Source organism: Danio rerio, chromosome 11, assembly GCF_049306965.1.
Source record: "Danio rerio strain Tuebingen ecotype United States chromosome 11, GRCz12tu, whole genome shotgun sequence".
In the NCBI taxonomy this organism is placed as follows: Eukaryota; Metazoa; Chordata; class Actinopteri; order Cypriniformes; family Danionidae; genus Danio; species Danio rerio.
In genome coordinates this window covers 20,191,479-20,252,500 of record NC_133186.1, presented here as the reverse complement: position 1 = coordinate 20,252,500, position 61,022 = coordinate 20,191,479, and the positions used below count along the sequence as shown (strand labels likewise).

At 35.8% G+C, this 61,022-nt stretch overlaps 1 protein-coding gene across 9 annotated transcripts; it reads right to left on the bottom strand.

Moving 5' to 3' along the window:
* Positions 1-22,288: 22,288 nt before the first annotated feature.
* Positions 22,289-58,041, bottom strand: LOC110440097 (uncharacterized). Of its 9 annotated transcripts, XM_073916617.1 has the most exons (13): positions 57,992-58,041; positions 56,296-56,358; positions 52,924-52,984; positions 46,515-46,560; positions 28,791-28,972; positions 26,834-26,896; positions 26,612-26,742; positions 24,729-24,856; positions 24,517-24,636; positions 23,407-23,525; positions 23,182-23,329; positions 22,975-23,093; positions 22,289-22,896 (listed from the first exon to the last, which is right to left on the bottom strand). In XM_073916617.1, exons 7-13 carry the CDS (start codon positions 26,719-26,721, stop codon positions 22,363-22,365), a joined length of 1,278 nt encoding a protein of 425 aa, XP_073772718.1. In that variant the 5' UTR covers positions 26,722-26,742; positions 26,834-26,896; positions 28,791-28,972; positions 46,515-46,560; positions 52,924-52,984; positions 56,296-56,358; positions 57,992-58,041; the 3' UTR covers positions 22,289-22,362. The 9 variants fall into 9 exon arrangements, with proteins under 9 accessions (XP_073772718.1, XP_073772716.1, XP_073772717.1 ...); XM_073916615.1 differs by lacking the exon at positions 28,791-28,972; XM_073916616.1 differs by lacking the exon at positions 46,515-46,560.
* Positions 58,042-61,022: the final 2,981 nt, after the last annotated feature.

The window sequence follows — 61,022 nt, the reverse complement described above, 5'->3', positions numbered from 1 at the left end:
CTTGAATGTGGGTTATCTGCTATATAAAGTCCTACTGTTACTTCATGAAAAATAAATGTATAGTTTACATCAAACAAAAATGTGTTTTTTTATATGCGAGTTAATTTAATGAATAATATTTCTACTACAAAACAAACAAAAGATTATAATAAATCATTCAATTCAAGGCTGAAAGCTGCAAACAGTCATCAGTAATTAAATAGAAAAAGAATATACATCTCAAAAAAAAAAAGTCTCACTTCTGCCACTCTTTGAAAGTTTTGATTTTGGTTTGTGTCATTGTAAATGCTCACACTAGTTATGAGCTGATTTACATTTTTCTGTGTTTGTGGAATAAAGCAGGCGAGTCAGCCGACCCAATAAATGAGCAGGCAGAGCAGGATTCTCGCGATGACCAACAGCGCAATGCGGTTCTTTGTTATGAGCTGCAGTTTCAGTGTAAACTTAGAAGGCCTGCTTCTTTGGCGATGATGTGTACAGTATTAGATTTGACATTTAGCGGACATTTGCGCTGAACACGCAGTGAATGCAACGCATCGAGATTCGGCCACCTTCTCCGAAAACACTCAATCTCGGTTGGTGGATCAACATTCACCACATGATAGTGGTCATCTGTGCCATTATTTGTAACTTTAGGTGGGATTTGCAAACCTGTGTACTTTTCACTCTTCAGGCGTTTGCAATTTCTGCAGTCACAAAAGCTCCCTGTCATCTGACAGCGGAAAGCCTTAAGTGATTGACGGCTCCCAAATATATTATGAGGTTGCATAGCTTAATTTTTGGGCGCATATGCAACCAGAATAGTCACAATTTCGAGCCCTGGTGTGTTGACGTTGCGGCTTTGTTGCCAAGTTACCATACCACCTCACGATATCACTCCGGTCCTACTCTCAACATTTAAATAAATCCACGCAAATTTTAGAATAAAGGCCTGCACTCAACACAAACTGAAAATGTATCTAAAAATCTAAAAATTTATCTTGAGCTCGAAAATGTAATACCTCGTCAGATGACATTAACTACTTTTTAATACTTTTTAATGCCCTTAATTTTGACTAATTTCATTTACTACCTTTCACAACCCCCGCGGACACCCTGTATATTCTGGGTATTTGACAAATCAGTAAATATATGCACTAAAAACAAATTTAAAAAGTCCATAGGCTTCCTTTACCCGTAGGCAAAACTAAAATAGGCTATTAGTAACAAATATAAACAAAAGATAAAAAACGTTTTGTGAAAGCAAGAGATAATCTTGTGAGAGTGCTGTTATAAAAGGAGTCTCAGGTGACCAACAATTGTGCATTACTGCAACACCATTTATTCCAGAACATCTGAGCCACTTTCATTTCTAAAGTTTTCATTTTTGGTTTTATTTTATTTTTTTAAGTCTATTTAAAGCTGCAGTAGGTGATCATCTTCAGAATCATGTGTTGTTGTGCTGGTTGAAAGTCTCTTCACAGTCCAAAAGTAAAGATTAAAGAAAATGATCTAAATGTGTTTATATGTATTTTTATATTCTGGGTAAGGCATAAAACTAAAACATGTTCATCCAATTAAATATTGTCGGGCTGACAATTCCCATAATTCTGATAAGCAGGTCAAACTGTCAGCAAATGTAGATTTGAACCACTGGGCATCTCTTCATGCAGATTCACCATTTGCCTGTGGATGCGTGCATGTGCGCCGCGCGTTTATGTGCAGACGAGCAGTCACAGTTGCAAATCAAATGCTGAATAAAAACCTGTTAAACTCCTGAATCAATATTGGAGTGAGTTTTGCACGCTGGAAGAAAAATAATACCATGACTGAAGTATTTCTGTTAGGCTGGTCATGTTCTGTGTTAAACTCTTTTAGTCACGCAGAGCTGATGTAGATTGTGTTGTTATGAATGGGTTATCTGCACAGAAGTGTTGTTCAGCCACTGAAATCTCCCCGTGAAAGATTGATGCGACTATTTTCAGCTTCATAAGGTCCTTTTACAGCGTTGATAAAGTAGATTTATATTTAGTTTAACAACAAAACATCAGTAAATAGAGCTATTCAGCCTAGCCTACTTGGGTCATTTCTGAACAATGACAGCCAGTGATGCGCTCTTTATATTGTTCACCACTACTCTGAATATTCATGTGAAATAGCATGCAAGTATGGTTTAGTAATAAGTGTAATTCCTGCACGCCACCGGCTAAACACTAGCTACATTTCTAAATGGTGAATGACATGATCTAGTGGGTTGTCCACTGCCATCTTTACGATGAGCATTCGTGTTTCAGAGATGTGGCTTTGGATGGCAGGGGAGGGACTGTGTTTCAAAGATATTATGCCAACCGGTTAGCATTTTGGCAGATCACCTACTGCACCTATAACTTGTTTGTTAATTAAATCCTGTTTTGTTATTTAGCCTATTATTTTTAAGTAACAGTGAAGTTGCATATTAACTTGATATGCAAAGAATGGGAAATAAATTCTTTTTGACATGCTGATTTTGGCAAAAATTGTGAATATAGGTAATACTCGCCTTGCAATTTTAAAATCATTGTATTTTTTTCCTTTGAGCAGGCAATTTTCAATTTAAATGATTGCTGCTGCAGTCTGAAAGTGTCGGTTAGGCAATGCTGACGGACACAGCTAAAGCTGGACAAATTACAGTTAATTGATTATTAATTCTGATAAGAATAACATCAACAACAAGATAATATTAATAATAAGTCTTTTATTTAAAAATGAATTTAACACATGTAATAGGTCTACATAAATGTGAAACGAACCAAACATCATCTTTAAAATAGTCAGGCCTCAGCTCTCTGTGATATCTCTCCCTATCATCGATACACAACACTAGTGTCAATCGGCACAACCCTATCTTGTAGTAAACATAACTCCAAACTGCAATATGGTCATTTAAATGTCGTTCACGCATCGACGTTCAGGGGTTCGAATCGAGATCGCCATCTTTTTACGATTAACTATGCAGTCCAACTATCACTTGCCAGTAATTAACCAATCTTTTATAGTAAAATCTGTATGTGTACTATTGGTCATACTGTATGAATTAACTCCAGAATATCTGGCATGTGAAAATACATAATTGAGCTATCCTTTCATCTTTAAATAAATTGCTTTAAGACACAATTGTATGATGTTATATAGTTAGAACAAGATTACATTTTAAATAAACCTGCCAAAGGGTCTGTCTTACCTTGTTCTGGTTACTCTGCCCTGTTCACTTAGCAGCAAATATCACTAGATAGGCTACCTGGTGCCTGAATGAAAGGGTTACCGTCTTATTCCCTGTGGCTTGCTTTGTCTGACTGTTGTGGCTCAGTTTGTTTGTGAGGATCACTCATCTTCACGTTGTCCAAAGCAGGTGAGGAGACAGAACATTATGGGACTGGATGTCAGAAAAAAAACAGAGAATATCGAAATCAGAAATATTTGTCAAGACAGAACAAGTATATTCTTCTTTTTCTATATTCAGGGTTTCTGCAGATATCATAATGTCAAATTTAAGACTTATTAAGACCTTTTTAAGACCATTAAGTATTAAATTTAGGACCTATATCGCAATATCAAAAACACGCATACACATAAAGAGATCAGAAGAAGAAGAAACCGACAGTAAAATCTGACAAATAAACAGAGAAGTAAAAAGCTTCTGGAACTAGGTCATATCATTAATATCATTCAGGATAATCGTTTTTAATTATTTTATAATTAATTATAAAGATTTTTATAACCATTCAAGATTTTTTAAATACATTTTTTATCTAAATGATGCATCACATGCTTTTCTTCATATCTCAGACAGTTCTACCCATTAAAGTTAAATATTAATGGCAACAGATCTTGGGTTGCTCTACAATTATATTTTTTATTAAGGCAGAAATAAAAACAGAAAACAAGTACACTCACTAAAAATATTGAGGTTTTTTATTTTTTATTTTGCCCACTCAACAATTCACACATCACTTTCTGGCTAGTTTAGTTATTACCAATAAAGCCTAGAAATTGGGCATCAATATACTGTAAACTGATACATATATTCATACATTCCATTCCAGTTGAAGTCAGAATTATTAGCCCCCCTGTTTATTTTTCCCCAATTCCCGTTTAATGGAGAGCAGATTTTTTTTTTCAACACATTTCAAACATAATAGTTTTAATAACTCATCTCTAATAACAGATTTATTTTCTGTTTGCCATGATGACAGTAAATAATATTTGACTAGATATTTTTGAAGACACTTCTATACACCTTAAAGTGACATTTAAAAGCCTAATTAGGTTAATTAGGTGAACTTGGCAGGTTAGGGTAATTAGGCAAAATTTTGTTACTTAATTTTAGTTTGTAACTTGTAAATTGTTTTAAATTCGAAATTGTAATATAGGTCTATACATTAGTGTAAAACCTATGCATGATGGAAAAACATTCTGTAATATTAAAACCAACTGGGTCTACACTTTTGCATGGACTCTTTTTTTAAACAAACTTATCCCTCAGGTTTTTCCAAACTTTTACAAAAACTGTCGTCCTTTCCCACTGCTGTTGCAATTTCTAGCCAAAAAGTATTGGTCATCTGGTTCTACTTCTCCCTATGATCACGCATGGACTGATCATAAAGAAGATGTGTGTATAGGGCTGGATGATATGACAAAAATTTATATCACGATATACTTCTTAATTTCGGTCGATATGATATAATTCCGATATCGATATGGACAATATTAAAAAGACATAAAAAAACTGCCAAGAACGCACACAATAGATGTCTGTACCTACAAATATCTGCAAACTGAATTTGCAAAGTCTATAATACCTCCAGGCTCTTATAACTTTTCTTTTAATAAAAAGGTTTAAAAAAATTTTACTTGTTAACTTTTTCAAATGTTCACTCTCTTTTTTGTATTTAGCCTTTACAAACAGACATATATATATATATATATATATATATATATATATATATATATATATATATATATACACACACACACACACACACACAGGGCTTTACATTAACACCCGGCAACACGCCAAATTCAGGTAGATTTCAGCTTTGTCGTGTTAGACAGTCACTCCCACAAGCCACTTTGCCTGGTTGAAAATAATTTTTTTTCAATTTTGTAGTTTTCCTAAAAGCAGGGTTCGACAATATAAGGATGACCCAATATGCATGCAAATGTGATCTTAGAATCGAGAAGTAAAATAACTGTGATCACGTGAGCAGAAGAAAGCAAGTGAATACTAAATGAGAGGATGATCATTAGCCACGACAGATTACTGTAAATATTTTTGATACATGACAATAGTTATTTTTTTAAAAGTCAATTGCTTTTCTTTCTTTTTTAAGAAATGTTTTATTAAATAAAAAGTATAGTATACAGCTATATTTTGCTTGTTTTGACACATTAAACATTTGTGTCTAAGAAATAATTATTGTTTTGTATGGTTATAGAGATAAATTTGGTAAACCGTTAATTTTGAGCTCTAAAAAAAGTCATGCTAGTCGTGCAAACACTATGAAACCATGACTCCTTTGCTCATGCTCATTGAGCAACCTCATACTCGACACACAAAAAGTGAAATGATTGAGAACACGTGGACATAACACAAAATTTAAATCAAGTAATTTTAGCATGTCAACGTCAAACTTATGCATATAAAATATATTTTTCCAACAACAAAATTGTGGATAGTGAAAATGCAGAGTGGCTAGTAAAGTTGGAAATCTACTAGCCACAGTGGCTGGTGATCAAAAAAGTTAATGTCAAGCCCTGTGCAAATATATATATATATATATATATATATATATATATATATATAGCTTGTTCATTCACATCTGTATTCAGGGCACACTTCAGGGCAAACTTTCTGCCACGGAGCTAACCAACTGCTGTGCTAAGCGATGGCAGCGTGTCTGTGATGTCACATGCGTGATGACGTACATCATGCTCTTTCTGATGGCTGAGCACTGACCGTCACTCAGTGACAAATGATGCAATCTAGGGATGTAACGGTATTGTAAATACCGTCATACCGCAATATAAATTTTTTCCGATATTAGCGTAGTCGCATGACTCGATAAAACTATAGGTCTTCTGAGAAAATTTGCTCAGGCGAATGAAGCGAACGGGAGGTAGTGGAAACTACAATTGCCATCAGCCCAGGGGTTGCCATCATTCTTTGCGGTCTGTTGTCGCTACAGATCCAGTAATGCGGAAATGAAGTGTGCTGCTAGAAGCGAGGATGAAAAAGACCTGGAAATGATCGAACATAAAGCGGGTGTTGTCGCCGCACGCGTACTGAATAGCGGTGTTGTCGCGCGCGTTCTGATTAGCTGTGTTGTCGCGCGTGTTCTGATCAGCTGTGTTGTCGCGCGCGTACTGTAAAGCGGGGAGGGGGGGTTGAGCGCGCATACTCAAGAGCGGTGTTGTCGCGCGCCTACTGAAGAGCGGCACGGAGGGTGTGTCGCGTCGCGGGGGCACTTTTGATCATTTTGGAAGGGCACTTTCTATCCAAGACTAAAAAGGGCATGTGCACTGCACAGGTTGAGCCCTATGTGTGCACGTGCCTGCAAATTGGGAATACGACTAATAGTATGGGGACTGCAGAACACAGCACACTGTTCAGATTGATGCAGACATTGACTTGTACCGCAAAGAGACCTCTATCTCACTCATGGCTTGTCCTCTCAAGTGGGGGAAAGACAATGCACAACGTTACCCACTGCTGTCAACCTGGGCCAAGTCATATCTCTGTCCCAGAAACCTCAGTCCTAAATGAGAGGGTTTTTTTCTGTTGCAGGGGACATTGTAAATACCCAGAGATACCAGCTTTTACCAGATTATAGTTATAAGATAATTTTCCTTAAAACCCATCTCTATCTAAGTGAGTGAGTGAGTGATTAAATGTTGAATGTGATGAGTTTTTAACAATACTAAATTGAAACTTTATTTTTTTACATGGTTTAATATTTTTTTGTTATTAAAATTGAAGTTCCTGTTTCAAAGCTTACAGATAGATGACTAATTTGTATGTCATTGACACTTTTGGCACTTTTTTGGAGTATTTTCATAAGTTTTGTTTTTCCTGTAAATGATTCAATAAATACTGTACCGTGACATTCATACCGAGGTATTACCGTACCGTGAAATTCTGATACCGTTACATCCCTAATGCAATCTATAAGATCTTAAAAATATAATTATTTTATATATATATATATATATATATATATATATATATATATATATATATATATGCAAATTTATATCGAAATACCGGAAATGAGTTTAAAACTCATATCACGTTACTGAAAACAATTCTATAGCGATATATATTGATATCGAATCATTGTCCAGCCCTAATGGGTGTATCAATGGGTGTATCAATGGGCATGCATCAAGTTTATATATGCGCAAGTTTCATACATGTTTTGAACATAGTATAGGTTTATATGCGAGTAATTTATATGCTCGTGTTGATAAGCAAAGTTTTATTTAGATCCTACACGGTGCCTCATAGCCATCTGTGTCGGGAAAGTGGATGGTGAGGCGACAGGTTGACTTAAACTTAAATGATGCCTCATCTTCTGTCATTGCTTCTGACTCTGAGTATGTTCTATCGGGTGGAACAGATTTGATGTGTTTCCGCTGTTAGTCGGCAGACTCGGCACCACTCTACCGCACATTTTGCAGAGCACCGAAACTAAACGTTTATCGAAACTTAAACAGCTGAATCACTTCCACACCACTGCATTCGTCTTTCCTCTCTCATCAACTAATTTGTCTGCATTCTTAGTTGTGGAAGCTTGTTCATTCACATCAGTATTCAGGGCACACATTTTGTAGCATTTTGTAGCATTCTGCGACGGAGCAGCTTAACTAACTTCTGAGCGCTGGCAGTGGCAGCGTGTCTGTGATGTACGTCATCACGCAAGTGACATCACGCTCATTCTGAGCACGAAAAGTCATTCAGTGACAAATGATACAAGGTATAAGATCTTATCTATAATAAAACAGATGTATGCAAATGTATATCGAAATACCGGAAATGGGTTTAAAAATCATCACTGTTATTGAAAAAAATCTATCGCGATATATATTGATATCGAATTATTGTCCAGCCCTATATGTGTACAGTCATACCTGTTTCAGACAAAATCTCTTCAAAGTGTTTCATATTCAATTCAAATCAAATTTGAACCGCACAAACTGAAAAAACATTTTGTGAGCTCTGCCAGCCAAAATCATGTCGCGGCTGGCAGACCTCCATAAACACAGTGATGACATCACATTTACCGCGCGCACTGAGTTCAATAACAGAAAGCTGATTGGCAATTGTCGGTATAGGGCATGTCGGTCTTATTTGTAGTTGTAATAACGCAAATTACAATTGGACTAGTGAAATAAAGAACTACAACACCCTGAAAACCTAGCAACAACAACAAAAAAAGAATTTAAATGAGTTTTAGATGTAGCGTTACATGGACATCGCAAAAATAAGACCTGTGCAAAAATATTTTAGACTTAGAACAGTGAATTTAGGACTTTTGAAGGCCTTAAATTTCGATTTTTTAATTTTAGAATTTTTAAGACCCCGTGGAAACCCTGTATATTCCTTCTGACCAGACTTTTTACTTATACATGTCAGTCAGTATTGCTATTTTGACTGTCAATATTACAGAATAAAGCATCCGTATAATTATGGTTGAATTTTATGTTTCATAATATAGACAATTGGTAAGTGAACCTACTGATTTCTGTAGACTCATACTACTGACCCCTACTCACCATAACCAGAATCTCCATAATTGTAGGTTATATCTTCTCCTGGAAGTATGTTGCACACAGCAAAGATATGATTTTCATTTTGCAGTTAGGAGCTTTGTGGTCATCATTTACAAGTCTCCCTAAAGACCCATGTTCTTTCGATGCATCCATGCTGTAAAACATAAAACAATCACTAAGCATAAAATACAAACAATTTTTAAAGTTTATACATTTAAGATGTACTATTTTTTTTTCTGTGACCATCTTCAAAGAGGTGTTAACAATAGTATCGAGAATGAATTCTATTTTAAAACTTGCTAATTATTTCACTAAAAACTACAGATTTGATTATAAGTGTTAATTTACATTTCACTTCTCAATTCCTGTAAAATATTTTTTATGTCTGTGAGGAACATTTTTTATGAAATTGCAATCAAATATGGGAACTGATTGTAATCAGAATGATCAGAATCAGAAATACTTAAATTTTGAGACGCATAATATATTATCGGCCATATCAATATCAGCCGATAAATGCTTTTTTTTAATGTTATGGTCATCAGTCTGAAATCAAAATATGGCCGATATATTTAAGCTGATAGATTACAGAATTGCCTGCCTTGCACATGCGTGGGTCGAACTTGTTCAGAGTTGTGCAGTGCTTGGACATTATTGTTGGGTGATACACAATTTTCATGTCATCCACCTTTGAGATCACCTATCATGATACAATAGCATAGGCCAGGGGTCACCAATCTTATTTCTAGAGGTCCAGTGCCCTGCAGGGTTTAGCTCCAACTTGCCTTAACACACCTGCCTGGGTGTTTCAAGTATACCTAGTAAGACCTTGTTTATCTTGTTCAGGTGTGTTTGATTTGGGTTAGAGCTAAAATCAGCAGAACACCAGACCTCCAAGAACAAGTTTGGTGATCCCTGGCATAGGGCACGGCAGTGTTATGTTTGCTTATTTGCTCATTTATTTAACCACATCTAAACATATTTAATAACCTTTCGGCTAATCATACTCACCACCCAAACTTGTACTCAAGAACAAAATCCCCTCTGAATAAAGCTTCAGTGGTGAAAACTCATCCTCCTAAACAAAAGACGTTCATTAGCTGCAGTTTGTTGAAAATTATTTATCATTGGTTCATAATTGCATTTTTTGAGTTTGCATTAAATTCTACAGACTTTTGTGTTTTTATTTGAACTAATTGTTCTACTTGTCCTGTATGCTTCTCAAGCTTTATGAGAAGTGTCATTAATGTCTTTTCAGGTGCACTCAGAGGGCAATCGCCTGTTATGTCATGTCATTCAGCTTTTAATTGTTAGCATGATGTAGGTCTTTGAAATAATATTTATACAATATAGTTATAATGACATGTATAGATGATTAAACCAGTGTGTTTAAACTAGTTTTAAATTTGTTTGTTTTTGTAGTTTGGGCCAAAACAAATGTTTGTTGCAATTTTAATAGTTTAAGTTCATTTGATTGACTATTTAAAAATCTGTGGATATTATCAATGCATTTATTGGATAAAATAAAATTGCTACCTTTTACTGTAAAAAGTCCCCATCCCCAGAAGTGATTAAGGTTACACAGTCATATATATAAATGTGTAAAAGATGAAGCACTATGAATATATATTTAAAAGAAAATATGTCAAATAAATGATCAGATCTCTGTGTGGAGCACTGGCTGTTGTCAGACTCCTTGTGCAAACAAAAAATTCTCTGAATAATTACAATATATAGCTAAATGTATTTGAAAACATAGACATACTATTGAAAATTAATACTTTAATTCATTAGAGTCGTACTTCTGTGGGTATTTTGGTTAAAGTAACCTAAAAGTAATACAAAAGTAGTGTAATGCATTTCTGAGATATTAATATTGTCATGTAACCAATTACAAAAAAAGAAATGGCAGTAACTTTTAATATATATATATATATATATATACTGTAATGCATTTCATTTTGGAAGTAACTTGCCCAACTGTGTTCGCTATTGTTTGTTAGCACAAAGATTAGATATTAACGGGGATTTGGAACAAAATTGTTTATGCACAATGGGCTCTCTGCACAGCTAGAGTTTTAAAGCCAACGATAAACTTCCGGTGATAGCTTAATGTGGATATTTTCAATTTCACAAAGTTGTTTGTACATCATCAATGTTGTAATGTAATTACAATACATTCAGTTAAACAGACTAAAGCATTCATTTAGTTGTTCAAGCGTAAAATTAGATGAACGATGGTATAACCACTAGCGCCGTCAGTATAGCAAAAGGCTAGCGCAGAAATTCCATTGAAAATACTGGGTAAAGTCTAAATCGAATACGTGGCCGGCTGGTATGTGCTATGCACATCCATATAGCAGCATTTTTATGACACTGTATAATAGGCGACGCAGTGGCACAGTAGGTAGTGCTGTCGCCTCACAACAAGAAGGTCGCTAGTTCAAGCCTGGGTCAGTTGGTGTTTCTGTGTGGAGTTTGCACGTTCTCCCTGTATTCGCGTGGGTTTCCTCGGGGTGCTCCGGTTTCCCCCACAGTCCAAAGACATGTGGTACAGGTGAACTGGGTAAGATAAAAATTGTCTGAAGTGTATGAGTGTGAATGAATGTGTGTGGGTTTCTTAGTGATGGGTTGCAGCTGGAAGGGCATCCGCCATGTAAAACATTTGCTGGAATAGTTGGCGGTTCATTCTGCTGTGGCGACCCCAGATTAATAAAAGGACTAAGCTGAAAAGAAAATGAATGAATGAATGTATAACAATAATGAATATTTTTACAGTACTGTGACGGTTGGGTTTAAGGTTGGGGTGGAGGTAGGCTTTAAAAAATAAAATGTATTGGGTATTTTAATAAATAGCAGCATAAATAATACTCAATACAACTACTGTTTTTACGTTACTGTAACAGTTGGATTTAGGGTTGGGGTGGGGATAGACGTTAATAAAATACAACAAATGTGAAATTTAAGAAATAATATAAATAGTTTTCGTTAACTTTCGGCTGCAACCATATCTGATCTAGCAACAACCAAAATACAGGGTAAAAAAACTGTCATATTTTAAAGACATGGCGGGGGGAAATGGACTTTAATGCAGTGCTTCTTGTCCGATCTGAAACCCACTTCATATCATAAATATAACAGGTAGTGAAGATTACTGAGTTTTAAAGAAATCAGATCTTAAACGTGACAATTTTGAAATGGAAAGATGTCATTGGAAGCCATTGGAGTGCCTGGCTGAAAATTAAAAGTCTGGTAATCTGTAAAATATTTTACAACATTACAGATACATTAAAAACTAATTTAAGTGTGTGTATGGTTTGCATTGGTTACTTTAACAATTATAATAGCAAAAATAATTAATGTAGTGCTTTGTTGTATATACACATGTTCAGAGTTAATAAATGTTTCAACCCAATTTAATTGCAAAAGTATGATAAAGTACAACAGGTAACACTTTAAAATAAAATTAATGGATTAAAGTCAACGGTGAGAAAAAAAGCCAGATTCATTACAGTTACTGTGCTAATATAGGATAAAATAATACAACTGAATATTATTAGTTATTATCCCCATTTAGTAAAACGACTAACTTTAGTAAAACGATTGTAATCAGATTACTATAATTTTAACACATACATCAGCATTAAGAAATGATCATCACCTAAGATTAACATTAAACTTTACCAATACTTTTAATTAACTAATGTTTACTATTGAAGCCTTCTTGCACAGAGTTAATGTACAGTACAACTGACCTATAAATGTTTTAAATTTTGGTAACAGTTTCAGTTAATATTTCAACCTGTAGTAGGCCAGATGAACTTGAAAATATTATTGAAAAACAATTAAGTCTCTTAGAATGTTGCACTGTTAACAATACCACTGCAACACGACATGGATTTTACTAAAAAGAACTGTAAAAGTTTACATAATAAATAATTATTCAATGTATTTTGAGTTCCCATGATGTCAATATTGTACATGTTCATTATCATTCTATATTGAACCACTGCATAGAGAGATATAGACAGAGAGAGAGAGTGTTTGTGAGTATAACTTACCTTTGTAATTGTTGATGAATTGCACTTGCAGGTTTGTCACTTTTACAACAAATGTAATGTTCTGCATCCTCTTGAGGTATTTTAAGCTTTCTGTTTTTTCTTACTCCCAGCATGAAGACAAAGGGCATGTTTCCTATAAAGACTTTACGAAAAAATAAATATAATAAATTATATTATGCTAATAAATAACATAATAATAATAGCATAATACATTTTATATATTGTCTATTGTTCTGCTGAACCCAAATGATTTCACATAGATCTAGTAATGTACTTCTATCTAAAAATTTAAATCAGAAATTAAATCATAATGTAATTAAAAACAGAATAGGTAGGATGTAAATCACATCCAAGATTAATTTTCCTATATTCGTTAAACAAAGCTATAAATACATTGTTATTTAGACTGAAAACAGGGCTAGACCCACATGAACCATTTTCATGTTTTTGTAACTTTACACACCTCAAAATTATATATACTTTGATATAATAAAGACGTTATATATATATATATATATATATATATATATATATATATATATATATATATATATATATATATATATATAATGTTCTGTGCGTTTGGGAAAGCTAATTAACATCATTAAAAGGCTTATTTACTTAAAGTAATTTAAAATAATCACCATATTAAACAAAAAATAAAGATTTTATTTTTGGGGCAACCACACAAGCACACGCAAACACTATTTTGATCAACAGAAATGTAGTGTGTTAAACAGTATACAGCTAACATTGCTATTAAATACATTTCAACAAATATAATCGACAAAGGAATATAAGCACTAAACATACATCTTACAAAGGCAATGTTTTGTCGTGTAAGCGGTAATTATGCATTTAAATACATAAATTGATTTACCTGCTCTCCCTGGAGAGATGAGTTCGCGGGAAAAGGCGTCTCCAATTGATTGCGTCATTAGCACGTGTTTGCAAATGCCGCGCGTTCATGAGTTGAATGAGGCGCTGTGAGGGATGTGTGCTTAACACACACACACATACACACGAACAGAGGGGTGGGGGAGGGAAACTGCAGCAGGTTCAACTTGGAGTTTGCAAAATGTATGCATCCACGTGTTGAAGTGTTCACATATTTGTTTTATGTTGAACATGCTCTTTTCATTTGACTTTTTTTTTTTTTAGAAAACCTGATTTTCTTTGATTATGGTGCACTTTAATTTAATCTCCAAATAAGTAAATAAATAAATATATATATATATATAATAAAAAATAATTATAAAATAAAAATATATATATATATTTAAAGTAAAAAAAAAGTGAGGGGAAACCTGATAGGTGTTGTAGACTTGAATTACGTTAACAAACTAATTTTATATTGTCGTCGTCATCATAGTCATAGTCTCTACCCCAGGGCAGCTCTCACGAGGCGTCTGTGAGTTGACAGTGGGGGATGGGTGCTCAAGACACACACACACACATACACGCGAACAGAGGGGTGGGGGAGGGGAGCTGCAGCAGGTAACACACTTCAACTTGGAGTTTGCTAAATGTATGCATCCACGTGTTGAAGTTTTCACATATTTGTTTCACATTAAACATGCTCTTTTCATTTGACTTTTTTTTTTAGAAAATCCGATTTCTTTGATGGTGCACTTTAATCTCCAAACAAATAAATAAATTATATATATATATAATTTATTAATTAATAAAAACAATTGATATAAAAACAGAGATTCTTAGCGTTTTAACACAATCTTAAGGCATGTTTTCAACATGCTTCCTGATCCATCAAACATGTTTTTATTACTATATATATATATTTATTTATTTTTTTAAGTAAAATAAAAGTGAGGGGAAACCTGATAGGTGTTGTAAACTTGAATTACATTTACAAACTAATTTAATATTATTGTTATAGTCGTAGTCTACCCCAGGGCAGCTCTCTTGAGGCTTCTGTGAGTTGACAGTGGGGGATGGGTGCTTAAAACACAAACACACACACACACACACACATACACACGAACAGAGGGGTGGGGGAGGGGAGCTGCAGCAGGTAACACACTTCAACTTGGAGTTTGCTAAATGTATGCATCCACGTGTTGAAGTTTTCACATATTTGTTTCACATTAAACATGCTCTTTTCATTTGACTTTTTTTTTAGAAAACCCGATTTCTTTGATAACAATGCACTTTAATTTAATCTCCAAACAAATTAATACATTTCTTTATTTATTATCTATTTATTTATTAATAATAAACAACTGATATAAAAACAGGGATTCCTGATCTATCAAGCATGTAGTTTGTATTTCTTTTTTTTTACTATATATATTCATTCATTCATTCATTCATGGGGTCGCCACAGCGGAATGAACTGCCAACTTATATAGTAAAAAAATGAAATACAAACTACATGCTTGATAGATCACATACACATTTTTATTATAGGTTTTTTAAGTAAATAAAAGTGAGGGGACAGCAGACCCTCAATTTAACCTCTAAACACATCTGATCGTACTAATTTGAGCTTCCAGAACTGGTTTGACACAGTATCACCAGTGATAAAATCAATCTCTAGTAACTCACTCACTCACTCATTCACTCACTCACTCAGTATCCTTCAGCATAGTTACTGATTTATCAGGGGTCGCCACAGCGGAATGAACTGCTAACTACTCTGGCATGTTTCCTACAGCAGGCCCATCTGCTACACCACTGCCTAATCCCTACCCCTAAACCTCACTCACTGACTCACTCACTCACTGTCCTTCAGCATAGTTACTAATTTATCAGGGGTCGCCACAGCAGAATGAACCGCTAACTACTATGACATATTTTTCCTACAGCGGGCCCATCCGCTACGCCACTGCCTAATCCCTACCCCTAAACTTCACTCATTCACTCACTCACTATCCTTCAGCATAGTTACTAATTTATCAGGGGTCGCCACAGCGAAATGAACCGCTAACTATTCTGGCACATGTTTCATACAGTTGGCCCTTCCGCTACACCACTGCCTAATCCCTACCCCTAAACCTCACTCACTCACTGTCCTTCAGCATAGCTACTGATTTATCAGGGGTCGCCACAGCGGAATAAACCACTAACTACTCTGACATGTTTTATACAGCGGGCCCATTTGCTACGCCACTGCTTAATCCCTACCCCTAAACCTCACTCACTCACTCACTCACTCACTATCCTTCAGATAAGTTACTGATTTATCAGGGGTCACCACAGCAGAATGAACCGCTAACTACTCTGGCATATGTTTCACACAGCGGGCCCATCCGCTACGTCACTGCCTAATCCCTACCCCTAAACCTCACTCACTCACTTCAGCATAGTTACTGATTTATCAGGGGTCGCCACAGCGGAATGAACCACTAACTACTCTGACATGTTTTATACAGCGGGCCCATTTGCTACGCCACTGCTTAATCCCTACCCCTAAACCTCACTCACTCACTCACTCACTCACTCACTCACTGTCCTTCAGCATAGTTACTGATTTATCAGGGGTCGCCACAGCAGAATGAACCTCTAACTACTCTGGCATATGTTTCACACAGCGGGCCCATCCGCTACGCCACTGCCTAATCCCTACCCCTAAACCTCACTCACTCACTCACTGTCCTTCAGCATAGTTACTGATTTATCAGGGGTCGCCACAGCAGAATAAACCTCTAACTACTCTGGAATGTTTCACACAGCAGGCCCATCCGCTACGCCACTGCCTAATCCCTACCCCTAAACCTAACTCACACACTCACTCACTATCCTTCAGCATAGTTACTTATTCATCAGGGGTCGCCACGGCGGAATGAACCGCTAACTACTCTGGCATGTTTCATACAGCGGGCCCATTTGCTACGCCACTGCATAATCCCTACCCCTAAACCTCACTCACTCACTCACTCACTATCCTTCAGCATAGTTACTGATTTATCAGGGGTCGCCACAGTGGAATGAACTGCTAACTACTCTGACATATGTTTCCTACAGCAGGCCCATCCGCTACGCCACTGCATAATCCCTACCCCTAAACCTCACTCACTCACTGACTCACTCACTCACTCACTGTCCTTCAGCATAGTTACTGATTTATCAGGGGTCGCCACAGTGGAATGAACCGCTAACTACTCTGGCTTGTTTCATACAGCGGGCCCATCCGCTACGCCACTGCTTAATCCCTACCCCTAAACCTCACTCACTCACTCACTCACTCACTCACTCACTCACTCACTGTCCTTCAGCATAGTTACTGATTTATCAGGGGTCGCCACAGTGGAATGAACCGCTAACTACTCTGGCTTGTTTCATACAGCGGGCCCATCCGCTACGCCACTGCTTAATCCCTACCCCTAAACCTCACTCACTCACTCACTCACTCACTCATTCACTCACTCACTATCCTTCAGCATAGTTACTGATTTATCAGGGGTCGCCACAGCAGAATGAACCTGTAACTACTCTAGCATATGTTTCATACAGTGGGCCCATCATTTTCACTCACACTAATACACTACTGCTAATGTAGTTGATCAGTACCACTATAGCGCATGGGTTTGGACTGTGAAGGAAACCTACGCCGACACGGGGAGAACATGCAAACTCCACACAGAAATGCCAACTGGCCCAGATGACACTCGAACCAGCGACCTTCTTGCTGTTAGACAATTTCTTGTCGGCATAAACCTAGCCATAACTGTAAATTATTCTCAATATCAGAGAGCATGATTAGTCGTACAACAATGATGTAGAAGCATGTGACCCTCAATGTAAATCAACCTTAACATAAAATGTGAACTTATTCATCAATCTGATTGACTAATAGAAATGTTGTTCCAGGTTCAACAGGTCAAGGGTGTCAAACTCAGTTCCTGGAGGGCCACAGCCCTGCACAGTTTAGTTCCCAGCCTGCTTCAACAAACCTTTAGGTTTCAAACCATAGACATTATAATAGAAAGCTAAACGCCTCATGGTCCGCTTCAGTCCGTTGTTCCGATAAGTCAATGAGGTTAATCCGGTTATGACTGCGCTATAAACAGAGGCAACTGAACAGAGGAGCTGCTGTTTTGCCTGATATAAAATATAAGAACAGTATATTTTCTTAACTGATTATAATTTTATGGTGTCAAAAAAAAACAACTTCCTGGCAGGTCTGTTGGAGCTAAATTCAGCAGGATTGTGGCCCTCCATAACCAAGTCTGGACACCCCTGGTTTAAAGTGATCTATTGTCTGGGTTGGTGTTGTATATCCAATTTAAACTAGCTTGTAATAAGCTGCCAGTACATTTCCTGTTATTTTACAGACGTATTTCTCTAGATATTATTTCTTATACACTTTATCATTCAAATACTGAAATGTCAATAAAAGTCACTTTGTTAAACTGTAGAGTTGAATTTTCAACATCAAAAAAGTGGACAGAGCAGAGATCAACATCCCATAATTAATTTTGTTATGAGTTTAGTTTTTTGTAATGCATATAGTGTATAAATGGCTCTAAATAGCTGTCCCACAGTAAAAACGGTAAAGTTGTTGTACCAAACAATGAATTAGTTATAATAAAGTTATACTTTTCAAGTTCATAAAAGTGATATCAAGGCTTGTTAATGGGGCATCTAGCTATCTATTATAATGTCTGTTTCAAACAAGCCTGGAGGACTCAATTAGTTTGATCAGGGGTGTTTCATTGAAGTAAAGCTGAACTGTGAGCTGTAGCCTTCCAGGAAGAGTTTCACACATGTGAGATGTTGATCCAAGAACATGTTCCACTAGGTGAAATCACAATATCTGTGTATTCAGCACTCTCATTATGCAAAAAGCACAAGTTTAATAGAAACAGTGAATGCAAAGCAAGGCAACTAAAACTTCTGTCAATGAGAGACTGACTGTCTTCATACAGAGCTCAGTCTGAGGCCTACCCTCTGACCAGGCTGATCAGGCTCTTTCATCCTCCTCATCCTCCTTCTTTTCCTTCCCTCTTTTCAGGTTGTCGCCATTGTTCATATCTAAATTTGTAACACCTGTGTCTATTCTGGCTCATATTTTGCACATGCAGCTGTGAAAAAAATAATACAGAACTGGCACATATTCATACAGCTATCGTATCTTTCCAAGTGTTTTATTTGTTTTTAACTGTCACTCTTTTTGTTTGGTGTTTTGTAACAAGAGCATCACAGTGCAAATCTGTTATAGTGGACACACATCTGTTTAGACTTTTGTGTAAAGAGTGTCTAAAACTGCCTGAACTTAAGTTATTACAGAAAGACCATGGCTTTATTCCATTAAGAATTTGGCTGAAAAATAACAAATGCATGTAGTATTAATACATTATTATTATCAGTGTTGGGTAAACGATTTAAAAAAAGTAATGAATTACTACAACATTAAAGTTGTATTTACAGCTCTTCCAGAATACTTATTAATATTTCTTGAAACTAGTAACTGAACACACAAACAAATATCCACAAATACACTACAGCAATGGACTTGTAGTTTTGTAGAATTGGTGTTAATAAGGTAAGATTGAAGAGTTTCAGTGAGTCTGTGTCAGTTTTCACGTTTAGTGTCTGAGCATTTAAAAAAGGCTGTAAATTGCTTTTCTACCATATCTAAAATGTAATTAAATTACTCAAGAAGAAATGTAATCACTTCACTCAATACTATCAGAATCTCTATAAATCTCAGTGCATAGGAAATATAAATCAAACACTTTTTATTCTTTAAATATAATTTAAACCTGGCCTTTTAGCTTTCCTAACTTAAACAAATACTTTATTATCAACATGTTATTTAGATAACAAACAGAACTCTGGAAAAAGTTAAACATATAAAAAGTTTCCAAGTGATTTAACTATATATTATACACAGAACTGGCAAATGTCTTAATTCATTGTTTACATTTGAATGAAATAAACAGGCTTGAAGTATTTCTTATTTTATTTATTTTTTTACATTTTTTAAGTTTTAGAAAAAATATATATTCACTTTGTGATTTCGTTACAGGTAGTTAACTGATTATTTTGGACTATACTCCCATCACTGATTATATTTTTCTTTATCTAAAATGTAATTAAATTACTCAATAAGAAATGTATTCACTCATAATATATGTAAATCTCAGTGCAAAGAAAATATAAATAATACACTTTTCATTCTTTAGAAAAATGATTTAAACCTGGCATTTTAGCTTTCTTAACTTAAACAAATACTTATTAACATGTTATTTAGATAAACAGAACTCTGGAAAAAAGTTAAACATGTATACAAAAAGTTTCCAAGTGATGATACCATTTATTATACACGGATATACATCAAATTATATATTATATTCCGCCTAATTTCCTCCCGGTCGCACTCGGAGCTCCTCTCCTCCTTTCGTTCCCGGGCAGCTGAGCTCTTTGTAGCCGGAGGGAGCGTAGCTGCGGGCGGGGGAGGTGCGCGGTGCGGTCGCTGACAGTGTAGGACAGACAGACAGTTCAAAGAACACACAAACCAGGAAAACGTTTGATTCTGTTGCGTGTCGCTCTCGCGGGCCGTTTCGCGCTATTATGCCACAGTATTTCTCGGATCTGCTACTGTACCGCCTAAGTTACATACTGTAACTTACTTCCGTGTTATCCATTCCCTCGGGGATACAACGCGATCTGCGCAGAAACAGTACGATTCAAACCTAGAATAAAGTACCGTGCTTAAGGACACCAAATATAAGGCTTTCTTGACGCAGTTTGGTCATTTTCATTTAAATACTAATTAAAGTGCAATTTTATTTATGCTGTCTCTTTTATTCTGTGAAGTAACCATAGTAACTTGCTGCCGCCATCTTTATTTTTACGCACTTCGCCTCTGATTCGTCAGATCAATAGGGGGCGTGACATCCTCCTTGTATCTTTCTGATTGGCCAGATCCCAAAAGTGTGTATCATTGCGTCATTGCAGTTCTCCTAGAGGGCGCTGTGTTATACACACTTTTGGGGTGGGGGGATACACACTTAGATACACAAATCATGTAAAAGTGCATTTTGAGGACAAGTGAGATTTTAAGCCAGGACACCATTTTGAAGCATGCTGAATACTGCTATATGGTCAGACAAATGAGGACCAAGAAAAAGTCCTCATTTGTCAAGGTGGTCCTCATTTTACTGGTGTGTACTCTGGCGAAAGTCCTCATTTTGGACATAAGCAAGTACACACACACACACACACACACACACACACACACACACACACACACACACACACACACACACACACACACACACACACACACACACACACACACACACACACACACACACACACACACACACACACACACACACACACACACACACACACACACACACACACACACACACACACACACACACACACACACACACACACACACACACACACACACACACACACACACACACACACACACACACACACACACACACACACACACACACACACACACACACACACACACACACACACACACACACACACACACACACACACACACACACACACACACACACACACACACACACACACACACACACACACACACACACACACACACACACACACACACACACACACACACACACACACACACACACACACACACACACACACACACACACACACACACACACACACACACACACACACACACACACACACACACACACACACACACACACACACACACACACACACACACACACACACACACACACACACACACACACACACACACACACACACACACACACACACACACACACACACACACACACACACACACACACACACACACACACACACACACACACACACACACACACACACACACACACACACACACACACACACACACACACACACACACACACACACACACACACACACACACACACACACACACACACACACACACACACACACACACACACACACACACACACACACACACACACACACACACACACACACACACACACACACACACACACACACACACACACACACACACACACACACACACACACACACACACACACACACACACACACACACACACACACACACACACACACACACACACACACACACACACACACACACACACACACACACACACACACACACACACACACACACACACACACACACACACACACACACACACACACACACACACACACACACACACACACACACACACACACACACACACACACACACACACACACACACACACACACACACACACACACACACACACACACACACACACACACACACACACACACACACACACACACACACACACACACACACACACACACACACACAATTCTCTATAATTCTAAATGCAATGTGTCAGCAAAGTTTCTACAAATGAATTCAGGAGACACACCAATTAATAACCAGTCTAAAAAAGGAAGAGCCAAGAAACAAAATTTAGTTTTAAAAGGCTTTATTAGGCTAGCATGACTCTTACTCAAGTTAAACTCACAGCAGAGTACCTCCATGTTCATCTCTTCTGTTTGCGAGCCCAGATGTTCCAAGGAGAATTAAGACTTTGAGGATTAGAGACTGACTGAGGTACCGGAGGCCAGAAGGGGTTTTTAAAACCAGTGTTCACTGGGTTAAATGGCATTGGAAAAACTGGATACTGTTGAACCTGAGGGGCAGCTGGGGTGGGTGGTGGTTGGAATTGTGCAAATTCATAAGGAGGCAACATTGGGAACCAGGATTCTTGAGACTCAGGGTACCAGTGCCGATGATGGTGCCGATGATGGTGCCTTCGGTGAGGGAAACCTCCATAGTAATAAGGGTAATACATTGGATATGGATTGTAAACAGGGGCTTTAACTGGAGCAGGAGTTGTGGGGGGTGCAGCAGGAGGAGCCTGGTTCCAAGGGTACCACCAGGGGTATCCAAATGGGAAATATGGATAGCCTTGAGGAAATGGTGTTGGGGGAACAGTCGGTGTGTCTGTTGCCTTTGGGCAGGAAAGAACCACTTCTCGGTCACCCAACAGCAAAGTCAAGTTCCAGTCGGTGTCCTGAAAACGAGGGCAACAGTCAACTGCACAGAACTTTCGGTCAATGTAACTAAAAAAAATTTAACTGCCCACGCTTACCTGACTATCCCAACAGCTTCCTGTAAATGGTGCAGTCAACACCATTGAGCCACCAAAATTATCCAGAGTAAATGAGCACATGGAGGATGTCAGAGACAGAGGCATCCATGATCCAGAAACTAAAGCAGAACAAAAAAAAAAAAAAAAAAAAAGTTGAGGGTAAGCAAATAAAACCAACTTTAAAGAAACAGAATGAAAGCAGCTTACCTTTAACAAGAACATCATCTTCTCTGACACCAAATGAGACGATCATACCGGAGGAGGTGCAGGACACCACAGGAAGGCGAGGACTCACAGGGCAGGACATTTGCACTGGAGCCCCCATTATAATGAGTGGAAGAACATAACTACCACCCTATTAGAGGTGGATGAGGTTATTCAAGGTATAAAATGATTGGAGACAAACTGGTCAGATTTAATATTCACACTAACCTGTTGTCTGACGTTACATCCAGTGTATGGAGCAACAAGAGAAACATCCCTGCGTGCCCGCTTCAGTGAGAAACCACAGCTGGCTGGCATCTCAGACAAAGACACTGGTGAACCCTCTCCTGATGCAGGGGAATTCAAGAATTCAGATTGAGGGGTGGAAACCATAGATATATACACTAGATATCGCATAGGGACCCTGAGCATGCGTCAATAGCGCCGCCACATTGGTACAGTGCTCCCAGGACAAATGTCATTCAACCGCACTAGTCAAGACAGTGTTATTACGTGAATATGCGGGACTTTAGCGATGTCTACAGGTGTAGTAGAGCAAAAAAAGCACAAAGGCAGAACATTTTATAGGTAATATCAATTTTTTTTTCTGTTTTTGTATGTTCTGAACTTTTGTGGTAATGAAGTAACGTTAATGATAAGTCACTTACTGCATTTACCATAAGGCAAAGCAGCTCCAACTCGCACTAAACACTCGGCTTATGCTAGTTTTGTTGAATAAAATCTGCTAACAATGCAAAAGAAATAGGACAACGAGATGCTGCGCTGCCAGAAACTTGTATTATTGTCGGCTAACGTTAGTAAAAGAGTCGTTCGGGGGATTCATTCACAAACAGAGAGAAAAAAAAAAAAAAAAAAAAAAAAAAAAAAAAGCTCCCTCCGTCAGTATGAGAAGTGAAAACAAGAGGTGTTTCAGGACATGATTAGATCAAATTAAACAGGCAGGGTGGATAGTACATTTCTGTAAACACAAACACAAGCTTTTTGTCAGGAATGCCCGTGCGGTCACTGATCCATCAATGTAGAAAAGTGATGTAAAATTATAATTTTCATAATTAGAAAAAAAAATAAATTACATACTAACATCCAGGAAAACTCCAGATCATAGATACATTTGTAAATGTGTATATCCCTGGCTTTGGATGGCCACAGTCCTCCACTGTACCTTGATCCCACATTCATTTCAAAGGAGCGCTACCCTGTAGCAAGATGGCGGCGCAATTGACACATTCCGTACAATAGACAACAATAGGCCAGGCGACATCTAGTGTATATATCTATGGGTGGAAACAAGCAAACAATTCCATTCACACAACTTGCCTCTCTCAACCAGAAAGTGTGGTGTTCTGTGTCCTTTAATATTCAAGGTCATTGAATCATTTCCACACAGTAGAGAAGGACCCAGTCGTTGCAGTTTAGCTCTTGCCAGCCGGAACCGTTCTAAAAACACAATTAAAGTGATGTTATTTACCAGATTTAAAAGTAGAGTAGGTCCCCATTTAAAAAAAAAAAAAAAACAAAAAAAACCTTACCATCCTCAATTGTTTGTTCAGCTGAAGCAGGTCTGGATTTATCTTTTTTATTATCAGGTTCAACACTTTGACCACCAATTAAAAGACTGCCAATATGAATTGTGCCTCCAGAGACTGCTCCATTAGCACTAGAATCAGAAAAAGCCTTTGGACCAGCAATTGAAGAACTAAATGACACCACAGCCATCACAAAAAGTAAAATGCCCTTTGGCCAAGGCATGGTGAGTCTACTGTAGCTCCCCACTGAAACCTAAAAGCTGTTTCTCTTCACACTTTCCTAATATATCTTTAACTCTAAAGATTATAAAGGTTATTGAGACACACTGGACATTTTGTAGTCACTTTTGACACTGACAGACCAATCACATCTGTTCATCAATCAGCTTGTTGTTTTCACCTGTGCCTCGTTCACCTGAGAGTTAATGCAAGGGCTGAATTTGGAAAAGCACATTCGGCTGGTAAAGATAAAATATGTGATAAAAAGATTAGATATTTATCAGATAAATCATTAGTTATATCTGTTTTAATACAGTGTGGAAATCTGGAAAGCCTCCCTCTGTTTGTATGATATGAATGTGCATGACAATTATTCCGAATGTAAAGTCTGGAAAAGCTTATTGGCAAGATACAGACCAATTGTATTAACACATAAACTGTGTGAACTAATTGCATAAATGATAGAACCCAAATTGAATCATGTTTTGGATCCAGCCATCTTTATCATTATTATTTTACTTTTTTTATACAGAGAAAGCAACAGAGCATAATATGGTGAGTAAGGTATAAACATAGTATATATATTAAAATTGGATTAAGTGTTTTATTTTATTGATAGAAGCATTCAAATAAGAGTGTGATCCTCGTATTCAAATATATATATATATATATATATATATATATATATATATATATATATATATATATATATATATATATATATATATATATATATATATATTTAAAAGTAATTTTTTTAAATATATAAAAAGATAAAAAAACAAAACAAGAAAAGCATTCATTTCATTCTTCTCCTTGCATTTAGATCCCTAAATAGCCTAGCACCCTCCTATCTCTGCAACATGCTTGTCCCCTAAACCCCAACTCGTTCATCACGTTCCGCTGGCTCTGGCCTTCTCACTGTCCCTTGGTACCGCCTCTCTTCAATGGGGAGCAGATCATTTAGTGTTCTTGCACCCAAACTCTGGAACTCTCTACCACACTCACTCCGCTCTGCTAGTAATATCTCTGAATTCAATTCCTTACTTAAGACTCACTTATTTTCTGAATGCTTCACTTCTGATCTACCAAACTGACATACCTGTCAACATTGGGATGTGAAAATAAGGGATATGCCCACCATAATAAGGGACCCCCCACCCCCATTAAAAAAAACAACAAATTACTAAATATTTGGGGCTGTTTCATTGTAAGTAAACAGTTAAATGGTCAGTAATATGTTTTAAAATTAATATTAACAAAAGAAAAAAATTATATTTACATTAACAGAAAATACATTAGCAAACAGTTCAGCTTATTAGCTATTTTAATAAAATAAAATCAAGCTATCAATCTCATTATCCGTTTCTCCACTGTATAACTTACACATTCTGATTAAAGAGCAACCAATGAATCTCTTATTTATTAACATTATTATATTAATATTATTATATTTATTAAGATTTTTGTATTACATTAAATAAGAGGGGTCATTTTAAAAATGCACACATCTAACATTATAATGAAAGCATTCGAATGCTTTTCTAACTTTTTATGCTCAGTTAAGATGAAATTAGTTGTGTTTGGGAAAAAAAAAAAACCCACCAAGATCAACATGTTTATGTTATTATTATTAATTATGTGTGTATGTGTGTTTACAAACGCACCCAAAAGCCAGACTTTCTCTCTGCTTCAAATCGCGTGTAAAGAATCCGTTTGGCAAACAGCGTCTATTTATCACTATGGAGCACGTCAGCTGACAGTCATGCACTGTCATTATATGACTGGGCGAAGGCACCTGTAATTAAAAAGAAATGGAATCGCGCCGTTTTTAATATTTATGTAAAGTGTTTTCATTCCTAAACAGAGCAAAAGCACAGAAGGCTCACGTTTTAGAGCAAGGGGCGACCTCTGATGGTCCGGCGGTATGGGTTGCGTATATGGAGGATTGGCTGTTTAGAGAAAGACAGAAAATACAGGAGACATACGGGAAAATACCTTTACGGGATAATAGCGGGATAGAACAGTAAAATACAGGAGAATCCCGGGAAAAACGGGAGGGTTGACAGGTATAAAATGACCACTTTATCTGATCCACCTCCACTATGCTCATTTGTATACTAGGTCTTAAAAAATAAAGGATCCAAAAAAGGCGAGTGAATAAAAATGTGTCTTTAGTATTGCAATGCTAAGTAACTCTACCACCGCTGCCTTACTACTGTTATTAACTCTTTCCCTGCTGAGTTTAAAAAGATTCTATCTGGCCCAGGAGTCAGTTTTTGTTAGAATATTTACCCTTAATGTTTCTGTGGCGACGCATTATGTTTGTCATGTGACACACCGCAGCCACAACAACGATGTATGACAGATGTATCCCTTTTATTTAGTTTTTTTCTGTATTAATTAGACATATTCACACGCCCATCTTGTTATTAACTACCTATTCCAATTTACATAAACGTGTTAGTGATCGTGATGTGTAACATGAGATGTACAGCTTCATGTTTACTTGCGGCTGCTGCCTCATTCATAAAAAGCAAAACAAGCAGGATTCAGCAGGTAAATTCATAAGTTACTCACAAAATACATGCAAGTAAGTGCCTGGTGAACTTAGAGAAGAGTGGATTCAACTTTATAGTTACTTTCACTATGTGTAATGTTTATCTGATATGAATGAAACACATCAGCAAATTATATTTGAATGGATTGTTAGACTTCCTTGTGTGTTTTCAAAACTCTAAATGTATTGTTTTACTAGTAGTTGTGTGTATTCGCATATCTAAAACCTAAATGAAGTATTAGGCGGTTAAAACGATGCATAATTGTGATAATATGACACGTCAGTAGATTTGGTTTTGTTTTCGGAAAAAAAAAAAGAAAAAAAGAAGCTCTTTTCCGACGGTCCCTTACTGAGAGCTCTACTCAGCGCGAGCTGTCTCTGACTCAGCGCATTTTGCGACTGCATAAACAGAGCAGTGCTCGTAATATCGAGCGAAAAAAAGAAAAGGACAGCAGTGAAACATAACCAGCTTTGTCTTTTTGTAGGAAACACAGTTTAGATCTTTTTAGGGTGAGGTTTTTTTTTTTTTACTTAATGCCATCTATCACTGAATGTGTCAGAAATATCGAAAACAAAACCAACTTAACCGCGCTGTCCTTCTCTGACTCAGCGCCAGACACAAACACGATATTTGAAACAGCAGGTGGCACTGTCAAGGCCTGGAAGTGCAGGTCTAGCCGTCTGAGCACGCAGGTCTGAGCGTGCAGTTGGGTCTCCGGGGCTGCAGCTTCATACTATTGGGACACAGACACTAGCACCGGGTTCTTTACGGTTCTCACTTCAAAACGGAACAAAAGTAGGATTCTTTAGTGATTATTCCCAATCATCCCTGTCCAGGGGCGGACTGGCCATCTGTCAATTCTGGCAAATGCCAGAAGGGCCGGAACATTTTTAAAATGTGGGCCGATCAGGTTTTTTTAAATTTATTTAGATTTTTTATACGTATTGTTTTAACATGCAGGCAGCTTTTGTCTCTTGCAAGATGTGAATATTATGATGATGAGGATATTAATAATAATAAAAAATGTTAAGCAATTGGCCCAATCAGCATCGGCTGGCTGGTTTCGAGGTGGGCCGACCCAATCACAGGTTATGCAGAAGTAAACAAAATTTGGCAAGAATGTCAAACAATAAGTGCAACACAAGCAAATTGTCAGAGATGGGCCGTAAAAAAGGAAAGGCAGTGCCGAAAAGCACAGAGAACGCAAATAAAAAGTCAGGTTTTAAAAAAATCAGTTTCGAAAGGGGGCAATGCGGTGGTGCAAAGGGTAGCACTGTCAACTCACAATGAGGTCGCTGGTTTGAGCCTCGGCTAGGTCAGTTGGCATTTATGTGTGGAGTTTGCATGTCGTCCCCTTGTTGGCGTGGGTTTCCTCTGGGAGCTCTGGCTTCCCCCACAGTCCAACCACATGCGCTATCCGCTTGTTAAGTGTGACGTCACGTGAAGCGGCTTCCTGGTCCAAGCACTCTATTCAACAGAATGGAGAGTATCATGAAATGGTAATAATAAACGTTTACAAAGCGATTTAACGGCTTCCGGTTTGGTCGGCAACATGTGAAGACGTGTTTGACGGTTCTCCATACTGAACTAGACATATTTTTAACCACAAACGCATTCTCGACCAGATCATGCCGAAATCAAGTAATTAAAACACCAGAGTCTATTTAAAGACGATTTATAAATAATAATTTTTTTCTGCTTCTGGACTTTCTCGAGCCTAATTGGCTATGGCTGGCAAGCGCAACAAAACTGATAAGATGGCGGAACACGTGAAAGGGGGAACAGTGGAAAGCAGAATGGAAACTAACCAAGAGCTCGTCCTCCGGGAAATAAGAGTACTTAAAACGGAGCTACTCATGAAAATGGACGAAAAAGCCGAAGCTCAGGCCACTGAAATTAAAACTCAGTGTCAGCAACTGAGAGACGAGTTCGCTACAGTGATGGGGCAGGCTACCGCTAGAATATCGACTCTCGAGACGCAGGTGCTTTCACTGGAAGAAGCTGCGAACGGGCAGTCAGATGCAGTGAGTACACTACAACGAGAAGTTGCAAAACTTAAAAAAGACGTTGTTACACTTGAAGCAAAAAACGAGGATTTGGAAGCTAGATCTCGTCGCTGTAATTTACGCATCACGGGTATAAAAGAGAGACGGGAAGAAGGGAAGCATATCCCTGATTTCATATCTGAACTGCTTAAGGACTCGCTGCAGCTAGATAAGGCCCCTGTACTAGATCGGGCACACAGAACTCTGAGAGCGCGACCAGAAGATGGACATCCAGCAAGGGCATTTGTAGTAAAGTGCCACTATTTCCAGGAGAGAGAATTACTGCTTAAGAAAGCCGCGCAGAGAAGGGAGATTGTCACGTCCGACGGGGACAAGATACATCTTCAGCCCGACTATACTCAAAAAGTCATGAAACAGCGGTCAGCTTTCAATGAGGTTCGTGGCATACTCAGAAGCTATGAAGGTGTACGTTATGGTCTGTTCTATCCTGCCGAGTTGAGAATCACCGCGAAAGACGGAATGAGGCGGAGCTTCAAAGACGCAAAGCAGGCTATGGACTTTGTGAGAGACACCCTGAAACCCTAATGTGTTGCAAACGCGGCAACTTCAGTAAATTCCTAACTTGTGCTTGGTGAGTTAAGCGTCGACTTTTGGGGCTATTTTGTCTTTGGACTTAATCTGATTTCCTTTCTTTGACTATGTCGAACGACATCTAAAAAGAAAAAAGAAACGAAAATGAAACTGATTGACAGTAATAATATAAAGATACATGTTTTTTATTACTGGTCTTTACGTTTGTTCTCTGTCAGTAAGAGAAATGCAGTTTGTGATAATGTTATTCCATTATAGTTCAGTAGGAGTTTAAGTCAGTATGGATAGTTATGAGGATGTTACCTGGAAGTATAGCAGCCTCCACTAGAGGCCAGCTTATAGGAGTTAAGTTGTTCAACGTTTTATTCCCCCCCCCCCCCCCCCCCCCCCCCCCCCCCCCCCACACTATATTATTGTTTTACTTTTCATTTCAATACCCCTCATTCCATTCACACACACCCAGGGAGCACGTTCTATGGTACAAAAAAAAAAAAAAAAGAAATGATAAATGACAAAGCGCGGTGATACTGTACTTCTAAGCTGGAACTGCCGTGGCCTTAACCATCCGATAAAGAGAAGCAAAGTGTTCTCCCATATCTCTAAACAGAAAGCAACGATTGTTTATCTTCAAGAAACACATCTAATTCCTAAGGATCATAATAAGCTGAAAAGAGGGGGATTTCAAAAAATTTTTCATTCAAAGTTTACTGCAAAAAGTCGAGGTACAGCTATATTAATACATAGAGATGCTGCATTTGAGGAATCAAAAGTTATAGCTGATAAAGAAGGACGCTATATTGTTGTCCAAGGGAAACTCTTTAACCAGCAAGTGCTACTAGTTAACTTGTATGCACCCAATTGGGATAATGTGGATTTTTTTAAAAACCTCATCACACGCCTTCCAGATCTGGACAGTCATCAGCTTATCTTAGGAGGTGACTTTAATTGTATACTCCATCCGGTGCTAGACAGATCTAATGCGATGTCTGGGTCTCTTGGTAAATCAGCTCGATGCATTAATGAGTTTCTGAAAACTTATGGTATGGTGGATGCATGGAAATATAATAATCCGACATTAAGGCAGTATTCTTTCTTCTCTGCAGCTCATCAGACCTATTCAAGAATTGATTTTATTTTTATAGACAAAAGACTATTATCACTACTTAAATCATGTACATACACAGGCATTGTCATTTCTGACCATAGCCCAGTAAGAATGATTCTTTCCTTCCCTGATAATATACCATCAAGGGGTATGTGGAGGCTTAACTCTAGACTACTTACGGATGAGATATTTGTTGATTTTATATCTAGTCAGATAGATTATTTCTTTGAAACTAACTGCACGCCTGGCATGACCTACTGTAATCTTTGGGAGACAATGAAAGCTTTTTTAAGAGGACAAATAATTTCATATAGTGTAGGTGTGAATAAAAAAAGAATGAAGCGGGTCAATGAAATAATTGCAAGGATTAATGAGATAGATCAAGAACATTCAAGATCCCCCACAACTACGCTGTACAAAGAGAGAGGGATGTTACAGTCTGAATTAGATACTCTAACCACCGAAGTAGAAGAAGCATTATATCTGAGATCAAGACAGAGAGAATTTGAATACGGGGAAAAAGCTAGTAAGTTACTTTCACATCAATTGAGGAAGGCAACTGAAACTAACTATATAGCCGAAATTCAAACGAGGCAAGGAGTAACTACAGATCAAATGGACATTAACAAGCAGTTTAAAAAATTCTATGAAAAGTTATATACATCTGAGACAAATAATAAAGCGAATATATCCCATTTTTTTGATACAATAGAAATGCCCAATATCAGTGATCAAGACAAGTATAATCTTGAACAACCCATATCTATAAAAGAAATTGAACAAGCTATCAAACAAATAAAAAGCGGAAAAGCACCTGGCCCTGATGGATTTATAATTGAATTTTATAAAAAATTTTCACACAAATTATCCCCAATATTAAAAAAGGTGTTTATAGAAATAACTGAGCAGAAATCTTTACCACCAACTATGTCGCAAGCTATTATCACTGTTATACACAAAAAAGGTAAGGATCCCTTGAAGTGTGACTCATATCGACCTATAAGTTTACTTTCAAATGATTACAAGATATTAGCAAAGATTTTGGCAGCAAGGCTTAATCCAGTCATACAAACACTTATTCATCAAGATCAAACAGGATTCATAGCAGGACGGCAGCTTTCAAGCAACTTACGGAGACTATTTAATATACTTTACTCACAAAGCAGTTCACATTTGCCAGAAGTGCTATTGTCATTAGATGCTCATAAAGCCTTTGACCGTATTGAGTATGAATATCTATTCACAGCTCTGAAAAATTTTGGCTTTGGTCCTGGTTTTTGCACTTGGATTAGTATACTATATTCGCATCCAACTGCTTGTATAAGAACTAACAAGGTAATATCAAACTTTTTTCCTTTATATAGAGGCACCAGACAGGGCTGTCCCCTGTCTCCTCTCCTATTTAATATAGCAATAGAGCCACTAGCTATAGCTTTAAGGAGAGAGTCAGACTTGCTGGGCATTAACAGGAGTGGGAAGACTCACAAGGTTTCACTGTACGCAGATGATCTCATTATATACATATCCAATCCTGATAGTTCCATACCCAAAACAATAGAGCTTATAAATAGCTTTGGGGCAGTTTCAGGATATAAAATTAATTTCAGTAAAAGTATATTATTTCCAATTAATAAGATAGCAAAACAGTCAGACCTCAGTAAATTTCCATTTCAAATTAGTAATATATCTTTTAAGTACCTGGGAATCTCTGTGACCAGTACATATAAACAGCTATTTAGATGTAATTTTGATGCAGTGATGGAAAAAACAAAACAAGATTTAAACCGATGGTCTTTATTGCCTATCTCTCTTGCAGGCAGAATTAATGCGGTTAAGATGTCTATTTTGCCAAGGTTCTTGTTTTTGTTTCAAAATGTCCCAGTATTCATTCCTAAATCCTTCTTTAAGGAGCTGGATAAACAGGTGTCTTCTTTTATATGGAATAAAAGCATTCCACGAATTAGGAAAGCATTTTTAGAAAGGCAGAAAGAAGTTGGGGGACTGGCGTTGCCCAACTTTATGTATTACTATTGGTCATGTAACATTGAAAAAATTGTTTATCTGACAGATCATGAAAATCAGGAGAATGAACCTGAGTGGGTAGAGATGGAGCAGGCATCCTGTGGGACAGTTTCTCTGTTTTCAATGCTTTGTGCCCCACTACCACTTAATAGAAAATATCTGCCAAACAATCCTATAGTCAGTGGTTTAATAAAGATATGGGCTCAGTTTAGGATGCATTTTAAGCAGAAACAAGCACTTTCTTTATTACCCATTACTTCCAATGCATTATTTCCACCATCCTTAATTGATCATGCTTTTCGGATCTGGTTTAGAAAGGGACTCAGATATGCAAGGGACTTTTTTCAAGGAAGTCATTTTATGTCATTCGAACATATGACTAAAGAATTGGATATTCCTAAATCACATTTCTTCAGATATCTTCAGGTAAGAAGTCTAGTAAAAAGGTATTTTAATACACTTTCAGCCCCTCCCATAAGTAGCTGGATTGAGGAGATCTTTGATCTAAATGCATCTGAGGGTGGTCTGATATCAAAAATATACAGTCTGATTCAAAGAGCAGCTGCACCATCTCTAGATTTTCTAAAGAAACAGTGGCAAGATGACTTAGGAAATATAGTTCCAGAGTCAGTCTGGCAATCAACAATTAAGCAAATTCACTCAACATCTATTTGTGTCAAACACGGTTTATTACAATTTAAGATAATTCATAGGCTGCACTTTTCTAAAAGCAAATTGTCCAGAATATTTCCAGAAATTGACCCAACATGCTCTAGGTGCCACAGAGACGAGGCCACCTTAGGTCATATGTTCTGGACATGTCCATCCCTAAGACCATTTTGGACTGCGGTGTTTGAGACTTTCTCTTATATATGTGAAAAGGAGATACAACCAGATCCAGTAATGGCAATATTTGGTGCGACACCTGAAAATCTTACACTACCAGCAGGTCAATTAAATGCACTAGCGTTCTCTACTTTGCTGGCCCGAAGACTTATTCTTTTGCAGTGGAAATCAACTAAACCACCAACACATACTAAATGGGTAGAAAATGTCATGGCGTATCTAAAGCTCGAAAAACTCAAATATAGCACCCAGGGCTCAAATAATAGATTCTTTAAAGTTTGGAGACCCTTCCTGTCATATTTTGAGAACAGATTTATCCCAAATACTTGAAATGTGCTCTCCCCCCCCCCCCAAAAACCCATTTTTATTTATTTATTTATTTGATTTTATTTATTTATTTAATTAATTTATTATTATTTTTTGTACCTTTTACCTTTTTTCTTTTTAATTCATATTATTACACCTTGTATTTGTTTCCTTTTTTATGTACCTTGTTCTTGTATATGTTTAAGTTGCTCTGTTAAAAGTTCAATAAAAAGATTTGTCTACTACAAAGCGATTTAATGCTTTCGAAAATCACGATCGCAGTATATATGTCCATGCCTAATATCCAATGGCCAGAAAGTGATTAATTTATTTAGAAATTGTTACATTTTTAGTATTTGTTATGCAGCAAGCCCAGAGATTGTTGTGTACACTATGACTTTATGTAAAATTAGCTTTAATGTGTGATAGGAATAAAACGTGATCATAAACGAATGATTTCTCCACTTAAATGAATGGCGGCTTGGACCCGGAAACAGTATTACATACGTCACAAACACGTCACCACTTAACAAGAGGATAGGGGAATTGGGCAAGCTAAATTGTCCATAGTGTAAAGGTGTTTCCTAGTGATGAATTGCAGCTGGGAGAGTATCTGCTGTGCGAAACTTATGCTGGATAAATTGGTGGTTCATTTCGCTGTGGTCAACGCAGATTAATAAAGGGACTAAGCTGAAAAGAAAATGAATGAATGAAAATGTACACTGTTAGACCTTACCAGGCTTTTTTACAGTAGAACACTGGCAACACTGTTGGCAGCTACTCACTGTAAAAGTTTGGTTGTAGTAAGTAACTGGCAACAGTGTTGCCAGTTATTTATTGTAACTGAACCGATACAGTGAGTAGCTGGCAACATTGTTGCCAATTATTTACTGTAACCGAACTATTACAATAAGTAGCTGGCAACAGTGTTGCCAGTTAATTACTGTAATAGAGCAGTAGTGGTAACTAACTGGAAACTGTGTACAGTTAATTACTGTACTGTAGTGTTACAACTCACAGCATTATACTGCATACACATTAATAGTATGTCAAGGTGTTACTAAAATTAATTAGTATTCTTACCTGTCATTAAAAATAGAAGGCATAAAAATTGACAAATTTATTTTATTGTTTTGGCAGCAAACAAATATACAACAGATAATTTATAACAAAATTAAGAAATCAGCAGGTATACATATCATCTTACATATTACTGAGAGCCACAGGTCTGCACAGTAAGGCTGTGGTCACACTAATGTTTGAACATGCAAAATTCTGTCATATGGCTCTGTGAAAAGGAGTGGAATTAAACAAAATAATTAGAAATTGAAAAAGCAAGCGACTGGTCCATAATTTGTTCAGAGAGATCATGGTTTGATCTTTGATTAGTCTCAAGCAATTACATGATGTGATTTCACAGGTCAGAGTTCTCAAAGCTTGAACTTTCCAATGCTGCAAACTGTAAAATTTGTCGCATGAGCTATCATTCAAGGTCTGCAGAATTCACATTCGTATGAATGGAAGTCTATAGGGAGAAAAGTGCAGTGTGACCGGGACTTTAAGCTGTAACTAATTAAACACACCTGATAAAACTAATTAAGGCTTGTTAGAAATCTACAGGTAATGTTGAAGCAGGGTGGGGACTAAACTCTGCTGCCCTGCAGTTCTCCAGGAACTTGGAGTTTGACCCCCATGGTATATAGCAGGGGTGCTCAATCCTGTTCCTGGAGATCTACCTTCCTGCAGATTTTAGTTGCTAGCCATATCAAACACACCTGCCTGTAATTATCATGTGATGTTCAGGTCCTAATTAATTGGTTCAGGTGTGTTTAATATGGGTAGCAACTGAAATCTGCAGCAAGGTAGATCTCCAGAAACAATTGAGCACCCCTGGTATATAGCATACTTTTAAAGCAACTTCTAACGTTTATTACAATCACATATGCAATAAAAAAATAAATAAATCACACACACAAACACACACACACAGCTGCAGTGAAATATGTTACTCTCTCCTCAATGTAAACCATGCATTTAAAAAAAAAAAAAAAAAAAAAAAAAAAAAAAAAAAAAAAAAAAAAAGCAAAAACCACAAAATAATTATTTTATTTTAAATAATTAAAAAATAAGCATACGTTACGAATTAAATTAAAAATCCTTAATCAAAAAGAGATGCAACCAAAAACGTAACAAAATAACAGGGATTAAAAATATAATCCCTGGTGCCCCCCGCGCTCTCTCTCCCCAAAATATATACCAAAAACACATCCACTAAGAATTAACAAGAAAATATGATTTACAGAAATAAGGAGCAAAAATAACACCAGGAGGGGTTCAGCCAAAATAAATGACAATAAACCAAGCTAACTAAATTAGATTAAACTTCCCTAGAAAACAAATAAAATAAAATACAGAAAACTTACCTCCCTACTAACAAACACAGGAGAAAACGAAAATAACAAATAAGGCACCAAACCTACATGCTCCAAGCCCGACAGGGAGACAGTAAACCGGGTTTCAATCGCCGGTTAAAAATTAACACAACGGCATCTCAATATACAAGCAACCACTCATGGGATCACGTTCTCCACTGAGTACAAGCCGGTAAAATCGAGAGAGAGCGGGGAGCCATCGAACCCTTGTTCTCTGCAGGTTTTTATAGCCGCCGCCATGGTCCGTCCCAACGTAATCCGCTGCACCTGCGAATACTTAAAGTGAGAAAGAGAGAGAGAGCGCGAGAGCGCGAGAGAGAAACCACACACAAGCCTACACACTACTCGTAACACATATGAAAAGAACACATAGATAGAGATATAGATAAAAACATGTTTGTCAAACACAGGCACATACTGACAATTTTCAATAAAAAGTTTTAAATATTTATAAAAAAACAAAAATATAGTCGGCAACCCCGAAAAACCAAAGAATCCAATCTTTTATTGTTATAATTATTATTTATTTACTTTAAAAATCTCATGACAACGAACTTTTCTATTGTTTCTAATATAAATTCATAGGTGGAAACACAGCTCTGAAAAATACTTAGCAACAAACTCACAACCTGGGACCTGACAGTGGAGCTTTTGTGTGTGGATGGTTATGTGTATCATGTTTTTGTGATTCCCTGTGATGAGTTCTGTGCACATGTTACCTTACTAAGGTGATGGAATTTAATGTTTTTTATGTGCATAAAATCTGCTTATTTGCCAGAAAGATACATGAAACTGTTAGCATCTGTACATTATGACAATATGCAATATCCAATTAATAAATATACTTAAACAAAACTAATGTAAGAAGTTATATGAGAAGAGGCTAACTAGCTAACAATGTTGCTTTCAAGTACACAGTTCAATATAACAACAATATAACTTAAAACACAGCCTTATTTTAGAAACCCTCAAAATTCATTTGAACACATTTACTTACTCATTGTAGATTCTTATTTAAAGCCTAAAACATATCAGACTACATCTGGATTGATATACAGAGAATGGAGCGCACTCAGCAGTAAACAACTCAAACACATGGCTCCCTTAAAGGGCCAGCATTTTCTGAAAACTAAAACTTCTAAAACTTTTTTGTTAAGAATAAGACAGCCTGTGGGAGTGTCTGGTGATGCCTAAATCATTGTTTTCTGCCTTTAAAATGCACGTCTCTATAATTAGCAACATAAAGCATCAGAGTAGATGGGACAGTACTGGTTGAACAGTAATTTGCCATTTATTGTCACAGTTACTACCTGTAATGTGTACGTAAAGTAAATTACTGTAATTTATCATGTGCACTACACTCTAAAAAAAAATTCCGTAAAAAAACGGTAAAATGTACTGGCAGCTCATTACACAAATATTTTACCGTAAATTAAAAACGGAAAACTTCTGTTAATTGACAGTGTGTCCACATTAAAAAAACTAAAAAATATCCGTTTTTTGACGGTTAAACTACTGTAAAATAACGAACCATTTTATAGTAATTTAAGTGTTTTCTATATAAAAAAACGGTTATTTTCTGTGTTTTTAAGGGTATACCAACAGTAAAAAAGCGGAACTATTTTGTGTTTTAATAGTATACCTACTGTAAAAAAACAGACAGATTCTGTGTTTTAATAGTATACCTACTGTAAAAAAACAGACAGATTCTGTGTTTTAATTGTATACCTACTGTAAAAAAACAGACAGATTCTGTGTTTTAATAGTATACCTACTGTAAAAAAACAGACAGATTCTGTGTTTTAATAGTATACCTACTGTAAAAAAACAGACAGATTCTGTGTTTTAATTGTATACCTACTGTAAAAAAACAGACAGATTCTGTGTTTTAATTGTATACCTACTGTAAAAAGAGGACTTTTTTGTTTTTTAATAGTATATATACAGTGAAAAAATGAACAGATTCTTTGTTTTAATGTGATACCTACTGTAAAAAAAATATTATTTTACTAATTTAATGCTCTTCAAGCAGCATAGAAATAGCAGTTGGTAAGGATAAACCTATACATATGGGAAATACACTACTAATGGTTTACCATAGTAAAACAAAACATGTATTCCATACTGTATGTGTAGAGAAGCAGTAAATAGTTTGTTAACTGTGAACTTACAATGATTAGTACAAAAACAACTTTGCAATTAAAACAGATTCTTTAATGAATACAAATCATTTGAATTCCAAATAGCTAGTTATACACACAATAATACATATTGACATGTGAATCACACAGTGAGAAGTCTTGGCAAATAATCTCAAAGCAAATTAGTTTTAAATGTTAGCTTTAAGATAATTGAGGACAAGTGGGCAAATTACAAGTACTTTACATTAAGAAACCAGGTTAACTGCAAGATGGCAGGAAACAGACGATACAACTGGGTCTTCTTCCGCTCCAATACTGATACTTCAATGGCTGTAAAAAAAAAAAAAAAAAAAAAAAACATTACTAATGACATTTCACTTACAACTGGGGTAATTCCTTGCATGTCAATAGTTTACACAAATGAAAGTTTTATCATCATCTTCATGTCTCACTCTTGTCATTTCAAGCCTGTCTGACTGACATACTTCAACAGAACAAAATAGGAGAAATAGGAGCAACATTCTTTAAAATATGATATTTTGTGTTTTGCAGAGGAAACAAAGTCATACAGGTTTAAAATGTCAAGAGAGTAGGTAAATTATGAATGATCAATTATTCAGTTTTGGGTGAGAAATCACTTTAAGATTTTTCAAAATAAAGTGTAGGTACTTTTGACAATATTCGGAACAATAATGCAAGAAAGAAACAGTAATATAAACAAACTATGCTGGTAACACTATAATAACTACGGGCTATGATTCATTTATGAAGCATTAGCAAATAGTGAATTCATTATCTGTTAAGCATTAACTTTACATTAATAGATGTTAGCAGTTGGTTATAAATACAGCTGCAAAATTTGCTACAGCTACAGTTTAATAATTGTGTTATCAAACTTAAATGATTGATTTTACATTACTATTTATAGATTTTAAAAAAAAAAAAAAAAAAAAAAAATTATATATATATATATATATATATATATATATATATATATATATATATATATATATATATATATATATATATATATATATAATATTATATTTAATATTGCATTATTTACAAAATTTCTTCCAGTTGTGGCCTAATCTAAAGTGAGGATTATTTATGATTTATAAATCCTTATAAACGACAGTTAAACCTTGCTGAATAGCAGGAGTGCCAAAATATAACATAAAACTGGATAAAACAACAATAAAATAATTTAATGATATATTACGATGCAACATTTCAGTGTTATTTAGCTATGTTTAAACTGTACAGTAATTTTATTTTAGATAAGATTTATTTTCATTTAATACAATAAAATGAATTTCATTTTTAGAATATAACTGAATCTTTAATTGTGATTTATAAGGCGATTTACAAAGCATAAACAATCCTCACTTTAGGCTACAAAACTGGATGAAGTTAACAAAAGCACTTATTAAAATAAGTATTGTATATACTTTATATACTTATTTTTTATACTTTATATACAAGTATAACAATTACTATTTATTCATGTATTTTCCTTCAGCTTAGTGTGTGCTCACACTATGTATAGTTGCCTTGAACCAGGCCGAAGCACTCTTGTCCTCCCTCCCGTCTCCCCTGACGTCCCGCACTCACATTGCATTCGAGCCTGAGCACTCTTACATCATCGATGATGCGCTGTTTAGTTTAGGAAGTGCTCTCAGCACGGAGGAGAATTCTTTAGTTATATTGTTTTAGTCGTTTGGGATGCAGTAACACGCTGTCAAGAATTTCGCCGAACAGATCAGCCACTTTTGATGTTAATAAACAATCATAAACTCCTTGTGCTGCAGGAATAGGAGGTTTGCTAAAGGCGCAGCTGTGGTGCAGTAAGGGGTTTGCGTTCATTGAACAGTAATAGTGGTTAATTTATCCAAATCAAAGTCCCTTGCAAACTGTCATAGATCAAAGACACAAACCCCTCACTGCACAACAGCTGCACCTTTAGCAAACCTCCTAGTACCTGCAGCACGTTGACTTTGATTGTTTATGAGCGTCAAAAGTGGCTGATCTGTTCGGTGAAATATTTGACTGCGTGTCACTGCATATTGAACAACTAAAACGATATAACAATATAAAGAAATCTCCACTGTGCTGAGTGAGAGCACTTGTTAAACTGAACAGTGCGTTATTGATGATGTAAGCATGCTCAGGCTCGAATGCAATGTGAGTGCGGGTCGTCGGGGGAGACAAGCACGCTTCCAGTTTCAAGGCAACTGTGCATAGCATGAGTACGCCCTTGGAAACACCCATACACACATTTACAAACACACTCATACATAACAGCCAATTAAGTTAATCAATTTCCCTATAGCTTATGTCTTTGGACTGTGGGGGAAACCGGAGCACCCGGAGGTCTTCTTGCTGTGAGGCAACAGTGCTAGCCACTGAGCCACTGTGCTGCCCAACTATTACTATATGCCTGAATAATAAGATATATAAATGTTATTTTAAATAGTTTATTAACCATTTACTTACACATTCTGAATGATTAGAAAAAAAATACACCAACTATTCTTAAATTACTGGTTTGTAAATAATGCTATACTAAATATAGTAATGAAAAATTAATCATTAACAAAATATAAAAACAAAATCATTAAGCACATTATAGATGTGCTTATAAGTCAAGATTACAGCATTTGCAGCTGTAGTTATAAACTGTATACTAAGGTCTGTTAATGTAGAGTTAAAGCTTAACAGAACTTTTTGCTAATGCTTAATAAATTAATCAATAGTGTTTAGTTATTATAAAGTATTACCGGTTTGCTTAATTACCTTTAAATCTTCCAAGGATTCTGAAAGTCTTTCTGGTCTGACAGGAATCGAAGGAGTTTAGATGGTATGTTTCTGCTTGGTGCACTTTTTTCTGCTATGGACCTACATTCTGGATAGTTACTCAGCATGCTCCTGTTGTAAATACAACAAACATGTATCAACTTACTTGTCTTATAAAAATGAAATAAACTTAAAAATGTAAAAACATACCTTCATATAAACTCCAGAGTCAGGGCTGCTTCCTTAGGCTACATAATGTTTAGCACATAAGAGACTAAACATGTAGCTCACCACAATTAGGGGACAGCTCAATGATCTTGTTATTGTGACTGTGGACTCTTCTTCTGAAAAAAGAAAAGAAAAGTGAGTTGTGTGTTGGGTCTGGTACACGTCCACATGGAAAGAACCTATATAAACATATGGTTTAATATAGGTTTTGATTTAGGTTTTTGAAATATGTGACAAATATAAAATTGGCTGTTTTCCTATATTACATGTACATATATGGGTACATATATGCACACCTATATGTTAAATTATTAATATTATTAATAATATTATAAATATTATAATTATTATGTAAAATTATTCAAATACATGTCTGCTACATAATTTAAAAGAAATTAAAAAATATATATTTACTTAATCAAATATTACAAGAAATAATTATAGTGCAAGAACAAAAATAAGGCAAAAAAAAAAACAATAAAGGAAAGAAAAAAAATGTAAAAAAATTATAAACCATTTTGTTTTACATTTCTTTCTTTTCCACTATCTTTATACAAGAAAGAATTGACCTTGAAAATGTTTCAGGAAAACGTGTAGACATCATAGCTTTCCATCTCCTCTCACTTATTTGCCATAGTTAAATTCCATAACATGCCAATAACATGTGATACAAAATTCAAGTGGCACATACATAAGTTTTTCGCATTTTTTAAGTTAGTTCTTACCCAGAGAGCAAACCTACGTTAAATTAACATTGAATAAATGTTAAAACATCAATCAAACTATCATTGAAACAACGTTAAAAAGTCACCACTGATTTTTAGGCAGTTTTCCACCCTGAAATAATGGTAATTCTATGATAATAAATAGACAAAACTGTCCCAAAATCAGCATTTATTCAACCAAAATTAAATCTTATTTTTTTACAATGAACCCAACATTAAATAAAATGTTAAATCAACCACACTATCATACAATTAATGTTGAAATTTAAAGTAGATTTTTAGCCAGTTTTGCATCCTGAAATAAAGTTATTACAATGACGCTAAATAGATTAAACGGTCACAAAATCAGCATGAAGGCCTGGCTCACCATCAAGATGCCCACATTGAAATTGTCTCTCTCATCATCAGGTGGCTAAGAGAGAAAAGAAAAGAGATTCAGCAGTGGACCAGTTATTTCCTTATCACTTTAAACAGACATTACCAAAATAAAGAACTTGTAACATTTCAAATGATGCAAAAATAAATAATAATAATAAATAACTGCTTGGTTTATTTAACAGATTACAGTAGCAGCTTAAAAAACCCAGATAAAACACCCACATCAACCCAGTACTTTTTAGTTTGAATACATGTTAACAAAATTCAAAACTTACTGAAGCAAAATGTGTTCATGTAAACACTTAGTAAAAATATAGGTACAAGTAATTGGTTTGCCAAATAATAAAAATAAAAGCATCAATATCAAACAAAAACCCTGACCATTTTACCTCTTAAACTTGGAAGTTTACTGTCATCCCCTGTATTAGGTACAGATGGTCCAGCACAACTGCCTGAGTTCTGAAAGAGCAAAGACATTCTTGGTAAAATGACAATAGATGCAATGCTAAATATAAATCATTTTTTATTTTAATTTTTTGTATTATTTATAAAAATGCAGTACTGACCAGTCAGCATCAATTTTTACACCAACACACCTACAACAAAAATAACACTCATTCAGTTTGAAACATGCTGCACATAGTCTACTTTTATACTTTACAAACTTTGTAAATAACAAAAAAATTAAAACATTTAAAATCCCAGGTGTATTTTATTTAATTTGTCCATATTAATTCAAATTCAGTTTGGATTGAATGTAAGATTTAAGATTTTAATTTAGATTGCTGTGAAAATGTACCTGTACCTTGTACTTATAACTAAAATGACAACATAAACATAAAGCAAATCTTATATCATATATCAGTGAACCTTATATCTACAAAACACTCAAAATCAAACTGAAAAACCCTGAACATTTTACCTCTTAAACTTGAAAGTTTACAGTCATCTCCTGTATAAGGTACAGAGGGTCCAGCACAACTGCCTGAGTTCTGAAAGAGCAAACACATTCTTGGTAAAATGACAATAGATGCAATGCTATATATAAATCATTATTGTTATGGTTAAAAATGCAGTACTAACCAGTCAGCATCAATTTTTACACCAACACACCTACAACAAAAATAACACTCATTCAGTTTGAGACCGTCTACATTTAGACTTCACAAACGTTGTGAATAATAAAAAAATGAAAACATTTAAAATCCCAGGTGTATTTTATTTCATTTGTCCGCATTAATTCAAATTCAGTTTGGATTGAATCTAAGAATTTACCTGTAACATGTACTTATAACCAAAATGAAAGAACCTGAAAGTCAACAAAGCAAAATATCAGTGAACCTTATTTGTGCAAATAAAACTCACTTAAAATCTACATAAAAAGATTTCATTTGCGATAACACCATGTGTAGTTCACTCTATTATCAAGGTTTCATTAAAATAAAACTCCTGATCTCCTAATAGTAAAGAAAGTATTGTTTGCTATAATGAATCGAACTGACAATTAGTTTGAAGAATTTTAAGACTGTGGAAGAACAACTCATCTTTATATCTTCATATTAGCTGCCCTTGAGGTTCTTAAAAGTGAACAAATAAATATCAATGACAGTTCAACTCGACTACAACAAACATTTAATTGTGTGCTTTAAGGTACACGTTGTATTTGAGGCCGAAAACGCATGACAGTGTAAACACTATAAATACTTTTAAATGTCACACACGTACTGTATCACTCTGTTATCTCTGTACACACAAACACGCGTCGCGAAATGCGGAAGTTTTTTTTTCCGTTCCATTTGGCGAGCGTTATTAAATTCCATAACACTCTCATCAGTTATTGCTTCTTATTTGCGTCTATTACCCCAGTTTGTCACGCGGGATGAATGAAATGTTCATGAGTTAAAGTGAAACTGCCGAACTGCAGTTAAAGTCAGGCATCCTGCTGATTTGATTCATAAGGGCACTTGTTTGTCAGACGGCTCACCGGTCAGGTATACATCCGCGCTAAAATATCAAAGTATGAAAGTCACCCAGCTCCCAACCCAACGTTGAGAATAGATTAACGGCGATATATATATTTTTTTTATCGCGCGATAAGTCTCGCGTTAACGCAGCACGTTAATGCTGATAACGGCCCACCACTAATAAAAACTTTACGAGTGTGTATTTCCCCTCATACCGAGTTACAAATGCCTCCAATTCACGCGAGTCTAACTTATAACTTACTTAAAAACCAGTAAAGCTGTTCCACTGAAACTCGGTCACACAGCCTTAATACGTCGGTCAAACTAAAGCTAACATTTGATAACGTCAGTAAAAAAATGAAATTAGTCATTAATATGCAAACAAACACAGACGGTCAGGTGTTACGAGCGTTTGAAACACGTTAACGTTAGTGTTCATTAAAGGTAACGTATATCAACCAAACTACACAGTGACACAAACTTTGAATGCTATCCCTTGTTCAATGCACTGTACAAAGAAAACATTTATATTTCTATAAAATAATTAACATACCTTTTACACTCTTACAGACAAACTGACGTTTACCGTTAATCCAGTCAGGTGCAGAGGGAGTGAGTGGGTGATTGGACGTCACGCCACTTCCCGCGCACGGCAGTTTAGAAAAATACGGACAAACAACTGTAAATGAACAGATATCATATTTACTGATGAGAAAAACGCATAAAAAGGTAAAAAATCATTAGGTAAATGCTTGTTTAAATTACATTTAACCACTCATAGCTCAGTTTGATCTTAATGAAATAAAGTCTGATCTTATTAACAATATTAAACGTAAGTTAATTCACTGCTGTACTTTCCATGGGCGCTTCATAAAAGACAAAAATCATTTTAAATAACGATAAAAGGTAATAAAGCAGTCTTTTAACTAAAATATTGTTATATGTTTTATTAATCGTACTTACCAGGGAAAAAACTGAGGAAGAAATATGTCCCGGTGTCCATCAAACGCTGTCTGAGCTGCGATCCCCTTCCCACAATGCAATTCGAAAATGTATATAAACGGAAAAACACCCGTAATACGTGTATACGGAAAAAATCTGTTAAAATATACAGTCATTTAACTGTTATTTTACAGATTTTTTTTACAGTGTACACAATTTCATACAAACTCTACTCCTTTTACAGTAAAATACTGTTTCTTTCATTACAGCAAAACACTGGCTATTTTACAGTTATTTACTGCATAATCTACAGAGTAACTGCAGTTAAGCTTTAACCTTAATTAAACACACCTGATCAAACTAAATCTAAAGGTAGTGTGTTGAAGCAGGGCTGGAACTAAATTCTACTAGGCTGCGGCCTTAAAGGAGTTTGACACCCCTGGTACATAGCATATTTCAAAGCAACTGCCTAAATTTATCACAATTATGCACATATCGTTTAATAAAAACAATAAAAATATACAAACCTTATCCAAAGCAAAAAAAATATCTGATTCTCATGTCGTTCTAAATCTGTAGTAATAATAAAAAACACAACAAATAACATGATTTATACATTTATTTAGGAAAGCCTTTATACTGTTAATGCCACTTTTACTTGCCAGTTTTCCAGACAAATTCATTGAGTGTCTGCAAAAATGTATGTGCGTGTTGTTTAAGATATATATTTTTTTAAATAACACATTTTTACTAGTTATTTAGCAAAATACTAATATTCAGTTGAAAGTGCAATTTGAAATCTTAACTATAGGTCAAACTAGGCAATTAGATTAAATTAGATTAAGTATAGGAAAAGTAAACAAAGTTATAAGAATTATTGTGAAAATTTCTTTGCTCTGTGTGAATATTTTTGCCTTTAAATGCATCTCGTCCATATCTTTTCATACCTTTTAATAAGCTCTGTGGCATTGGTTGACTCCTGATACTCAATGTTAAAAACATAAAAGGAACCAAAGAAAACACAGAGATGGCTGTAGTGAAATCCAGCTTATCATCAATGCAATGTTCCACTCTCCCCTCAATACTGACCATTCACATACCAAAACTGAACAGTATATATATATATATATATATATATATATATATATATATATATATATATATATATATATATATATATATATATATATATCAGAGGTGGGACCAAGTCATTGTTTGGCAAGTCACAAGTAAGTCTCAATTCATTGCCCTCAAGTCCCGAGTCAAGACAGGCAAGTCCCGAGTCAAGTCCCTAGTCAAAGGCAACAAGTCTCAAGTCAAGTCCAAAGTCCTATAGTTTGATTTTCGAGTCTTTTTAACCGAAAAATAAAATTTAAACAGATTATGTATGGCTGTAAGATCTGTATTTAATAAACAAACCTTTTTTTAATGAAAGAACATTGCTTAGATATATAAAGATACAAATGTAATTTTCTGAAAAAGTGCTAAACAGTGCTGCGTCTCGTCTACACAGCCTATTGCACAAGAATGAGTTCCACCAAAAAAAGACTCCATTTTGCCTCACATCACACAGAAATTGCAGGTCTACTGCTGTCTAGTTTAGTTTAGTTTAGCTGTTTAGTTTAGTTGTGCTATGTTATGTCTTCAGTGATCAACTTGTGATTAACTAAAACTACATAAACAACCTCAATGAGGCAGCAGTAGACCAACAACTCCTGTATGCTGCAAAGTAAAATTGAGTGAAATTGGTATTTTGTCAATTGAATCTCGTGTGTGCTAAAGAGATGGAGGTGCAAATCTGTCTAGCAGCAATGTAAAATGGTAGCACATATTCTAAATGAAGTAGGCTACTTCATACAAACAATAACGTTGTTTTCTTCACATAACAATGAAGAACTTTGCTCTCTACCTTGTGTGATGCTCGTGTACCGATTTCCTCTGTGGACAAAACTGCTTGCGAGCTCTCAAATATACGCTGCTCACGCGCAAATTTTCTCCCTCTCAAATATGCACTGCTCACGCACACATTTTCCTGCGCGCTCTCAAAGATTATAGAATTTGTGTCTTGTGTTTCCTCTTCCTTTTGTGCTTTTTGATATGATTTATATTGAGGCACTATTTATTAACAAAAACCAAAATACTAAAATAGACTTACATATTAAATTTTTTATCTAATAAACCATAACATTTTGGCTGTATGTTTTATGATGAGATATTTCCAGTTTCAAACACTTAAAGACACAGATAATGGAGGTTGGATGTAAAGAATGCATTTTGTTTTACAAACATTTACTAAACATCCAAAAGGTTCACCATACTAATCAAATAAAAAACATTTAAACAAAAAATATAACTAACGCAAGCAGAAATGTAACTGTGATAAAAATAAGGAAAAACTTGATTTGGCATTATAGCCTACTGTACTATTCACTCTTTAAATAAATCTCACTATCAATCCCATTTTATCATGGCAACTAAAATAAAGTGAACTAGTCTCTGCTGTCTTCCACATTATTGATGGGATTGTGGAGGACATTTTCCATGTCATCCTCTTCATTTTGAGGAAAAGCTGTTCCACAGGGCCCCTGAACACATCTATTGGCATGGACAGGGTTTTGAACAGTACTATAGTAAAGTACTTTAATTAATCTGTTGGGGTAATATTATAGTTGCTATGGTAACACAAGTGTAGTATAAACAAATGACCCAGTGCTGTAGTTTTTTTTACAGTATTGGGTATATTATACTACAATTCACCACACTTTACTGTAGTAAAACTACACTCTGTATTTCATTTTATTAGCTCACTATTCTTAATACTACAGTATGCTGAAGCATTCATTAACAACTTGTAAATAATACTAGGCTTAAACATAGGCAGTATACCTAACTCTCAAAAACACTAGTATTTATTATAGAATTTACCTTAACCTCATAGTTTTTCGTGTATTGTTACTAAATAGTTTAGCAATATATAAACCATATCAACATTCTGGAATAATCAATTTATCAGGAGGATCTCTTGAGAGCAAAAGCAGGAAAATTATGAAGCGCCAGTGTGGACAAAACTCAAGCAAACGCAGAGAGACTGAATACACGCGTGAGAGACCAGCAAATCAGATTGAAGTACCTGCCCACTGGTGAAAGTAATGTCAGAGCCAATCAGATTTTTCTTTCTTTTCATAAAGAACGGGGTTCGAATCCCACTTAGGCACTTGTACACAATCATTTTAGAACATTTTGTCAAAAATCCCTACTGAAAAAACAGCTTAAACCAGCCTAGGCTGGTTGGCTGGTTTTAGAGGGGTTTTGGCCATTTCCAGGCTGGTTTCCAGCCATTTCCAGCCTGGTCTTAGCTGGTCAGGCTGGGAGATGACCAGCTAAAACCAGCTTAAACCAGGCTGGTCAAGCTGGTTTTAGCTGGATTTTGCTGGTCAGTTTCCAGCCTGACCAGCTAAGACCAGGCTGGATAGGCTGGAAACCAGCCTGGAAATGACCAAAACCCCTCTAAAACCAGCCTGGTCGACCAGCTAAAACCAGCTTACCAGCCTAGGCAGGTTTAAGCTGGATATTTCTGCAGGGATATTGTTATGTTTAACCATTTATTAGAGCCACAAAGTATCTAAAACTTGTTTTCATGTTTGAATAGCCAATAAATGTGCTAAATAAATTAAAATAGAAATACCCACAGTGAAACAGTTATATAAATTTAAATATTAGTTTAAATACATTCATAGTGGTTTTAAATATCTTTTAATATGTAAAGTAGAGAAGTTCACATTCAACAAACTGAATAAAACAAGTCTTCGTTTTTAGTTTATTTAAAAACAATTACAAATGGAGTAATTCAACTCACAATTAAATGATCTCATTGAGTGATGGAATAATAAAGGTAAAACTTTAATTGAATGATCAGTCAAGTGTTTCCAAATGAAATCTGTTAAAATAAGAGTCCTACAAAACAGGAACAAAGACACTCATGAAACAAAATGTGATTGTTAATTGTATTTTTTATTAGAGGTTGGTTTTAAGTACTTTAAAAATAGTAGATAATCCTTAAATATAGAGGGGGAAATACAGAAAAACAAACAAACAGAAATTCAACAATATATATGCATTACATTACAATCTCGCAATAAAAAATTTAATTAAAAACCATATAGAGGACTAAAATATTGCTAAGAGGCATAACATCAACAATAATAAAAATACCTTTAAGGTTTTAAATACTAAATAAAATTAATAGTATTAATCCAAAATATGAAAAATGTAACACTTTACAATAAGGTTGTATTAATTAATTAAGTTTATGCACGTACTAATGTGAACAAACAATGCAGTGCAGTTCATTACAGTATTCATTATTTTATGCTTTAATTAATGGAAATAAAATTATTGGTTAATTCTTGTTAACTCACAGTGCATTAACATTAATGTTAACAAGCATAACTTTAAATTGTAATAATGCAATAGTAAATGTTAAACTATAATTAATAAAGGTTTAGAAGTATAGTTCATTATTAGTTCATGTTAGTACATAGATTAACTAAAGAAACCTTATTGCAAAATGTCACCAGAAAATAACAAAAAACTTTTTTTTTTTGTAGTTTTAATAGCTTTAAAAATAAATTATATCTAGTTATTATGGCATGTAATTAATGTTACTACTAATTAAATAGTTAGAAAATACTGTCAGAGGATGGGCAAAACACAAAGATAAAACATAATATGCGCATTGACACAAACGACCAAATGCAAAAACATAAATTACAGCCATGTTCATTCATAATTATATGATATAAATCACGAGAGGGTAAATTTGGTTTTAAAAAAAACTGAAGTTCATTGACTTATACACAACAGTAAAACAATGCTTTTGCACAACAGTAACACATTGCGAGTAGTAAAGTCTCTTACCTTTGACAGATGTTGTAAATCCGCTGAATAAAACAAAAGGAGCATATCGCGGATGTGTTTATTTCACTCTCCGAGTCAGAAGGAAAATGGCATCTTCAAATTTCCCGCTGGTGCAAAAACACGGAAGTGCGCCACAAAGCGCTAGTGGTCGAAAGTATGCGTGCATGCTCTCGGTCACACACGCACACACACCAGAGCGTTCTGTGTCAACATCCTTTTTATCTTTGGGCTTTTTATAGAAATTAGCAAGTCTTTACAAGTCAATAGGCGCAAGTCCAAGTGAAAGTCCGAGTCATTTATGTTCAAGTCCAAGTCAAGTTGCAAGTCTTTTTATATTTTGTCAAGTCGAGTCTGAAGTCATCAAATTCATGACTCCAGTCTGACTCGAGTCCAAGTCACATGACTCGAGTCCACACCTCTGATATATATATATATATATATATATATATATATATATATATATATATATATATATATATATATATATATATAAATATAAAATAAATATAAATAGCAACATAAAGCATCAGAGTAGATGGGGCAGTAATGGTTGAACAGTAGTTTACCATTTATTATTACAGTAAATATCTGTAATGGCACATAGAGTAAATTGCTGAAATTTATTCTTTGCACTACAGAATTTCATACAAATCCTGCTCCTTTTACAGTAAAATACTGTTTCTTTTCATTACAGCTAAACACTGGCTATTTTACAATTATTTACTGCATAATCTACAGTAAGGGTTAACAGTGTATGTATAAATTTGTTATAAATTAGTTGTTTTTGTTCCGGTCACATACATTAAATGTTTACAGAAAGGTACTGCTTATAGTATTTGACCATCTGTACACCAAATATAAGTAACGAATATGCGTGTCCGAGGGTGGGGCTGTGTTGGTGTGGTAATGTGGGCTGGTGTGGCTACAGTGCCAGGGCTGTTTTTTGTCCCAGTCCGCCCCTGTTCCTGTCTTCTTGAGGTGCTGAACTCTATCAGTGAACTAGAGACGGAGAGGTGCCGTGTTTACTCTGCTCTGCGCTGAGCTAAAGTATTTTTTTTTAAATCAAACGTCTCCGTGTCGCGCGACACAACGAATCGATAATGAAATTCGTTGTCAATGCTTTTAGTAATCGATTTTTATCGATTCGTTGTTGCAGCACTGTTCGTCAAGGCAGTGAATGCAGCCCTAATGCTTTCAACAATATGATAAATAATGTTTTAATAATGTTTTATAAGCGATTAGAAAACAAGTAGAAATTTGTTGTCTTTATAAAAAAGTGTGCAGAACGCTGTAGTTGTAATGCAATCGTGGATTAAGAGTTTTAGTTATTTATTTTATTTTATTTTTTTTTAAGGAGAAAGCTAAGACTGTTAAGTTACAAATATATGAAGAAAATCTGGTACAAATATGTGAATTTAGATTTTTTGTTATTTTAATAGACTGGAAGATATCAATTGCATGATCAACAGATTGTAGATAAATGTAAATGAAGAATTAATGTAATGAGGTGCAGCCGGTGCAATGATACTATTTACGCAGTACCTCAAAATAGTCCCTATAGCTGACAAAGTGATTGGGATGGTGAGAATAAAGAACATTTTCAATATACTCCAATAATTGTTGGAAGAAAAATAGTTGGGAATAAAAAAAGAAGACAACATTATGTGATGTTAGAATTGGACAAACCTAATTGCATACAATAGAGCAACAGGAGACTGTATTTGATTTTAAATGTAATATTTCTGAAACAGTTGATAAAGTGAGAAGGATATAATAATGAAAGATTACACCTTGCAAAAGCACTTCATATATTAGCAATTAGTCAGATCTTACGTCAGATATTGTTAATAATGATGCTAATATGCTTAATATCCTGTTTAAGTATCTCACAGAAAAAATTATTTAATCAGATTGTGTTAATACAATGATGCTGATCATCAGCTCAGTCTTTGATTTTTTATGTCAGTTTTTACTTGTATCAAGGGTATGTGATAGGTCTAGCTTTGCACATTCGCTTACCCCTTGACCTTCATCCTGACATGGGCCTTCAAAAAAAGGTAACCACAGAAGTATGGCTGGACTGCAGACAAAGTCAGAGGTCAGAATTTTAGCAGTGAAATGTCCCACTTAGAACTTAATGCCTTCCAGTATATTGCACACCACAGTTTTTTCCACTAAGTGAGATTTAAATATTTCATGATTCAAGTGCCAATTATGCTAGTCTCACTTATGAAGAACTTTTCACCATTTACGTCAAATGACAAATCGCCGCCTTGGAATTATATGGTTCTGTCTGTGTTCTGAATTATTTTGAGATATTGATCTTCAAAGATTTTGCATTCCATATATCAAACAGTATGTGTGTAACATTTGTCTTTTTTTTTAAATAAAAATTCTAAAATCGAAACAACTTATAATTAGCATCCCATAATGGAAACAAGTTGTCATTTCAAAAGAATATGTGTTTAACTCAAGTTTGACAAAAATGTCATGATAGAAACGTATAATTCTATGGTGACGACATTTAACTAAAGTCAAGGTTCTTCACTCTTCACTGGTCAGATATCTTACTTCTAGCGCCAATCTAGATGTCATATCCAAGTAGTTGGTAAAAAGAAATCCGACATTGAGTTGTCTGGTACACAACATGGGGGTAATATCACATGCTTTGGAGACATTGTGATTAATTTTAAAACAGCACTCACAGTAAAACGAAGTTCTTTTCATGAAAGATGGCAGGGTGATTTTAATATTTAATAGGCCTACAAGTAGACACTGTACAGTCAAGTGTACAATAAAAGTAAAGCTAATTATTCCTAAAGGAAGTTGAATGGTATAAATTGCAATTATTTAATTTACACAAAAAAATTAATTGACCAAAATAGTCTCCAAAACTACTTAATTGTGCTTAAAATAATAATAATAATATTTAATAATAATAATATTAATAAACACACCTCATGTGGTATTGCTTCACTAAAGCATAACCACCACCATAAGCAGCCTGAAAAACGGTTCACATTTTATTAGGCTTAAAGTGAAACTGAAGACAAGGTACCAGACATGTAGAAAGAATCCTTCCAAGCAGAATTAAGACTATTGGGATTGGAGATGAACTTGTGAGGGAACTATGGCCAGTAGGGGTTTTTAAACCAGTATACAACTGACTGAAAGGACATTAAATGAACTGGATATGGTTGAAGGTGCAGTGGATTGATATTGTGGAAATTCATAACTAGAAGGAATTCTTGAGTACCAAGACTGTTGATAATGTGGTGGTGTTGGAGGGTCCCAGGACTGAGGCTTTACTAGTGCTGTAGGGTACCAGGACTGGGTCTTTGGTGGTGCTGCAGGGTACCAAAACTGAGGCTTTGGTGGTACAGCAGGGTTCCCTGAATGACAATTCGGTGGTGCTACGGGTATTGTGCCACGGGTTACCAAGACTGAGGCTTTATTGGTGCTGCAGGGTACCAAAATGGTTGAGGTGCTTGTAGCAGCAATTGTAGTGGGTGGCACAGTGGGAGTAGCCTGGTTCAAATAAGAATTCCACCAGATCACTTCATAGGGGAAAACTGGATACCCTTGTGGAATGGGTGCGGTAGGGGGAGCTGGAGGAATGGTTGGTGCTGGTACTATTGGGCAGGAAAGAATCACTTCTCGGTCCCCAAACATCAACCTTAAGTTACACTCAGTATCCCGGAGGAAGAGGTCAACAGTCAACTGCACGACCATTTCTTTTAATACACTAGAAATTCACTGCCAATGCTTACCTGATTCTCCTAGCAGCTTCCTGTAAATCAGGGGTCTCAAACTCGCGGCCCGCGGGCCATTTGCGGCCCTCAGTGCAATATTTTGTGGCCCGCGCCGACCGCTGTACACTGACAGAATCAGCGGAGCGGGGAGAGAGAGCGCTCTCCGCTCTGCTGATTCTATCCGTACACAGCGGTCACTGGCATTCCTCGCCCGCCGTGTAAACAAAGGGGCGAGGATGCCGGTGACGTCACCACGCACCCCGCCCCTTTGTTAGACGCTGTGACGGGCGGGAAGTGTGGAGGGGCGTTGTCGCGCGCGTTCTGATCAGCTGTGTTGTCGCGCGCATACTCAAGAGCGATGTTATCGCGCGCCTACTGAAGGGCGGGACCGAGGGTGTGTCGCGTCACGGGGGCACTTTTGATCATTTTGGAAGGGCACTTTCTATGCAAAACTAAAAAGGGCATGTGCTCTGCACAGGTTGAGCCCTATGTGTGCACGTGCCTGCCATGCATCTTATATATATTATAGGTAGATACAGACTGGTACAGACTGGAGTGTGGTGGGGGTGTTTTATTTATACATATATACGCCTTTTTTTTTAGGTGAGGGAATGGAAGTTTTGAGTGAGTTCCCCCACTTTTTTCCCTAGGACTTCAATAAGTCAAACTACAGGTCTAGACTTAATGATGATCATCTTCAAGCCATACTCCCAACTGCTTCCGCTTTAAAACCAAATGTGGTTCAGATTTGTGAGAAGAAGCGCTGTCAAGTCTCTGGCAGCAAGAAGTAGGCAAAAGATGCCATGTTCAGAAGAACTGTTCATAATCTTCACTCAATGTTCTATTAATGTTCAGGACACTTCATGTTCAGAAGAAATAATTAAAACTGTTAATAATGACATTTGAGGACTTGTTTTTGTGAAATCCCTTATGCGGCCCAGCCTCACCCAGACTTTGCCTCCTGCGGCCCCCAGGTAAATTGAGTTTGAGACCTCTGCTGTAAATGGTGCAGTCAACACCACTGAGCCACCAACATTATCCAGGGTAAATGAGCACATGGAGGATGTCAAAGGCAGAGGCATCCATTATCCAGAGACAACAAGAAAACCACAAGTCAAAAGAAAGAAAAAAAATTCTCAACTTGGTTAATACAAAGATTTCAAGCAACATAATAATAACGGGGATAAAAAATATAACATTTCTTATGAGCAATTTTTTAAAGATTTTTTGAAGGGGACACAAATAATACAGCCGAATTGTACTTATATGTCTCCGCAGTTAAAAATGGTTTTATTGTTCATATTACAGCATGGAGACTACATTATGGTTATTTTCAAAGTTTTTCTCAGGTTCAATGACAGCAAATTTTTCTTGAAAACTATTTATTGCATTGTTTGTTGTGTTGTTTACAGTCAACAGACTGACTCCTGAAGCCGAATAAATGCAGGAAAAGACATTTTCCATATTCATAATAACTAACTGGTTTACATTACACTTGTTAAATTGAGAGATCATATTGTAAATTGGCGAGCCTGTGAGGTTCATCTGCTAAACAGCCACAACTCAGAAAACATTTTTAAAAATTGTTCACCCCTAAAAGAATTGTCATTATCCCTTCAATAAAGCACAACACCCTTACCTGACACTGTACATCTGACTGACCCTGCTCTGCCTGTTCCTCAATCATTTCTTTCTCCGCTGCCTGTGATTGATAATGTGACATTAGTATTTTCATAAGCACTCATTCTGAAAGCCAAATTGCTTAATATGTGAACTTTTTGTACTTGGAGTTTTGCTGCACTGAAAAATGATCTTATGTCCATTTTTCTTTTCTCTGTCATTTTATCATTGAGGTAAAGTTGGTTTTATATTTGCACATTCAGTCTCTCATAATATAACCTCAGAAGAGTATTCATTGGAAATTCTAAGTAGTAAAATTATATTAGCATCCAACAACTATCAAAGTACAGCATTGTATACAGTTAGTGTTAATATTATATTGGTTTACCTAAAGGTTCTATAAAGACGTTGCAACTGATATAAAATACAGCAGCCAGAGTTTTATTGAAATTGAAGACACAAGAACATATCACAGCAGCATTAATAGAATAAATTTTAGGATTCTTTTATTAGTTTATAAGGCACTACACAACATGACACCGTCTTACTTTTCTGACTGCTTATCAAAATATAATCCAAACCGTTTGTTACGCTCTTCTAGCACTCGACTTTTAGAATTTCACTTTGTAAATGTGATGCGATCTGGCGGCACTTCTTTTAGTCACTATGCTGCAAAATCTTGGAATTGTCTCCCAAATTAAGTAAAAGAATCCACCAGAATTTATTTTTAAAAAGTTTAAGAAACACCTTTTTAAAATTGCGTATGAATATAAGTTTGTGAAGTTTATGCAATTTATCTATATCGTGTAGGTTTATGTACATATGCATGTACGGTGTGTGTGCATGTATGTAAAGAATATTGTGTGTGATTGTGTAGATGTATGCATATATGCGTGTACATGTATGCTTTTATCTGAGTATATATTTTGCTTTAATTGTCTAATATACATTATTTAGTTTTTGGTTTATTTTACAATGCCTGTTTGTTGTTTGTGAAGTGCCTTGAGTTCCATGTATGTAGGAAAAGTGCTATACAAATAAAATGTATTATTATTATTATTATTAATGTTGTTTTGAAGTCAAACTTGCATGAGATTTCAGTTCAAATATTCAAAGTACCATGATAAACAATGTATGGAGCTGTCACTGAATGAATGTGCGAATATAAAACCAACTTTACCTCAATCATTTTATCTAGTCCATGACACTGCAATGCAAGTTTATTCTGTAGCACATTTTATATACAATGCTAATTCAAAGTGCTTTCCATAAAGAATGAAAAACTATCATAAAAATCATCACAACAATAAAAACAAGGACATTTTATATTTTAAATTAATTTAGTCACCTAAGAACAGAACTGAAATTGATTATACAAAAAATAAAGTGGGGCTAGTTTGGACGTAGCACAGTGCTCATTTAGCAAATCCACAGATAAACAATATGCTAATTGTGGCCGTTAATGTAAAGTTAACATTATGCCAAGTCGTCTCTAATGAAACAATGCACTTTGGCGTATTATTTTGCAGTGCGCCACTAACGTATGCAACGAGCTAAACAAGCATACGTTAACTACATGAGTAATTTTAACCGCTAATGCAGCAGATTCATGGACATGGGTAATCTGCATTTTTGCCGCAACTAATTTATAAATTATTCTGCATTAACTTTGAAGAGAATCGATTTATTTAATGTGATTAATACACCATACTTACTCAAATTCAACATTGACCTGTAGCCACACACCTAACTTCTGCGTCTGTCTGTCTGTCTGTGACTGTGTGACAGGCTGCGTGTACTTGAGGAGTAGGTGGATCAAACCACTATGAGGAAGCGGGGGTGAACGCTTTCTAAATGCATTTTAAATAATAAATGCAGGTTTTTTTTACTTAGACAATTATTTTAGGCATACACACATATATTTTTCAAAATAGAGAGTGCGTTTATATATATTTATATATATATATTTATATATTTTATTTGGTGAGGAGGACAATGAACATGTTCCCCCCGGGATTTACGCCCGTGGTTGCGCCGCAAATTAAAAGCATCAGCGGTTGAATAAATGGCCTTAGCAGAAACCATCGTGCATATCAAAAACAGGCAAAGCAATAGATTAATATTATTCAACATATCACAGAGATTTAAAGAAAAATATTAGATGTAACCCCATTTGTAATTTTTAACATTTTCAAAAGTAACTGTAATTTAATTACATATTTTTCTTAGTAACTGTAACTAATTACTGTTACTTTTATTTTGTAATTAAATTACGTAACGTCGTTACATGTAACTAGTTACTCCCCAACACTGACCAGTAGTTCACCAAAACACACACATAATACACCCAAATAGACACTCCCACACCATGCCTCTTTTCTTCCTCCGACACTCCCCCCTAAACAAAGCTGGACACGCCCACTTTTCTGACTTTTTCCAAAGTAGAGGTGTGAAAACACACTGCTGAAACGAGGGGGTTTCATGGCCCTTTATGAATAGTACCAGACTAAAATGTAAATGTGAGATGTTTTAAATGAGAGAAACTTGCACCGGTCGATCTTAAAATATATAATTATTTTTGTTTTGTCTCAATGTGGACATCAATAATGTTTTAGGCACATTTATAAAGTTTACTTACAGTATATGTCACATTGAAACTAACTGCCTTAACACTGTCTTATTCTAAGCAGTGACAGTGACACAGGCATCAGTTCCTTCAATAAAAGGACTCCGTAAGTTATAATAAATTGTAATATTTACCATACAAACAGAGAGAGAGAGAGAGAGAGAGAGAGAGAGAGAGAGAGAGAGAGAGAGAGAGAGATTAAAATTGCTTATTACTAGGTTTTTAAAAATATAATGTATATTTCATCATTGAGAACTGTTTTTGACTATTAAAAATGAATTATGGTGAGTTTAATAGTTGTTGTTTTATTATTCAATCTCTCAGTTGGTGCAGGAGCACATATTGCTAATTTCAAGAGTAAATAAACATTGTTCAAGTCTTTAAAATATCTGCTGAAGAGCGAAAGTTTTTGGCTAAGAGTTTTTTCTGTTCACAAAGCTGCTGAAACAAACTTTTACTAAGTATTTTAGAAAGGTTTTAAATTACTCATTACATTTTATTAACATCTAACACAATGCTAAACTTAGCCCTCACAGTAACATAAGAATAGTTATTGTTGTACAGTGTCACAAAAATGATGCTATGTTGATGTGTGCATACCCAAATATATCTGTTAAGTAGGTACCTGTTGAAATTGAGTACCTACTTATTGAGAAGACGGTTTCGCATGCAGCCAAAATGTGTGAAGCTGCGGTCATGCTAGAGTTTGAGTTTGTAAAATTCTGTCGTTCAGCGCTGTGAAAAGGGGCGGAATTTTAAAAAGCAAGCAAGTGCTTCATATTTTAAATTCATGTCATGTTTTGATCTCCGATTGGTCTCACGCAGTCAAGTGATGTGATTTTGCTGCTCACTAAGTGACCAAGTTCACCAAGCTTGAACATTCCAATGCAGAGATCTGTGAAACTTGACGCACAACCTTGCAACCTTCAGTTTAATACCGTTGGACCAGTGATTGTAAAGTCTTCATATGCAGATAGAGCATTTTATAAAAAATTTAAAAATTTTCTGTATATAAAAGAATTTAAGTCTTTTGAATTCTGACTTGATTTGAACCAATCAGCACACTCTATTGTGAATGAGATGCAACTTCAACAATATGTTCAGATGAAAGAGAGACGCCACATTGTGTTGCCAACCGTAATTAAAGCAAGTGGAAGAAGAATTGTTTGGATACACGGGTCGTCAGTGTAGCATTTATAAATGTGCTGCAAAGAAGGATTCGTCTTTTTTAAATTCCCCGTTATGAAAGCGCAGCTGGACTCATGTGTGAATTACAGTGGTCTGCTAACATGCGAAAAACTACATTTGTAAGAAACATTTTTTACCCAAGAGCTTTTCGCATCTAGAAATGGGGAAACCCGAATTTGCCACTTGTCTGCTTTTAAAAAATGATGCGGTTCCAGTTGGTGATGATTGTGCTGTCTCTACAAATGTGGTAAGTGTGTGATTAGTATTCATTGATTATGTTTATTCAGAGGTCGTCAGCAGTACTCTCACTTTTTAAAGACAGACCTAAGTCAAAATGATTTAGTTACTAAGTTTGCAGGACGTTAATATCCCTAAAATATTATGAAAGATTCGCTGTAAATGCTCCTCTCCGAGTGTAAACATGTAAACACCTTAATCAAACTATTCCTCACGTGTAGGATTTTTGCCTCATTTTGTGACAGGATAGTCTATACACAAACGGCTTATTGATAATATTCTCTGCACCTACAGAGTGATCTGAGGTACCAAGAAATGCAGAGTTTTTTTCCCTCCCATACTGCTAGCGATATCAGAAATTCCATTAAAACTACACTGTTCCAGCTGTTCCCCGCTTTCAATATGTCACGGAGGGCATGCTTAAAATGTTCCTGAATAGAAGTGTCAAACTGCAGTTAAAGTCAACAAATTAATAATTTGGCAAATAATTTGATTACTGATGTACATGTAAACATAGTCTGTCCATCTCCCGTATGTCTTTGTGTTGTTTTGGCTCTGTAAAAATCAACGCGTGCTCAAACTGAAACTCCCCTTTTCATGTAAACCCTTCACTATTTCTCCACTCAACACTACCTAAACAGCTGGACCCACTTTTCTGACTTTTTTCAAACTGTGTGAAAACACCCTGCTGAGAT

Coding starts and splice junctions, on each gene's coding strand:
- LOC110440097 (XM_073916617.1), bottom strand. CDS start 26,721: ATGACAGTGCATGACTGTCAGCTGACGTGCTCCATAGTGATAAATAGA. Junction 24,857..26,611: donor AGAGAAAGTCTGGCTTTTGG/GTGCGTTTGTAA, acceptor TTCTGATTCTAG/TGCTAATGGAGCAGTCTCTG. Junction 23,094..23,181: donor AGATGATGTTCTTGTTAAAG/GTAAGCTGCTTT, acceptor GTTCTGCTTTAG/TTTCTGGATCATGGATGCCT.